Genomic DNA, 72,089 nt, shown 5'->3' on the forward strand with positions numbered 1-72,089 from the left:
CTACACCAAGGTAAGTCATTTCTCATGTCACGCATATCCGTTCCACAGAGAAAAAGCCCTGTGTTTTCTGAGCTTGGAAGCCAAACTGACTTCTCCCAAGAGACTATGGAAACCATGGGAACTGTTGGCTACTGGACTCTGTCACTTTTTAAAAATAATATATAACTGGTAGATTGTTGTTTACTCTTTATCAGACTTCTGACTACATTGACAGCTAAGCTTTCACAGATATTATCTGTTACTTCATTACCTAAACTCAGTTGCCATCAATTAAATGCTTCATATTTCCTCCTCTTACTATCCCACTGTCCTAAATTATCTGGGTTCCTATAAACTTGCTTAACTCTAAAATATTCCACTATACCATCCAACAAAAGTTCATCTTAGAGACTGCTTGTGTTGTTAACTCATGCTGTTATCTGTTTTGTAAACTTATAAGCTACAGGAAACCCACTCAGATCTACCTCTGACAGACCAAATAGATGCCATCCAGATAAGTACATCTCCCACTCACTACCTATAACAAAGGGTGGGATCCCTCTGGGTTTCAAATGTACATCTTAGAAAAAATTTCTTTCTCCAGGTGTTCTTAATCTTATTTCCTACATCTTGTCAAGTCCAGGTGCATCCAGAACAGCTCCAGAGAAGCAACCTCCAGATGATCCATCTCCTGTCACGCACACAGCTGCTTCTACTGGACCTGTTCCTTCTGACCTATTCTCAGATGGCTCACTCCATAGAACCTGGACAGCAGGAAACAGCTAGCTCTCCTAAGACCGGACAAACAACCCCCATACCCACTCTTCTAGGTTCCCCCTAAAGACATGTCACCCTCAATGCCAGCAGGAAGTAGCCAGATTTCACGACGACCCTATTCCTGCTTCGCCGTCACCTCTTTCTAATTTTTCTTTTGAATTAAACCAAAACGTGGGAATGCTAGTATTCTGTCTAAAACTCCACCTCCACAGTTATCTGGCAACACCCAGGTATGCTCCTCCCCACAGTTACCTGGCAATATCCAGGTAGGCATGCCCACTATAAAAGGGGCTGCTTGCCTCCTCCTCTCTCTCTTACTCTCTTGCCTTTAGCTTCTCCTCGCCCTTTCTCTCTTCCCTTCCCCGACTCTCCACGTGGTCATGGCCGGCCTCCTCTTCTCTTCTCTCCTCTCTCTCCTCTTTCTCCACCATCTTCTCCAGTTTCTCTCCCTACCTTTACCCTCTGCCCTGAATAAACCCCCTCCCCTTTGGAACCATTTGGTCTGGTGTTGTCTGTTCCAAGCTGCGCACCAAAGTCTAACAACCATACACATTTATGATCACCTTCCAGGTCTTTAAAGCCTTTGTATTTTTGAGTCCTGAAAGTTCCTTCACCTCTGTTTAGAATTTCCTATCTTAAAATTCAAGATGGCTGGAAAGTCACATCTTAAGTCCTGCAGTCCTTTTGTCAAAATAAGGACATTTCAGCTCCTTTTGCTTGGAGGATTTTTCTTGAACAAGCCTATGATTTTTTTTTTCTCTGTATCTTTTATGTGTACACATTTCTTAAGTTAGATAGGCCTGTTATTAGATGCAAGCCAGGGATATATACATCTTTTTAAAAGTTAAGTAAGAGTCGTGTCAGCTATAAGCCAGGAACTCTTGCCTATAAGGTCCTGAGAAGCAAAGCTCTGGTACATAAATATCAGAGAGAGGGGGAGGGGGAGAGGGAGAGAGATAGGTGTTTCATTTTCTCATTTGGATATATTCTATTAACTAACACAGTGAACTGCTAAGGAAAGAACTCGAAGCATGTTATCAAGTTTTCTTACATGGGGCATTACATTGGATTGCGTGTATATTACACAAAAGGTTACAATTTCTCACTCAAATACGCAATCTCATTAGTAGTTTGCCCACAATGCCTTTCCCAGAGAGGCTCATAAGATAAAAGATCTCTCTCTCTCTCTCTCTCTCTCTCTCTCTCTCTCTCTCTCTCTCTCACACACACACACACACACACACACACACACACACGTAGATATTTTGAGATTTTTATTTAAAATGTCAACAGTATCAATCTAATTATGTCTCATACCATTATTACCCTCACTCCGTGACCTCCTTCCTCCATGCTCTTCCAAATATAACCGGGCATCATACTTCTCTTTACTCATGGCACCTCAGGATCTGCCCTGAGAACAGTGCGAAGTACCGGAAAACGCTGGTGGGTTCAGAGAACCACCACTCCCAGCATCCTCCACGTTCCCAGTGCCCACGGTTTCCTTTTCCGGTCTGGCAGCTGAGGAAACTGTAAAAGCTATGCCGGGGAGGCGGCGCGGAGCTTGATTCACCTTCACCTGCGCTGGGCACCCTCCTGACCCCTGGTTTCCGCCCGGAGAGCAGTGAGATATGAACGGACGGGTGGATTATTTAGTCACGGAGGAAGAGATCAACCTGACCAGAGGACCCTCGGGTAGGCGCGGGACGTGGAGGGAGTAATTGCTGCGCTCCTTGCTTTGGCGGAGCCGGGTTTACCTGACTGGAGAGCAGGCAGGCCCCGACCGAGCCGCTTCCGAGAACCCTGTCGGGCACGGAGCAAAGAGCCTATTGGCATTCTTTGTTAGCTAGATATCGGACCCAAGGACTCTGCTCTATAATCCAGTCGGGCCTGGAAGGGTGTCTTTCTGTTGATAGCAATAGAAAAGACTAGGAAGAGCCCGCTGTTTAGCCAGGGCGTGGGAGCCGCCGTATCCGTTATTCAGTTGCTTGCTCCATCCTTGTTTCTTTGAGGCTGGTTCAGGTAAAAACAGAAGCAGCGAACGGCGGGGGTTTTCTAAATGTGTAACAGTTTCTCTGGTGCTAGGGGCCCTTCCTGCATTTCTGGGGATTTAATTTACAATATCAACTGGAATGCTAAAGCGAGAGGAGACCTTTTACAGAAGTTTTCAGACTTGGTGTCACCCCAGAATTACTTGGGCCTTTTTGTTTTTACTTTTTAGCAAAATATTAAAATGAAAATGCTTTTATAGTCCCATCTGTAGGGATCTGAATTCAATATGGATTAAACAGTTCCTTAAACAAACACTTCGTGTGATTCTGACAGGAAAATTCCCACGTAGCTTTATTGTGTGGTCTTCCTCACGGGTGCTCATGGATGGACTGGCTCTTGACATTATTACTGCATCGTGCCACTGCCTTCCTTGGGCTTTGCAGTTTTCTTTATGGCCGTAACATTTTAGGTTTAGGGTTCACACTTGTGGCTAAGTTTGTTTTTGTTTTTTTAATCTAACATCTTAACAGTTTTTTGTCGTTTTTTTTTTTTTTGTCTTGTTTTAATGTATTGGCAGAATAACTTAACTGATGGATGCTTGTAGTTTCTTTTCTGTAACATGGAGATGGTTATAAAATGAAGTGTTTCACATATTGTGTTAGGATGAAGCCAGTTACTCTCTGGAAAATATTTAGGACAATGTCTTGACATATGTTAAGCAGTGTGTATTTGTTACTATATTTGTCATTAGTGAATGAATGGCCAGCCTGACAAAGTTCTGTTAAATACTGTATTCCAAGAGTTGAATAAATCATTGGTTACTGTGAATTTCTATTCTGATGGCCACTACTTTGAATAGACTGTTAACTTATCTATAAGTTTGCAATATCTTAATCACTGCTGACTATTCTGTATCAAGCACAACTTTCAGAACTAGTCATACTTCTTGTCTTCCTGTTATGAGAAAATTGGAAGTTGATCATATTTGTGGGAATAACTCACTGCTAATCTTTGTGGTTTATACAGAAGCTTTGTTCTGGGTAGGTTTTTTTTGAGGGGTAGGGGGTGGACAACTTGGCAGAAGCTAGAGTTGTCTGGGAAGAACCTTAGTTGAGAAAATGCCTCCATCAGATTGCCTGTAGGCACACCTGTTGGGCATTTCTTTGTTTTTGTTTGTTTGTTTGTTTTCTCGAGACAGGGTTTCTCTGGCTGTCCTGGAACTCACTCTGTAGATCAGGCTAGCCTCGAACTCTCAAACTCAGAAATCCACCTGCCTCTGCCTCCCAAGTGCTGGGGTTAAAGGCGCGCACCACCACCACCCGGCAATGTTAGGCATTTCTTAAACTGATGATGGAGATGGGAGAGTCTAGCTCACCCTGGGCAGTGCTACTGTGGGCCAGGTAGGTGGTCCTGGATTGTACAAAAGCAGGCTGAGCAAGTCACTAGGAGCAAACCAGTAAGTAATGTTGTTTCAGTTCCTGTCTCCAGGCCTGTCCTGACTTCTCTTCCCGATGGACAGTTTACCTGAAAGTTTTAAGATGAAAAAACTCCTTTCATCCCTTCACGCTTGTATCATGGTGTTTTTTCACAACAATAGGAATGTAAGATAAGCTCAGAAACTTTCCCTCAGGGCTTTCCAATATGCCCAAGTTTCTTGAATCTAATTTTCTTATTTTATACAATTCTTCCCTCAATATTTATTGACCTTTGAGGTTAACATAGTAGAAACGAAACAGATTTTTATTGCGTTTGTTTGTCTATGTTTATTTGTTTGTTTGTTTGGGGGGAGGGGCCTGTAGAGGTCAGAGGACAACTTTCAGGTGTCAGTTGTCTCCTTCTATCTTGTGGGTCCCAGGTGTCAGACTTGATGGCAAATATTTGTACTCGCTGAGCTGTCTCACCCAGCAGTCTCAGATCTGTAAATAAAAGTCTGTATTTTTTTTTTAATGTGTTTTTTAACCTTTTGGTAGTTTTCCCCTGAGGATCAATGAGATACATGTCTCTGATTCTCTTTGCAAATATGTAAAGGCATCTAGTTCTTTAGCCTAAATAACCTTCCATGATAGTACATTTTATGATGTTTGAGGTTTTCTTCTTGCAACGTATCGAGAACCCAATATACTTTGATATAGAGTCTCTTAGCTGTGGTATTAGTATTACCAGGTCTTCTGACAAGAGCAGACTTCTGATATGATATTATTCTTGCTTTAAGCATGAAATTTAATGTAATATCATTGTTTGAACTTTTGGGCATTTGAATAGGCATTGTCTAATTTCTAACCATTGATCTTACAAATCTAAAGTTTCTAGTCTTAGTATTTTCCTTCAAACATTAGAGGTAGGAAAAGCTTCAAGACACTAAATAAGAGGAATAGTTATATCTAGTTAACATATTTTTACACAAAAGGGTTTATTTTTGTATAGTTATTTGTTTAAAATAGTTCTGTTGAGTGGTTTCTGGAATTTTTATAAGTATTTCAAATATTAGTCATTGTTACTAGTCAGGATTCTCTAGAGGAATAAAGTCAATAGAATGAATATAGCTACTAAAAGGGAGTTTGTCAGATTGCTTTACGTAAGGTCTGAGTAGTCTGACAATAGCTATTCTTACAGTGAAGAGGTTGAGAACCTGGTAGCTGCTCAGTCCATGAGGCTGGATGCTTCAGCAGACCCAACCTGGTGCTGACAATCTGGAGGATTCCTGGAGAGCCATTGGCCTTTAGTCCATATTGGAATCTCAACAACAAAGGGTTCTGACAGCAGGGCAGAAATGTAGCAAGAGCAGGAGCAGCAGCAATAGGGTAGGTAGATAGACTCATGCACTCACTGACAGGGTGATCAAACTCATAAGGGAAGTGTGAAGGAAATAAGGCTTTAAAAAGCAAGCTGTTCCCCTTGGACTGCCTATCTGGTTGACACTGGAAGATGCCGCCTACAATTTAGGGTGAGTCTTTCCACTTCAAATAACCTCATCAAGAAAATCCTTGCTGGGTGGTGGTGGCGCACGCCTTTAATCCCAGCACTTGGGAGGCACAGGCAGGCGGGTTTCTGAGTTCGAGGCCAGCCTGACCTACAGAGTGAGTTCCAGGACAGCCAGGACTATACAGAGACCCCCTGTCTCGCCCCCCCCCCCCCCCCAAAAAAAAAGAAAATCCTTTATATATTGTTCATGGCTAATCTTTTAGTTTATTCCAGATCCAGTCAAATTGAAAACTAAGATTAACCATTACAGTGATGTAAATCATTGAACTTGCTAGGAAAAAGTAATTACAAATTTAGGATTAAATTTGGAAAAATTTAAAAATTTTGGTTAAAAAAAATAATAATGGAAGCTTGTTGGTTCAGTAAACAAGGAAAGGTTCCAAGTTCCTGCTTATCACTTCCTAGAGCTGGTTCCTGGTCTGTGGCACCGTTGGTCTCAGAGTCTTCATGGTGACGTCATGAAGATACACAGGAAAGAAGTCAGTAATTACCACTAAGAACTTCTAGGTAATTTTGATAGTGTCATAGGAGTCTTTCTTTCTACAGGAGAAATATAAGAAGCCTCTGATTCTGAGTATACAAGTCTGTTTGCAGGCAGCACTATCTGGTCTAAGTGGGTGGATGTGTGTATGATTACTATTTGTGTCAATATAGTATCAGACAAGAATCTTGGATTTTAACAGTTTTGTAAGGCAAATGAACCTACTGAAAACTAAACAAACCCACAATCATAGGAAAATCACAACAATGAAATGAGTATCTAAGGGGTTAAAAGGAAATGGTATGTAGCAAGCTTTCCTTTGTAAGGAAAATCTTGGCAGTCTTTGATTTCAGAAGACTGTTCTGCTTTTGTTCTTAGGCTCATTCCTCATATTATTTTAAATAATTTCTGTCATTAAAAAAAGATTTTAAAAAATTGTCTGTATGAGTGTTTTGCCTGCATTTGTTTGTGTAACACGTGTGCCTAGTATTTGTAGAAGCCAGAAGACTGCTAAAGACCCTGGAGCTGGAATTATAGGTGGTTATGAGCCATATAGGTCAGTACTGGGAAATGAACCCGGTCCTGTGCAAGGGCAGCAAATGCCCTTAACTACTGAGCTATCTCTCTGGTCCCCAGGTTTTTGACAGGTTTTGATCATCTGGTAATCTAAGTTTGTCAAAGGCAGTAGTCATAATCTCAAATGCTTTCAAATGTTGAACAGTTCATCTTTTATCCTTTAGAACAAGTTCAGTTTGATTGTACTTGAAGGCTCTTGACTTTTTCTATCAGATTTAGAGATCTTAAAGTTGTGAAGAAGACTCACTTGTTCTACTGCAACTGAGTGACCAGTATCCAGACGTAAGGGCCTAGTGGGTCAGCAAGTTATTCCCAATTGCCATCTTCAGAGAGGGAAGAAATACCCCATATCTTTACTGTCTTTAGAGGACCTTTAAAGGAAGGGATAGTTAGCACAGTGCTGTTATAAAGAGTAATTAAGGAAATATCTTTCTGGAAGTGTACTAATTAATATATATTTATACTCATATTTTGTATTTTGTTCAGGCTAAATGAATCTCTGTTTATAGTCGTTTAGTTCTTATAGAACCCCTAAGTAGTAGGTGTTTAATCCACACTACTAGACTGAGAAGTTGTCTGAGGGAGATTAAAGACTTGCCCAAGATCTAAGGCCAGTAAGATTCAGAAGATTCCACTCTAGGTCTGTTGATTCTACTGTACTAGATGTTTCCTCCCACCACAGTACCTAAGAGTTTGATTAACTTTTTCCTTAGCTTTCCTTTTTGTTTTTGTTGTTATAGCATACCTTATTCCCTAGAGGTATTTAATGCATGTAAAAAGATGTAAAAACTCCATTGTAGAAAGTTTTTAGGTGGGCATATCACGGTGAGAACCTGAAACAGCACACTCTGTCTGAGCATGCATGATTCTTCAGTCATGTGCTTCCCATTTAACCACTAACTGCAATTGTTGCTAACAGTTTTCTGACGTATTCCTTCCTGCACCTGTTAAATAGACTGGAGACCATAGTGCTCTATCTTTGCTCTGTTTTCTCTGGCTACAGGAAAGCCATCCCTTTATGGAATTTACAGTACAGTGGGGACATGTATTCACATGCAAAGGATTAAATCTTATTACATAGGTTCATGTAGTTAAGGACTGAGTGTATATATGTAGCAGGAAGGAAAAGGAAGAGGGCTTTATGGGAGAGCATACTAGTCTGACCCGGTATTAGTTGTTTTTCTCATTACTGTGACAAAATATCTGACAAGAACAATTTAGGGAAGGGTTTATAGTTTCAGGGCAATCTCCATCATGGCAGGAAAGACCCAACAGCAGGAACGCGAGGGCCTGGTCACGTTGCCTTCCACAGTTAGGAGGCAGAGAGATGGATGCTGATGTTCCACTCATTTTTTTTTTCCTTTTTATTCAGTCTAGGTCCCAGACCATAAAATGCCTCCACTCAGGATAAGTCTTGCTTTTTGTTAAGGTTTCCAAGAACACTCTCATAAATATGGCTAGAAGTTTACTTCTTAGGTGATTTAAAATAAATTGGCTATAAAGATAAACCATCCTAGACTCCATCCTGGAAAAGGTCAAAGAATGGTAGGGCCATTCTGATAAGCTTAAAGAGGCTTTATAGACAGGACAGGGTTTAGTGCAGGATCAGGGGTAAAAATAGCATTATTTGTAATAATAATAAGAAAATTAGGAAAAAATGTATTTCTAGATCAGTCTGGGTATAGGAGAAGTTTTGTTTAGGAGAGTCAAGACAGAAATTGCCAAGGTAAGCAGAGATTGAATTTTAGAGACTATTCAATATAAACGTGAAACCAATCTTTCTCTAAGATTCCATCTTAATACCTTCTCTTCCTATTTATTGCTTAAGATTCAGCCTAAGAACCTTCTCCTCTGAGGTCTTCTTTACCCAGTTTAGAAACCACCTTATTATCAATATTGCTTAAGATTGCCTTTCCTCTATCAAGTAAGGAACAGGTGGAATAGTTATTGTGGCCAGTAGATTGTGCCGCAAGACAGAAAAACTGCTAAGTTCAAGCACGTTAAGGGAAATTCTCATAATTGAAAGTTGTAGGTGTTTAAATTTGCTTCTGACCAGGTTTCTGTCCTGGAACACGTGACCATGACACCCTACTAAGAGGGCCATGACAACTGGTCGAGAAGCATAAAAACCCAGAGTTCTCCATGCTAATGAGATATCTAGATAGACCGAGGGTTTAGCCATAAGTTTCTCTTCCTGGCATTCCTTCCTGCAAAAGGTGTTTAATCTCTAGTTCACCCTGAGTTAAGTTGTATGCATCCTTATGCACAATGAATAAACAGTTTGGATAGACAAGGACTGTCTCCTTTATCAGGGGAGCCTTCATCATACAGAACCTCACTAAGTCTCTGCAGAAGGCCCCTCCCCACTCCTGGCACTCACCCTGAGCTAAGCCAGATTCCCACCCCCTTACTCCCCCTCATCTCAGGCCCATGTTCCCAGTGTCTGGGTGCACAGGAGTTTGAAAACCACAGCCTCTGTCCCAGTCCCTGCTGTTTCTCATCTGGAGTTTTGCCTCCCCAAGTGGCACCTAAGCGACTTTATGACACCCCAGCAGTGAAGCGACACACAGACCCACAGGTTTCCATTTTACAAATGAGGAAACCTTGGATTCTATTGCCACATAGCTTTCTGGGGCAGATTTGGAATTTGGACTTTGTGACATTAAGACCTGAATACTGTAGGTTTCATCATTATTATTTGCTGTTTTACTTGTGTCTTGTCTTTATACTTTACTCTGAGGCTTCCTTCCTTCCTTCCTTCCTTCCTTCCTTCCTTCCTTCCAAAGAACATATATTACACTGGGTATGGTAGTATATTCCTATAGTCCCAGCACTTGGGAGCAGGCAGGCAGATTTCTGTGAGTTCAAATCCAGCTTGGTCTTCATAGTGAATTTCAGCCTAGTCAGGGTATTTTAGTGAGACCTTGTCTAAACAGCACAATTGTTAGAAAATGAACATGTATTTAATTTCTTTTTTCCTAGTGCTTTATTTAGTTCATTATACAAAGCGGTCAGTAGTGAAATTACCAAACTGATAGATATAGAATACTATAATGGGATGCTTTTAAGAGAACTAGTAAGTGCTATTTCAGCTTTCAAAGTCAGAAAGCACAGTCTTCACTAGATCTAATCTAAGGAAACTTGAAAGGTTGAACTTAAGTTCCTTATGACTAGGAAACAGTTAAGGTGTTTTAAAAAAAGAGGAAGGAATAACTAGAGAGCCCTGCAAAAGAGAAAAATATATGATTATGTCTTTTGAGGTTAAGGATCAATTTTAAGAAATAATTCTTAAGAAAAATGTTAAAGTATATAGGCATTATTTGGGATAAACTGAAAAGCAAATCAATTGATGCTAAACTATAGAAATATTTGACTCAGCAGAACAGTGGCCAGTGATTATATTTGATTAAATGCAACATCAAAGGGAAGATACTCAAAATATGCTTAGATGATAGAATCAGGATTGTTGCTTTTATAGGATTGAAAAAATAAAGGGGAAAAAATAAAGGGAAACCATATTCGTTATGTGTCTACATTATAATTAGGAATTACAGATACTGTAATGAAGAACAAGAAGTCATCTCTGGTTCTAATAGTTTTGCAGCACTAAAGGAGACTGTGTTAGCTTTCTATAACTGACAGAAATTCCTGATATAATTTATAGGGAAGGAATGTTCATTTTGGCTCATGGTTTTAGAGGTTTCATCCAGTCTTGGTCTGTTGGCTCTGTTGCTTTCAATCTTATGGCTTATAAGTATGTAAGGAAGTTGTTCATTTCATTGAAGCTAAGAGGCAGAAAAAGGAGTCCACGTATCTCCTTGAAAGGGTATTTCCCTTTAGTGACATAACTTTATCATTAGGTTCTACCTCTCTACCACTTCCCATTAATGCACAGTCTGGATACTAAGTAAGTAGCATTTGAGTCATTGGGGAAAAACATACTTAGAGCATGACAGAGAGTAATGATGGGCATGTGCTAAAAGTATCCTAATAAGGGAAGTAACCCAAGGACTGCTTAGAACCTTAATAAAGGATGTTCTTCTGTTTCTTATAGATTCAGATTCAGTGCTATACTACAAGTATAAACAACAATAGAAAAGATAAAAACAATAATGTAAAATCCTAGTTTTCCCTCCCTGCCCCTGGCTCCCGGAATAACAACTCTGAGACTCAAAATATACTTACAACCACCTTGGCCATAGCTTTGGCTGTTCCCTAGCTTGCAAGTTAATTATCCCATTATTTGATTGTAAGTTCTGCCATGCGGTTGTTTACCTCTGCTCAGATCCCCTGCTCTGTCCTCCTTCCTGTTCCAGGGGTAAATCCTCTGCTCCTGGCTCTGTCTCAGAATTTTATCTCCCTACTCTGTCTCCCCTATTTCCTGCCTAAGCTTACAGGCCAATCAGTATTTTATTGTCAGGTGCTGCATCCATAGACGACACGAGAGATTTTCTCTACACACTAAAGTATAAAATGCCTGAAGCAGCAAGTGTTTTGGAAATAAGTTAGATAATGTCATTCTCTCCTTGTATCATAAACTATGATTTCATGCCTGCTACATATAAAGTTTATTATTTGTTGAGTAAGAAACAGTAGAAAAATTGAAAAGATGGCGGTTATACAATTAAAGAAAAAAGGCCATAGCTTTGAGAGGTAGTGATGGGTGGTAGACGTGGGAGGAGTTAGAGGGAGGAAGGGAAAAGGCGTGATTATATTTTAATTTCAAAAATATTTAAAAAGTGAAAAACGGCAGTCATAGTGAAAATAGTCCAAATTGTAATATGAGACAAAACTAAAGAGATTAAATCATTTCATTGTGGAAAATAAGAGAGCCGGGGAAGCTGAAAGGCACATACATATTCAGTATCTGGGCAGTTGCTTATTATAAAGTTAAGAGAATATTATGTTTACTTAGATATTTGGAAGAGAAGTTTTCAGAGACATGAAAAGAGTTTGTACTGCATATTTGGGAGATAGTACCTTGAAACATCTTTGCTAGGGTGTACGTTTTGTTAGCCCATCAGATGAGATATTAGGATAAGGAAGGACCAGTTGTGTGTAATGCTTTTTAATTGTTGCATCATCTTTCTGTTCTCCAAGGTTAAAGGTTTTCTTTCTCAGTGGATTCATTATTGTCATAAGTAACAAAGAAGAAACATTTTATATTGGGAACAAAGAATTTCTCCAAAGAATGTAATAGTTTGAATTTAAATGCCTTAATTTAACCTCCTGAGTTGTTCATATGAAATACAAATTTATTCTGTTCAATTCATATATAATTATTTATTGAGTGACTACTGTGGGGACTGGTTTCTGAATTAGTCACAGAGAATTGAGTTTCAATATAAATTCACTAAGTAGAAGAATATAGTGTTTAAGAATCAGAATGGGGGCTGGAGAGATGGCCCAGTGGTTAAGAGCACTGATTGTTCTTCCAGAGGTCCTGAGTTCAATTCCTGGCAACCACATGGTGGCTCACAACCATCTGTAATGGGATCCGATGCCCTCTTCTGGTGTGTCTGATCACAGCAACTGTGTACTCACATTCATAAAATAAATAAATCTTAAAAAAAAAAAGAATCAGAATGGGTCCTTCAGTACTCTCATTTATGTGTCCCACTGTCAGTCTTAACAGTAATATCTCTGTATTAATCTGTTTACTATCATTTTTGCCCCAGACAAAGTTATCTTGCTCCTTTTCGGGGGGAGGGGGAGCGGGGAAGAGTCAGAATGAGCGAACGCAGATCCTAACTTTTCTATATAATAATATAACTGTGCAAGTCATTTCCCTTTGTATGCCTGTTTCTTTGCTTACAAAAAATAAAAGTATTGGAACTTACTTACACACTTGTGAAGATTATAGACTTTTATTTGTTTTATACTTCTATAGTGTTAATTCTGCTCCAGGTACTTCTTGGCTCTTTAAGGTGCTTGAGCGGTGCCTGAACTTAGAACTGTCCTGTCTGGGATAGATGTTAGTGGGGCAATAGCTGCTGCCATGTACCCCAAGAAGTGAGGCCTCAAACACTGGAAACAGAGAAGGGGGGTGGTATTCAGAAGATCCTGAGAGGTTCCATGGGTCTGACTTCCCTGTCATAATAAACCTCACAGTAGACTTACTGGTCCTCTGCCTCTTAGAGTCTTTATGGCCTTTCTTTTGAAATGTTCACTGAGCCTTAGTTGTAAGGGTTGCAGAGGTATCAATAGGGGCTAGGCATAGCTTCTATTTTTCTCTGCATTTTAATCAGTGACAATGCCAGTGTGGATTGGGGAAATCTCATGGAGCTCCACCCCTACCTGAAGAGCTATGGGCAATTTGATAACGTGTGAGAGAGGGAAAATTAGTCTTTCCCAGGGATGAGCTTCTTGGTTGGTTATCCAGTACCAGGTGGTGAGCCCTAGAAGCATTATACATGCAGACAACACTGAATGGACTTGGCAAGTTGTATTTGTTAGTTTACATGTGTATGTAATAACAGTGGTCATGTACCCCAAGAGGAGGAAGAGGAGGTCACGTGGATTTCAGAGGAAGTAAGGTAGGAGGCACATGAGATAGATGTAAGGGAGGAAAAGGAAGAGGACATTATGTGATTATGGTTTAATAAAATAAAAGTATTCACCCATTAAATACTGAGTAATACTTTATGTTTGGTAAGAAGATTAAATGAGACAGTAGGTGTTGCTGTAATTCTCCAACCCAAATAAGAACACACAACTCAATAATTATGAATATAAGCTGCACGCCCAGATTGGTCAGATTCACCACTACACTACTCTATTCTCCAGCTATGAGTCCCTTATAACTTGCGAGTTTTCCAGGCCACGTGCTTCTCCATTGTCCTTCCCACCTTCTGCTCTTCCATGTCTTCTTTCTCAGTCAGTCCTCTGTCTCTCTTCCCACCAACCTTTATTTCTCCACCTCTGCTTCTACTACCCAAACACTGGCTCTAGCCTTTATTTTACAAATTAAGGCAGGCAGAAGGTTCACTAGAAGTCACCTGTGTACTGATTCACTCCTCCTCTGCAGCCCTTCCCAGGAAAGTGGAATTAGCATCAAAATACAAGGGCTATCCACAACAAGTATGCATGTGAAATGTAAACCATATTAAGCAGCCAATAAATATAAGCTGTTATTGCTATTGCTCTTAATGGTAAATTGAATTCAGCCCTAAAGTCAGGAGGCATCCTGAAGAAGGTATATCTCATTTAGCTTTACAAGACTCTTCAAATGGACATACTTTATTTCTCTCTTCCCCCATACTGATGTCATTCTTCTTTTTTTTTTAAGAGTCTTATTTATTTTTATGTATACAAGTGTTTGCCTGCATGTTTGTAACTGCACCATATGGATGCCTGAGGCCCCTGGAGGCCAGAAGAGGGAGTCATTTCCCTTTAAACGATATCATTCATATATATATGAATATTATATATATTATATAATATACATAAAATATATATTATAATGATATTTTATGTTTATATTTTATATTTTACATGTGTACTCATGTAAGATAAAGGACTAGACAACTCATTTTAATTTTTGCCATGTCTTAAATTTTATTAGCACATTAAAACTAGGGTTTCACAATGCAATCTTCATTTTTTTGAAGAAAACCAGCTGAGTCTCACCTTTATTGTTTTCATCTTTGCCCTTAACCTATTTGAGACTGTGTGTGCTGAGACTGAATTAATGACACCCTTCGGCTTCAGAGGATACTGGTGCTGTCAGTATGTCCTTTTCTGGTGTTATTTTTATACTCTAAGTAAGTGACACAATGTATTCTCTCAGGTATTCACTGCAGTGTATCTTTACACATCCTTAAATATGCATGCCTTTTTGTAACTAGGTAATAAAATTTAGTCTGTGTATGTGTTCTTATTTATCAGAAGGGTTTTGTAGTATGAATAATATTTCAGAATTCTATCCATGTTACTATGTACATGATTATTTTTAATTTTTCTAATTTTTAACTTTTAATCTATTCTCTAACCTACATAGTTCTCAATTCTACACTAGTACATTGTGTGTTGCACTGAATATATTTTTGTATTATTTTTTATGGACGAGATGATCACATTTGCCCTAGTTAGGATGTTTTTAAAATTAATACGTGAATCTTAATAATACTAGGGCAGTAGGTGCATACAAAGATTCCCAGCAAACCAGAATATGTGCCCACTCCGCTTACAGAAGATTTTTCTGGTATATATTCTGGTGTATATTCTGCTATATGCAGCTGTTAGCTGATACAGACTAGATAATTTATTAATCTATCCTTTTCAGTTGTTTTTAGCTGATACCTGTTCTAGTTGATTGGTACATGTGCTGGAAAGTTACTGTAGATTTTAAATATTACTCATGCTAAAAGTTTATTTTTTAAGTTTATCTTATTTTTTTGTGTAGGAGTGTTTTGTCTGAATGTATGTATGTACACCACATGTTAGTCTGGTGCCTTCAGAGGTCAGAAGAAGGCTTCTGGAACTGGAGTTATGAATATAACCTAGGTCTACTGGAAAAGTAGCTGGTCCTGTTCATTTAACCAAGAGCCATCTTTCTAGCTCTCTAAATTAAACTAGTTCTGAAGGGGATTTCTAGGAAACCAATGATAAGCATACTTAATTTCAGAGAATTTTAGTTGTAATGAAGTTTTTTTGTATTTGTAGATAGGTAGATTTTTTTTAAACTCTTTTTTTCTCATTTTTAAAAGAATTTTCATGACTACATCATATATTCCTCCTTGTCCTAACAGACTCTTAATTGGAAATTTAACAGTCACCAGTTTATTGACAGAAACTCCTAGTGTCTTACCCCAATGTAACAGTTACTACGTTTTACAAAGAAATTTTTCAGATTTTGTTACAGGAGTCTAAGAGTTACCTTTGAGGGAGAGAGGGTAGAATTTGTAATCCTTATTTTCCAGAAAAGAAAGGTGATCATCAGATTTCCAAACTGATTTGCTTCATTCCTCATCTGGTAAGTTACGGAGTTGAACTTCAAACTAATCTGACTTATGAAATATCAAAGAGAGACAGGGAAAAGGATACATTTGTTGGTGGTTAAAGTCAGAACTGAACAGTTTAGTACAGGTTAGCCTTTTGTCTTCATCAGGACATAACAGTGCCTACTACTAGTAAATGGTCAGTGACTTTTATTGAACAAACGGATTAGGAAATATAGTTAAGATTTTAATCTGTTTGTTTATTAGTAGTGCTGAGTATTGCCCAGCATGCTAGGTAAATGCTATATCGCTGAGCTATTTCTCCAGCCCCAAGTATGAACTGTAATGTCACTACTCACTGCTGTGGTCACTGTCATTCATACTAGTAAAGTTTTAAGGTATAGATAAGTTCATTTTCTAAGTTTGTTTGAAAGGCTTCAGTTAATATAAGAGTTCTTATTTCAAGTGGTTTGGTTCACTGACAACAGAACTAATGTTGCATTAAATGTACCTCTATGATGTGGTATTGGGGTGAATAATAGACTGTACTTTCAAATACTAGATCTCAGGTTTCTTGTACAACTTCTTAAATGCTGTTCTGGAGCTTTAAATAACCTGTAACAAAGTCCCTCTGGTAATCACTGTGTTTCATTTGGCTCCTTAACACTTAATTCCTCATTCCCAAGCTCTTCAAAGACAGTAGCTATTTCATGACAGACTCAAACCATACTGAAGGTATTAAATGTCACTGCAATTTCTCTGGTTTGTTTCAGCATTGAGAGAAACTGATTGGCCTCAGCCCCCTTGTTCAAACCTGCCACTATTTTTAAGCCTCCTATGATCTGGTTTCTGCTTCTTTACCTGCCCCCTCCACACTTAAACTATAATCATGTATAATTTAAATCTAGGGAGTTATAAAAAATGAATAAGTGATTTAGAGTTTTCCTACCCTACCCTTCAGAGTTATGAAAATAGCCTTCTAGAAGTAATTTTTTTCTGTTGTGAATCATAAATCCACAAACAAACAAAAAACACAAAGCTACCTTAGTGGCAAAGACCCATGTACAAGGTATGCTATTTAAATCACAAACTTTCTGATGTTTCGTCTTTGGTTATGTTTCATTACATTGTGGATTGATTTGGTAGGCTGTGCTAGTACTTTTGAGTTTTAGCTTCATTCTGCCCTTCAGAGAACATTAGAGAAAGCCCACATGTTAGTGATACGTTAGTGATCTACTGAGATCATTAAGGGAGCCATTACTGGCTGCTTCTTCCTGTTGCACACACATTGGTTTTTTTTTTTTTTAATTGTTTCCACTGTCTTCCTTCTCTTTGTACTGTGTCCCTGAAGTATCCCTCTAGTTACATAAAGAAGAGATTACCTCCTCCTCCTCTTCTTCCTCCTTTTCTTCCTCTTCATCCTTCTCCTCCTCTTCTTCCTCTCCCTTCTTTTCTCTTTCCCCTTCTCTCTCACCCTTTTCCTTTTTCTTCTTTACATAAGTTTAAAAACATTTCTTCAAGAAAATCAAATGATTTTTGTAGACAAAATACTTGCCACAACTTAGTGGTTGGATCATGAAAATAAAAATTTAGGTAGCCAGCTAACTTGTTTGGTTGCTGCATTTTATTATAATAAGTATACTTAAGTATACATATTAACAAATTTGAAATATACCATAATAATATACCATATTATTTTGGGTAGACAGTCTTGTACAGCAGATTTCTAGAACCTTTCTCCTGTAACTAAAATTTTTCCTCATGACAACTAATGAAACTCATAGAATCTAAGGATAGAGTGGTGGTCCCCAGGGACGAGGAGGAGGGGAATACTTAGCTGCTAATCAGTAAGCAGTTAGCTTTCTACAGTGAGTAAACTTGGCCACCTCTGTGCGTAGGTATGTGGTCAGTTGTACTTGACGTAGAAAGAAAAGAGTGAGTTTGATGAGTTGGTGCTCCTGTAAGGTAGCAGTTGCTTTTCTAGTTATGAGGTTTTCTCTTAACAACCATATCACTATCCTTCTACCCCAGTATAAAATAGAAAGAGATAAACTACCAAGACTGCTTCTTCCAAAACACTGCCATATGCAACGATCCCAGTGTTGACAGAGGAAACGCGTGGAGAGGCTTCAGTTAGGAATCTCTTTCCCACTAAATTGATAACATGTTATTTGATAGTTTAAAACAAAGCTGCTTTTTATGAGCACAGCTAGCCCTGTTACATTAGTACAGGACTACCAGGGTTTGGTCCTCTGAATGCCACCAACAGGATCAGAGTCAAGTGCAGGCAGAAGCATTTATGTCAAGACTCACCAGTACTATTTGTTGTGTTATTTTATCTCTATTCAACCAGTCATTTTGATCACAGTTGTGATCACAGTACTTTTACTGCCTGGTTCAAATCAGCAATCTTAGTGCTTATGGCCTTTGTTCATAATAACTTACTGACTTTGCCCATGACTGTGTTTTAGCTTACCTCACAGTCTGAATTAATCAGTGTCTCCTCCCCACTAGACTGTTTTCCTCTCCTTTCTTCTCTAATCTTTTTTTCTTCTTCATCCCTCTCTCCTTCACTCCTCCATGATTTTCTCAGGGCTGGGCTTCAACATCGTCGGTGGGACAGATCAACAGTATGTCTCCAACGACAGTGGCATCTACGTCAGCCGCATCAAAGAGGATGGGGCTGCGGCCCAGGATGGGCGGCTCCAGGAGGGTGATAAGATCCTCTCGGTGAGAAGTGGCTTCGGCTCCCTTTGCTATACTTTGCTCCTTAGACCACATCTGACTCCTTCCTTGGCCTGCCTTTTTGGAAATGAAAGTATGTAGAGTGTATCACTGAATAGGAAGAACATTGATCAGTCTTTCAAGTTTACCACTGGGCTGGGAGGATAGTACTATTCCTGCTTGACAGACAAGGCAGATTTAACATGAGATAAAGTACAGTTTGCATAGCTATCAATTGTGCTCCCATTTCATCCTCTTAATAGTAATCATGAATCTTACTGTTTTTATACACTCAAAGAGAGGAATTAATATTTTTTTTAGCTTTCCATATCTCAGTACAGTGCTCAACTTAGGCTTAACAAATAAACAAATCAGAAAATTCATTTAAAATAGAAAGGTTGACTAACAAATACAGTCAGTCATATGGGCTCATAGACCCTTTACATTTTGTATTATTTTAAGAGTGTGTGTGTGTGTGTGTGTAGTGTGAATTGTACACATGAATGCTGGTGCCATGGAAGCCAGAGGCATAGGATCTTCTGGAGATTGTGAGCTGCCCATGTGATTGCTGGAAACTGAACTTAGGTCCTCAGGAAGAATGGTACATGCTTTTAACAGCTGAGCCATCTCTCAGCCCCAGACCCTTAGTCTTAGAAGCAATTGGATATTCCTAAAGTAAATAAAAATCCAGGCATAATAAGACTTTTAAAACTCTTATGTGTGGCTGTATTTTTTTATTTCTGTTCTACCTCCCTGGCTACAGTGTCATTAATTATACCATCGATTTTGGGCATTGGGAATGGTTAGACCATGCTGTGGACTGTGGCCCATGGTCTAAGAAGAAACAGTCATTCCCTTCTTTGTCTTATGAACTGAACAGGGCAAGAGGACCACACTGGTAAAAGACTGAAGTAAGAGAGTGAAGTATAGACCAAGACAAGATTTGATTAAGAGTTCAGGATTATGTCAGATACTTGATTTAGAACTTCCACAAAATAGGAGTATCTCTTTAAAGATTTAGTTTTGTTTTGTATTTTCTCTTTTGAGTTGCCTCTCAGAGTTCAATTGATTAGTCATAAAAATTATAGAGTTTAGTTAATTAGTAATAAATGTCATATGTGTGAAGTCTCCTGGTCCTTTGAGATATCCACTTACTGGATACTTCTCTGCCATGCAACCTATTTGGTAGCAGCATGTGAAGGTAGAAATACAGATGAAAGAAAAGAATGTCTCCCTGTTTTCATTTGACATCTGAATATTTGAGAGATCCTTGGGAATGCACACCACCAGGCATTGTGGCACACACCTATACAGAAGAGGGGACATTTTGAGTTCAAGTCAGTTGTGAATTAGTTAGGAAGATCTTACTTCAAAACAGAGACACACGTAAATGAAGACAAGTAACTATGAAACTATACAAGTTAATTCAGCAATCTTAAAAAATTATAAAAATATACTACCATAGATGGTGCTGCTACAGTTCCTCTCACTGTTTGCCATGTTTTTACCCACTAAGCTTTCCTAGTCCCTCTACACTCATCTATAAGATAGGGAAATGTGGCAACGCCTTTGATATGAAAATGCTAACAAGGAATTTAGGAGTAGGTATTTTCAATTACTCTTAGAAGAAGGAGGACATTGTAAAACTGCAAACTAACTTTGCAGTAGGACAGAAAGAAAAAATCGTGAGTGGGTTGTTAAAAGCATAAGGTGTCACAATATTTCAGAGCACTAGCACCTATACTCTTGAGTAAAGAAAGACTTGAAAAATATTGGGTTTAGTATAGGGCTTAATATTGTTAGAAAATCTTTAATTAAGGTGGACTATCTAAAAAAGAATTATGAACAGTTTTCAAGCACAAAACGACAACCTTCAGTGTAATGCTGTTTAATATTAAGGTAATTAGTAAAATTAATACTATATTGTCTTCCCAAGAGGTAAATAAGATTAATTACTCTAAAAAGGAAGTTATATAATAAATAACTAGTAGATTATATACATGGCTTTAGAAAAAACTGAAATTAACCTTTCTATCAAGGATACAATTAATGGTATAAGTCAGAATTTAAGAGAATTTATTAGCTATAAGCTAAGACAAGAAACCTTATGTGGTCCATTTTCTCTAGAGAAACAAAATTACTAGGAGGTCTCAAGAGTTGAGAAAGAATTGGAGATTAGTGATGGGTAGGTGGTAAGAGAGAAGTGTTATTGAAGAGGAAAGTAGATATCTAAAACCATCTAGCTTTAAAACTTACAGCACAGGGGGCTTTACTTCAAGATAGAAGAAATATAAGAAATAATACAAAGATATAATATATTAAATGTTCTATACATATAAGACATATTACAGAGAATGACAGATTTCTGTTCTACTCACTTAAGGAAAGGGTATGTGAGAAAAAGAGGGGTGAATGCCAAGGTTTGGAAAGGCAGATATACGGGAGAATAAAGAATTCAGATCCAAAAGTAGACTCTGCAAAGGAAGAAAATCTAATGCATCATTCTTATTTCTAAATCAATTTTCTGTTGCCTTTCTCTATGGAAGGTTGGTTGAAATGGAATAAGAATTTGCTACAGGGGTTAGGGAGATGGTTCAGTGGTTAAGGGGTTTCCAGCTCCATATTGGGTAGCTCACTTCTACCTGTAAGAACTCCAGCTACAGGAAACCTGGTACCCTCTTCTGGACGGGCACGCATGCGGACACACACACACACACGCACACACACACACTTAAAAATAAGAAAAACAAAAATCTTTACAGCAGAAGAATTTACTTCAAAATTTTTCTCTTTGGATATCTCTTAAGAAGTATTGCAGAATAGCCAGATATGGTAGTACATATTTGTAATTCAAGTGTTTGAAAGGCAATATCAGGAGGATTTCAGTGAATTCACCTCAGTGTGGTTGATACAGCAAGGTTTAGGCCATACTAAGGACTATATACTAAGACCTGTTGTAAACGAATAAACAAACAAATTTTACCTTTAATTCCAGCACTCAGGAGGTAGAGGCAGGCAAATCTCTTAGTTTGAGGCCAGTCTGAGTTCCAGGCCAGCTAGGGTTGTGTTTGTGCTCGCGTGTGTGTGCGCGTGCACACACACACAGACACACTTTCAAAACTAACAAACAATAAAGAAAGACTGAGTGAAAGGAAAAAAAAAATGATTCGCATAGTCTGTTGCGTCAGCAGCCCGTGGCAGCCCCTTCCTGCTCTGAAGTGAACCTTGGAGACGGTTACTTTTAAATGGTTCCATGTGTCTCCCTTGCTTCATCCCTGCTTACGTAAGCTTTCATTTATTATTGGCTATGCTGTACCTATAAAATGTTACTAACTTACTATCTTATTTTGTTTAGTTAGCTAGTTTGCAGTCCTAGAAATTAGATACAGGGCTTTTTCATGCTAGGTAAGTGTTTTGCCAACTCAACAATCGCAGGGAAAGTAGTGCAGTGTGTTCCCTGGACTAGGTGTCACATACTGGGACAAATGATTACGATAATTTACAAAGTGCTTTGTTGAAATTACAGCCAAAATCCTAGGTGAGTAAAATGCAAGTACAATATGAAGATGTTAAAAGCACTGATGATATAGAGAAAATCTAATGAAGGACTAAAAGTGTGAGGTGCAGAAGTTGTGGGTAGGTTTTTTAGAGTTGGCTATATGTCTGGTATGTCTAAATGTTAATGTCTGAGTTCAATTCAGTTGGTAACTAGAGAAATTATAATTATTGAAAATATCCAGTCTGTAAAATGAAAGTATTGGTAGTTCCACTTACTGAAGATACTAGCAGGACTCCTGAAGAGAAGGAACAATAAAAACGTGTTAGAGAAGGAGAGCAGACGCTGGGTCTGGATGAGGATGGTGGTTGAAGATGACAGATACCAGGGGGTGTCTATAGGTTGTTAGACTCTTCTCTGTGTATTCTCATTATGGCCGTCAAGCCTGCCTCTCACAACACTTTCTGCTGGTGACTGCTCGATCTCACTGAGTGGGAAATCTCCATCACTGCTGTGCTTCTTAATTTTAAGCTCTCTGTAAACTTTTCTATTCAATAACTTAGGTCTGATCAGGTCCATGTACGTAAGCTGCTTCTCCCACTGGACTTTTCCTGGGTTCCCAACAAATGAGAACTCCATGCAGACTTGATCCGTCTCAGTATCCTCTTGAGCCACCCAGTCTGTCTAAAACTTAACCTAAGACTGTGGTGAGAAGGATGAGAAGAATACAAATGTAAATAGCTTCAGTTTAGCTGAACAGAGGGGCAGTAGGCAAGTCAGGGTGGGAAAATAGAAACATTCAAAGAGCAGTGAAATGTAAGAGTACTGTGAGCTTCGTTCCATTATTTAAAATCTCTAGCCCTAGTTTCTGTACTCAGGAGGCTGTGTGGCAGTTACCTCATTAACAAAGTTAGTATAAAAATGCAGTCTACTTCATAGGATAATTGCAGGAATTAAATTTTATAGTGTATATAAAGCACAAACCTATTAAATATAATAAAAATTTCATCTACTAATGCTATAATAGTAACAGTGACATGTATAAATCTATATGTCTTGCACAAGGTGGGATGTGTTGAGTTACTAACAACAGAAAGAGTACTAGTGCATCACAGTTGTGACCTCTATGCAGTAGGAATGTCCTACATTCAAGTGATTTGTAAAGGTTTCTATCTTCACAAAAATAGACTTTTAGTAAATTTGAGGACAGGAAGTTACATGGAACCAATGGAAATTGTTCACAATAAAATAAACCTACTAGAATGGGCTAGAGAATTATATTTCCAGGGCTGAAGCTAGAAATGCTGAGGATTAGGAATATAAAGAATAAGGGGATATACAGAATAGGAATATAAAGAATAAGGGGTAACCTAGAAGATGATATCACCTGATGTAGAGATACAGAGATAGACAGATACTCACAGATGATCTGCAGGTACAGTAGCCAGAGCCAGTACATTCAAACAGGATAAGCACAGAAGTTAAGAAAGAGGAAAACCAAATCTATTAAAACCTGAATTAATTTCAGATGGTTCATGGATTCTTGGTTGTTGGAAAACCTAACTTTGAAAATGAAGAAACTTCCTCCTGCATGCTCAGTAACTTAGCCCTTATTCCTAGACCTTGGAATTTGACCTGAAAGAGTCTGATTTATTTTTAAAGGATTGGTTCACTGTGTGAAAGTAAATTGTTCACTTAAGAGACTTAGTCTCTTGCCTTTCTAACTTCTCTCTCTTGCTATTGACAGGTAAATGGTCAAGACCTGAAGAACCTGCTGCACCAAGATGCTGTAGACCTCTTTCGTAATGCAGGGTGTGCTGTGTCCCTGAGAGTACAGCACAGGGTAGGCATCACTTGCACTAGGATATGGGACAGCGGGCGTTTACACTGGACTTGCGAATAAACTTCAAAGTCTATTTGACTTTATCTTTTGCTATGACTGCTTTTGTCTAGCATAGGCAGTAGTCCTTTGGCATTTCTGCCTATCAGTAAAAGAAGTATGTAACCCAGGTCCTACCTCCAGTGGATTAAAGTTTGATTAAGTGAAAATGGAAAGAAAGTAGAATTACTTGGTAAGAGTCAAGTGAGGATCCAGAGGCTGGAGAAGATTGAAAGGAGCTAGTAAGAAAACTGGAGAAAGCAGAAGTCAGTTTGAACTACGTGTTGAGACTCTAAAAGAAAACTCAAACTATAAAAAAAAAAAAAAAAGAAACTCCTCCCCCCAAAACAAAATGATATCCAAGAGAGCAACCAGAGTTGCAAACAGAATGTGGGTGTGTTGAACTCAAAGGCAAGTAGATAAAAGACAGTACAGTATTTATTGGTCAGCATCTGCTTTTGCAGTGTTTCTTTTCTGGTTCTAAAGCATGGAGAATTTATGTGGGCATATATTTCAGATATGAAAAGGATTCCTTTTGAAGATACACGTTCACTTTAGAAACAGCCACAAGTAACTTAGAATGCAACAAGCAGTATTGGTCAAAAACTTCATCTAATCCTGAAAAACCATGTCTTTCAGTACTTGTCATCAAGTGATAAGTGGTAGAACGGCAGTTATAGAAGATAGTTTGTGCAGCTGCTTCTCAGTAGAAGGAGGTTAGGGTTTCATGGGCTGGATGTAATGAGGTTAAATCTAACTGGAAGAAGATGGTATTGTAGTTATTTCAAGTTAACCACCAAAAATTGATTTAAGAGGGGCCACCCTGTAGAACAGGGCTGGAATGAAGAGAGACAATGCAGATATAAAAGGAAATACTTGGGGGTAGAAGTTGAGAATGACTAGGATGTAGTTTACTTCTCTCTTAAGTCTTTAGTGTCTTTCCCACAAGGATTTCACCTTTATCTGTACCTAGCATTGCAAACTTGGACATGGAGGACAAGGCCCCATCTTAGGAGCAAGAGGCTCACTTAGAAGCTTTCTAAGTAATGCCATTGTAACTGTTGACAGTTTGGATCTGTTCATATTGTATTAAAATGACTGATAGTCTTTCTAAGTTAATGTTTCTAGAAAGAAGTTTCCTTCTTCTCCCTTTTCCTGCTCTGCAATATCCAAACATCCTGAAGGATCATAATTTTCATCTCACTCCTTCATTTTCCTTTTAGGAAGCATATATAACAAGGTAGAGACATTATAGAAACAGAAATTATCTACTCTACTCTGTGAGGTCCCATTAAGCCAGTAAACAAAAGTTAAATGCTCTGCCATCAGAACATCTGCACGAGTGACGCATCAGCTAGGACAGTAGTCTGCTCCTTTTTTTTAGGAAGTGTGTGGGTTTTATAGCTTTGGGAGGTATAGGCTACGTCTCCAGGTAATTGTCAACTTGGATCTTTTAGTTGTGGCATACACCGTAGTCAGAGAGTTAATAGTTCTCCTTTCCTTTCAGTTACCAGTGCAGAATGGACCTATAGTACATCGAGGCGAAGGAGAGCCAAGTGGAGTTCCTGTAGCTATGGTGCTGCTACCTGTGTTTGCCCTCACCATGGTAGCAGTTTGGGCCTTTGTGAGATACCGAAAGCAGCTTTGAAATGCTTGCTGTCTTTCAGTGTGTCCAATGAACTATATCTATCTCACTCACGGTCTCTGACACCCTCCCATATTCTTTCTTCTCCACGTAGCCAACACATGATTTAAAGTGACTGCTTATCACCCAAAACCCTGCTATTCAAAATCTCCAAGACTTCAATTCTAATCGAAGAGTAAAGGAATTATTTGAAGAAAAGCTGGGGGCAGGGGGCGGGGGAGCCTTGCTTAGAATAAACAAGCTATATATTTTACTAGAACTGCCAATAAAAATTCAGCTATCATCCAAAGAGGACAAGCTCAGTCTTCCTGTCTTTATGGATGACACCTTTTTCTTAGCTGGCGTGCTTTGAAGGCTAGCTGTGCTATGTGAAAGGAGGAGCTGATTTTCTTTTCTTTTCTTTTTTTAAATGATTTTTCTTGGGAAGTATTTGTGGCCTTTAATGTAACTATATACCTAGATGCCTATATTGGACATAGGTGAATGAAATTTTTTCTTTTTTTTTATTTAAAAAAGAAAATACATATATACAGTAATACACATGTACACACATGCATAATAGGATAAAATTGATGCCTTATGGAGAATTAAAAAGGTGAGAAAACTACTGGTTCCTGGGTTTCTAATGGACATTTTTTTGGGACTAGGGGATCATATTCCTTTATATATATATAATCAAGACTCATACTGAAGAATGAGTTCTGGATTATAAAGAGAACTTACTTTTTCCGCTTCTCTTTGTCCACAAGTTAAAAACATACACAGTGCTAAGGGATGATTGTAACTGAAACACTTCAAGAACTATTGGGAGAGCACGTATAATGGGGATGGGAAAGTTAGCTTTAAAAGAGGATGTTCAGTCAGTGGCATTAGGAAAATAGTGACTGAAGCAGTTAGTTAAAAATTGTAGAACAACTTGTGTTACACAGTAGCAACAGTGGTGTGGGAAACTGTAGTAAGGTAGCTCTCCTCAAGTCAATTTGTTCAAAAGACAGGGGTGTAAAGATGATTCCTGCCAGTCTATTTTACCATACTGTTCAAGGATCATTGGCATGGGGATGGGAAGCCGAAGGGCCAAGTAAACCATCCAGACAACTGAAAAAAGATGATGCCACAAGGTGGCACCTGAACCCCGCAAGCCGCTCAACAGTTTTCAGTTTGCAGCATCAGGCAAAGCCTAAGAGAAGGAACGGCCTTCCTGGCAGGATTCTGATTGAGTTAAGATGAGAAGGCCTGAATTGATTTAAGTTTTTCTTTTTGTGTATTTTCCCCCAAAGCTATAAACACTAGTTTTGGTTTTAATAAGGTCAATGGACCATTTTTCAGAAAAGGGGAAGGAATAAGGTTTGTTTGTTTGTAGAGGGTACAAGGAAATTTGGTGAGCATTTCTGAGGAAAGCCTGAGTACGCGTTGTAGATAATAGATGCCAGAAAATAGCAGGAGTATTGGCGAGGTGGGAGCTGTCCTGTTCAAATAGCATCTACGGTGGTTTCAAAGTACTGAGGAGAGTTGAACCAAGTCTGTTTTTCACTTTAACAAAATAATTTCCATCTTTTCAATAAATTGGCCATCCTATTATTTTGACATAAGATTATGAACAGTTTTCCTGACAGCCTAGCAGTCACTTAACAGATGTTGATTGCACATTAGTTTTGTCAAGACACCTTTAGGGAAATGCACATACCTCATCCGAAAGGACATTGTGGTTACAGTTAGGAAGAAAACCTTTAAAATGGAATTAGCCATGTAAGTGTAAGTTGTTTATATTACAGACAGCAAAAGAAAATAGCTCCTGAGATCTGGGCACTGAAGATTTCATAGAGGCGGGCATCTTTAGGTGCCAATCATCTAGTAAGAGCATGCATAAATAGGGGAAAAGTTAGAGTCTTAGGTTGAGCAATAAACGAAACCAGTAAGAAAAATACTGCCATGCAAAACAACACAATGCAGCAACATAGAAGATAAGCAGATAACCAGCAAGTATTGTAAGGAATTGAGGAAAGGAAAGCCATTGGGTGGTGGCATCTGGGGAGAATGGAAAGTCTTGAACAGTCCAATGAGACTTTGCCTCTGGGTAAACAAACTATTGATACAGGGAGACATTGGCTTTAAACAATCTTCACATAACAAAGCCATTCAGTACTTTTTGAAACTGACTTAGTATCAGGAGTCATTGTAAGTTCCATAGAAAGCAAGACATATTCCAGTTCTTGTCTTGACAGCAGCACTCTGGAGGCCCAATGTCTGGTACCCTCCTTATATCTGATGGCCTGGGTGACAGCTCTGCCGTAGGCCTGCTTACCTCTAGTATTCACCTCAGGGCTTGGAAATTTATTTTGAAAGACCTTCAGACATACAAAGTAAAACAAATGACAAGGAGGATAAAACACTGTTGTGTGTTGATATGTGTTGTATTGTTGATGTAGATCAAAAATAGCATTGGTAGAAGTTTTACTTTAGTTGATAAGGATTCTGGTAACACTTGGATCTCCTTAGGGAAAAAACATTTGACCAAAACATTTAAGTTTTAGGCAAGTACTTTAATATTTCACTCTTAGTTAGTTGTATGAAAACTAAAATTGTAATATTTGAGATGTTGAGAATCTATGTAGATTATTCAAATTTTATGTTCCCTATAGACTGACTCAAATATTCCTACCACCTTAAAGATTATATATGCTGTTCCTACCACATAAAATTATAATGTTTAATGTTTTGAAAATTGATTGTAGGTATTTTTAAGTCCCCAGAAAGTATTTCTTGTATTTGTCATTGTGAATATATGTAATTCTAATAGACACTGTTTGCTTCAGTTGTTTTTGTTTCCTTTTCCTACAGTTTTCTGTGTGAGTGATTTCATGTAATTAATTGGACTGTCTAGCCACAGGCAACAAATAGAAACAGTATTTGTAATTACAGTCTATGCCAGGGACTGTGTTAAAACTGATTAGTAACACCATGAATTACCCTGAGATTTAACTATTGCTATGAAGAGACTGAAGATGAGAGAATAAGTATTTTCCTAGGATTATATAGTTGGTAAAAGAGAATCATGATTTAAACTCTGGACTATGGATTGACAGTATCAGTAATATTCCTCATTGCTAGCAGTCCTCATGCAAGGTCTCTGGACAAAAGCAATGTATTACCTGCAGATGCTTTGGTTTCATCTCATATTTAAGGAGTGAGATGAGTGTGTGGCAGCCAGCAACTCTGTCCTTCTAGGTAACTGGTTAATGCTGAACCTTGAGATTCACCACTATCAGGAGCTATCTCTCTGCTTAGAATCACCTGTATAGCTGGCTGGTCAACCCACATTAAATAAGAACATGTGGGAACTAGAATTCAATCAACAATAAAATGTTTCATCAGGTGGCTAAAATGTACAGACTCTGTTGGAAATGTTCCATGGCATTTCAATTTTCAAATCACCTACAGATGCAACTCTAGCCAGAATCAAGAACTTGGCTAAGTCCAGAGCCCCTCTCTCTGAGCTTCTGCCCCAGATACAGAGGCAGAGTAAGAAGTGCAACATTGTTTTACTCCTAGGTGCTAAGGACAGACTGAGCAACCTCCAGTAACATATGTGGTTAGTAAGTGCTTCATCTTGTGCAGCCATTAATAACTGAATCTAAAATACTCTTGGTTAAATTTTGTATTAGAATTTGTATTAGAATTAAATTTGTATTAGAATTGAGAAAAAATAAGGGTCAGAAAGGTGAGCTAACTTCAACTTAGATGCCCCTCCCCTTTTATTTTGGTCTCAAATTTAAATCAGTTTGCTTTCATCTTTTCTCTTTGGGCTTTCAATAAAGACCAGAAGGACTGATAGACAGCTGGAGAGGACTGTGTAGGCATCCAGATTAGAATGGGAGAGTCCATTGAACAATCTGAGAAACCTAATCAGGTGTTGTTTTAATTCTATTAGTTTTAAGTTAGATACAAGCTATTTGTAGTATTTTGGGTTTTATTGTGAAAATAAGCAATTAAAATATATTTAGAGGCCAAGAATGTTGGTACATGTCTTTGATCCCATTATTAAGATGCAGAGGAAGCAGAGGAGGAGGAGGAGGAGGAGGAGGAGGAGGAGGAGGAGGAGGAGGAGGAGGAGGCGGCGGCAGAGGAACAGAGGCAGGCAGTCTCTGAGTAGGAAGCCAGTGCTGGATATCTCTATCTCTGTGTCTCTCTGTCTCTCTGTCTCTGTCTCTGTCTCTGCCTCTGTCTCTCTCTCTCCCTTCTTCCCTCCCTCCCTCTCCCTCTTCTTTCTCTTCCTGCCCCTCTCTCCCCCATCTCTCCCTTCCCCTCCCCCTCCCTTCCTCTGTGTGTGTGCATGTGTGTAGTCAATAAGGATTTTATTTTACCCACTTTCAGTGGAACGTATCTTTGTACAGAAAATGATTTTTTTCTTCATTTAGCAGATACCTATCAACACTAGTATAGAAATACAAAGATAAAATTTAGTCACTAAGCTGAAATAGCTTAGCGTTTGAGAGTGGGTGATCTTTAATGTATCTTTTTAACATCACTGAAGTACAGGATTTGGGTTCTTAAGCTCTCTACCTCTCACAGTAGTTTCAGGGTTGGCTAAGCCTTCTTTGCTGTTCCCTTTAACTGCAGAATTTTATTGAGACCAGCCCTCACCTACAGTGCAGTTACGATTTTTTTTTAAAAAAAAGACAATATTTTAAAGAATTCTGCCCAGTGGGAATGAGATTCTGAACTGCCATTAACTCTTATGTCAATATCTATACAGAGAATTCAAAGCACGTGACTACCTGATGGACTTAATACAGAATTTGACAGAAGAAAGCACTGTTGATGAAAAATCTAGCTCTATTAAACACTAATGCCTCTAACTGTGAATTCCCCTTATTGTTCCATTATTACAGGGGAGAAAGGGAAGGGAGGAGGACCAATAAAGGTTTGCAATGCAGTTTTGTTATTTGTCAGCAGAGTGATTTACAAAAGAACTTCATAATGTATTGACTAGTCACAGGAAAATGGGATGATTCTTTTCAGTGTTGGCAGGTTTGCAAATGAAGACACAGCATTGAATTCTGTTTCAGTTTTAATGCTATATTTCCAATTCTATTTGAATATGAGTTTGTTATTACTGGATAATTGTACAACTTGCAGGTTTTTCAGTTCTTGGAAAATTATTTTCTTTAAGCACCTTATGTTTAAGCACCTTTCTGCTCTGGTTCTTATGTCCCCTTGAACCCCTGTATATAAACAGCAGCTGTTTCACAGGTTAGATGCCTGAGAGCTACCTGGAAAGCAAGTAGACGTAAGTCACATTAACTAGGAATTATCAGCAGTGCATCGGTGATCCTGTTTGAAGCTCACTGTTTGATACCAGTGTGTCCAGATTTGCTTCTTGAACATTCAATAAAGACCTGTTGAACTTGTTGAACATTTACAGTCTTGGCTTTTTCTCTTTTAAAGACTATTAAGTATTTCCTTATTTTTCTGTCATCTTCTTAAACCAGTACCCCTGATGGGACAATAGGAAGGGGAAAGAACCCTAAGTTTGAGGCTTACTTTACAGAAGAGACCAACACTAGGACTTAGCACTATGATAGAATTTCCTAACAATTACTGAGTGCTGACCAGTGTTCTAGCTATTATCCTAAGCCCTTAACATTTCACGTTAGGCTCACAAAACTCTTAGAGAAGCTGTTATGTCCATTTTACAATGAGATGGACAATGCATAGACAGGTTAAGAAACTCGCCCAGGCCATACAGTTACTAAATGTCAGCCAAAGTTTAAAGCCAGACAGTCTGGCTTTAGAACCTTCATCATAAAGACCACTTTACTGGCTCTACTTTCTAGGTGCTAGATACTGTGTTCTGCACTTTCCCAGTATTAAACTCTCAAAACTATAAGGCAGTTTAAGTAGTTCCATTTTTATAGGTGAAATAACTCAATGGTTAAAGATGATAAACCTTGGTTACTTCTGAAAAAAAAAAACAAAAAAACAACTTGTTCCAGATGCATAGCTGTTTTGTTACCAGACCTGGCAGTTTACTTCAGACTCAGAAAGCCTAGTAAATGACTAGGGCTGGTGAGATGCATCAGCAGGTAAAGGCACCTCCTGCCATGCCTGAGGACCCGAGCGATTCTTTGAAGCCACATGGTAAAAGACATCTGATTTCCCCAAGTTGTTTCCTGACCATCACTCAAGCACCAGGGCAATAACTCCTACCCCCAAACACACACACACACACACATACACACACACACACACACGGGGGTGTGGGGGAGGAGGGATTTTTAAGATGTTTTAGGCTTGCAGTTACTATATTTTTGCATTTGTAGTGTGAAAATAATGAGTATTAAAAAGATATGGCTCGCCGGGCGATGGTGGCGCACGCCTTTAATCCCAGCACTTGGGAGGCAGAGGCAGGTGGATTTCTGAGTTTGAGAGTTCGAGGCTAGCCTGGTCTACAGAGTGAGTTCCAGGACAGCCAGGGCTACACAGAGAAATCCTGTCTCGAAAAACCAAACCAAAAAAAAAAAAAAAAATACGGCTCTATTCCAATAAAGTTTGCAGTCATGAATTACTTAATAGTGATACAGTATACTGCCAATTCTGTGACATCATAAACTGTATGTAGGCAAACCTAGAAGGTAGAGTCTGTTCTGAGATTTAAATTCATGTAACATGCTATTAAACCTTCATATATATATAAACACAGAAAATATTTAGTAAAAAATATTAGTCTATGGGAATTTTCGCTATTAAAAATCTCAAGAACCCCTGTCTTATATGCAGTCCATAGGTGGCTAAAATACTGTATGTTCCATTACTAGTTACCAAAACAAACAAAAACCCCAAACCTGTCCATGTTAGGCTCTTGGTCACATTACTAAATATTGTAGGTTAGGTTCATCTGAAGTAATAAAAATGGAAGAAATTTTCTAAATGTTGATCGATTTGAGTCCTAAATGGGAAGCCATGACATGTTTAAAGAATGGCTCTAAAATACGTACTATCTGTCTGTATTTAGAGAAGGCTCAGTAGGGAATGTGCTTGCTGTGCAAGCATGAAGGCTTAAGCTTGGTTATCCATTAACCACATAAAAACTGGCCAGGCTGGTACTCCTCTATAACAGCAGCAGTGGGATGAAGAGACAGGATCCTTAGGATTGTTTGGCTCCTGGCCAGCCAGACTAGCCAAAATGGAAAGCTGCAGGTTCAAAGAGAGATTGCTACAAAACATAAGGTAGAGAGAAAGGAAGACACCCAATGTTGTCTACGGCCTCTACACAAGCACATAACATTGAGAGGGGACATGCACACAACAACCTCCAAGAAATAGGAGCCAGGAAAAAAATCCTATGAAATTTCTCCTTGTTCTTTATTTGAAAGTGAATTGAACAGTGACTATTGCCAGAATTGAATGTGCGCATCTATCATTGGCTAGAATCCCATCCTTAAGATTCAAGCATTCACCTGAAAATATTAAACTATGTTAGGCATTTATTTTATAAACTGGCCCTTGACAATTGAAATGTTGGGTAGAGCTTTGCTCTGCTTGATAAATCTAGTGGCAGAGGTAATTGTATCAGCTACTTTTCTTGTTGGTGTGACAAAATTAAAATCAAAACATAATAAATAAATAGAAGAAGGGCTGACTTGCCTGGGCTTGACTGAGCAATCCGACCATGGCAGGCGAGATGTGCATCAGGAGTGTGAGGAGGCAGCTGCTACATTGATCTGCCACCAGGAAGCAGAGTGATGAATATTGGCACTACTCTCCCTTCTATTCTTCACCCATGGGGTGGTGATGCCCACACTTAAGATGGCTCTTCCGGCCTCATTTAACCTAACTTAGAAACTCCCTTACAGAGATGCCAAAGATTTCTTTTCCATCAATGTGACCATCAAGATTAGCTACCATCTGTCCTCTGAGAGGCCCAACCCACCGACCATAGAGGCATACACCCACAGCCAAACAGTGGGTGCAGCTTGGGGACTCTTAAGGAAGAATAGGAGGAAGGATTGCAGCCCCTAAAGGGATAGGAAATCCACAGGGAGACCAACAGAATCAACTAACCTGGACTCTTGGGGCTCTCAAAGACTGAACCACAAACCAAAAAAAAAAACAACAAAAAACAAAAACAAAACAAAAAAACAAAACAATCCAACAAACAAAGCAAACAAAAACCAATGACCAAGCCAGCTCAGTCAGTCAACAGGTTCTCCAGTGCAGGAGTGAGGGTTAAAAAGAAAAAAGATGATTAAACAACATTGTAGCATGACCCCAACCAGTTCTGAGGCCAAAGGCTGAGGCGGGTTTATTTTTTCCCAATTTTCTTTTAAACCATTTTAATTACATGCAAGTATTTAGGTTGAAAGGATAAAAATTCATAGAGAACCCCCCCCCCATCTGAATTAAGGTTGGCAGGTTCACAGGTCTAGGTTCCAGGAACTAGCTGGCCACCCTAAGAAAGAATTAGCTAGGGGGTAAGTCAGCCAGGTGGTTCCCACAAAGAATAGCAGAACTACAAATACAGGTACAAATACAAGATACTCTGGGAAAAGACTGACCACAATGGGCTAGGTTAAGGTCACATTCCTGAGAAAAATGTGTACAGGATGCTTCCCACTCCCCACCCCGGTTTATTACTAACTACTGTTCCTTTTTTGATTTCACCCTTCACCCCTCCCTGGTTTTCGGTTTTCTCCTTTAAATACCCCTTGCTCCCGAGCCTCAGGGTCGACACTCCCCTTGTGAGTGTAGGCCTCAGCTGACTGATACCCTGAAATCCGGAAATAAAGCCTTTTGTGATTTGCAGCAAGTTTGGTCTCAAGTGATTCTGGATAGTCGTAATCTCCTGTGGCTTGAGTGGGGGTCTCCCCACTCCGGGGGCCTTACAAGGTCAGTTCTAGGTTGAGGAACCAGCAATAGAACAGATTCAAATAGTCAAGGAACAAACAAGGCAATAAACAAAGCCCCATGATCACTCCTGTATTCACTCTCATGATCACTGTTTCTAAAGGCACATCAGGATGACAAAAATATCTGAGCCTACTTCCCTGTCCTAGCCCACAGTCATATTCATGCCTGAGACCTACTTCTTTGTTCTAGCCTAAGACTTAGATTCCTGCCTGAACTTACTTCCTTGTCATGGACCAATGTCAGATTCCTGCCTAAAGCCCATTTCCTTGTCCTTGGCCAATGTCAGATTCCTGCCAAGCAGCCCTAAAAGCTCTCCACAAAACAAACAAAAACAACAACAACAATAAACCCTCATACACTGGCTGGACCTAGGCCTCCTTGTACTTATGTAACAGATGTACAGCTTGATCTTTTCCAAACAACTGGAGCAGGGGCTATCCCAAAAGCTTTTGACTGTAAGTGGGATATGTTCTTCTAGCTGGGCTGCCTTGTCTGGGATCGGTGGGAGAGGAAGTGCCTAGACTCCCAGAGACATGATGGGCCAGGATGGGTGGATATCCAGAGAGGGGGTCTATCCTCTCAGAGAAGGGGATGGATGGGGGAAGGACTGTGAGAGGGAGTGACCACTAGATGAGCAGTGACGTGGCCTCATTTATCCTGTAGCTCATGCCCCATAGGAAATAAGATGATTCTGGAAACACCCTAGAGAGTACTTGTGATACTTTTATCAGAGAATGTGCATAAAGGAGGAAGAGTTTTCTAGTTTTGTACTAACAACCCAGTTGTAACTGGTTCTAGCTAAATAAGACTGAGCTGAAATAAACCCACTCTCAACTACTCCAATTATACATCAAATGGTGAGAAGAACCAAAAGAAGGTTTTCTTATTGGACATGTTGTCTTAGGGATTATAGGAGGCAGCTATGGTTTCCAGGTTTTAGCAACGTGCCAGAAATTCCCACACTCATCAAGTTTGAAGGAAAAAAATGTTTTTAGGGAAAGAAGATAGATCAGGAGCTCTCCAGTGTTGTCCCTAGAACCTCAGTTTCAGTATGACCTGGGAGCTTGTTAGGAAATATATTTTAGGTCCCATCCTTCACCTGCACAATCAGAAACTGGTGATAGGGCCTAGAATAGATTTTTAGTATTTTCTAGAGGATTCTCAGACACACTGATGTTGACAGTCACTAGAACAGAACAGCAAGATGGCTTGGGGTAATGGCTCTTGCCACCAAGTCTGACAGCTTGAATGCTGAAGGACACACTCACACACACACACACACACACACACACACCCCACTGGGACAGAGGTATTAAAGTGGAAAAGAATTGTCTTAGTTACTTTTATATTGCTGTGACAAAACACCATAATCCAGATAATTTTTTTTGTTTTTTGTTTTTTCAAGACAGGGTTTCTCTGTGTAGCCCTGGCTGTCCTGGAACTCACTCTGTAGACCAGGCTGGCCTCAAACTCAGAAATCCACCTGCCTCTGCTCCCAAGTGCTGGGATTAAAGGCGTGCGCCATCACCGCCCGGCATGATCCAGATAATTTATAAAACAAAGTTTAATGGCAGCAGACAAGCATGTATAACACTGGAGCAGTAACAGAGCTTATCTTTGTTCAAAGCAGAAGATATATCTGGGGAGGAGCGTAGGAGGGGCAGGGGGAAGAGAGGGAGGAAAGGAGAGAGGTGGGGAGGAGGAAGGGAGAGACTGAGAATAGCATGGGGTTTTAAAACCTCAAAACCTATTTCTAGTGATACACCTTCTCTGACAAGGCCACACCTTCTACTCCTCCCTAAACAGTTCTACCAGCTGGGAACCACCACACATTCAAACATTTGAACCTATGGGGTTGTTTCTCATTCAAGGACTTAAGGCTCTAACATAATGTCTACCACAAGGAGTAAAGACTCTAACTTAAGGTTTACAAGACCAAAACAAAAAAGCTTGAGAGTTGGAGAGGATCCATGAAATGTTCATAGAAGCCATTATCAATTAGATAATAGTCAATTCTACAGGAAGGAATACCTGTGTTACTTGACAGAGTATGATCTTGGATAAGCCTGTTACCCTTCATGAATGTGGATATATATATGAAAAGGATAACATATGACTGATTATAGCATTATCTAGAATATATGTGCATGACTAATCCCATTATAAAGTACTAGCTGGGTGCAGAACTTTGGTGGAGTACGACTCAGAGAGATGATCTATGTAGTGAGGAGGTCAGAAGAGGCCCAGTTTTGGAGCCAGACCCCTTGATTTCTAACACCTGTTGAAGTGAGAACTAACACACCTAAGTAATACAGACATTGGATGAGTTTTGAAATGTCATAAGAAATGAATAAGATGAAAGTCGATGCTGTGTAACTGTTACACACTTCACACTATTTTAATAAATCTTGTATCCCTTTATGGTTTCATCTTGGTATGGAGAAGATTTTTCAAAACAACAGAAAGATGTCAATGCAAGGCAAGGTATAATGACATACACCTGTAATCCTAGTGCTCCAGAAGCAGGAGGATCAACACAGTCAACCCAAAATGACAAATACCAGCTTTGGAGGAGACACCATTCATAATCTATAGCACCAGTGTTATTATAAACCTATCCCTTCAATCCTAAGTTCTGATCCAGAGTATTTTCAGTATATCTACAAATTGTTCTTCCAGTACTTCCAATTGTGTTAACTTCTCATTTTAAAAACACTCACCCTTCTACTACTTCATTCCCACATTTGCAGATCTCTCTTCTACAGTCAAGTGAAGAAACAGGGGAAAGGGAAGGGACTGACAAAAGTCTTACTTTAAGAAAAGTTGTCCTGGACATATCACAGTTTCCTTTGTTTAATGCAAATTATCTTTCCCTCAATATTAAAATTCAAACTCTGAAATACTGTTGCTATCCTCCTGTTTTATTGTTTGTTTGCTAGTAACAGTAGTAATGCTTTTATGTGCTAACACAATACACAGTGTGGCAAGATATAAGTCAAAGGCTACTGGAACTCTGAAGAGGGAATAATTTATGCCTGTAGAGTACAGTGGATTTCAAGTACTATGTCCCAGGAGGTACAAATTGGAGGTGTGTAAATTCATGGCATATTCAGTAAGGAATATTATGTCTTTCAGGATGGAGTATGGAATTAAAACTGACAAAACCAACCAACCAACCAACCAACCAACCAACCAACCAACCACAGACCGGAGTCTTCTAACAAGTAGTTTTAAACCTTGCTATGAAAATTGTAGAGACAGTGAAGACAGAGAAAGCCAAGAGGATATTTTCATTATGTATAAACCTGTCTTCCAGTGCTGTGTAAGATTAATTTAAGATCATGTCCTCTTCCCTTTGCCTTTATGTCCTCTTTCCCCCTGACATAGATGTTAGCCTAAGCTTAAGGGGATGTGTGTAGCTTCTCCTGTGGAGACAACTTGTGAGGTTCCTCCAGAAGCATATCAGTGGCATCAGAGAGGCAGAGGCAGATGCAGATGCAAAGGTTCTCTGGCTCTTCCTGGAAAATGACAAGGTGGGTGTTTTGTTCACACAAGCTATCATACATTCTAGTTTGTGTCCCTATTAGATGGCCGGTTTCTTCTTTTTTGTTTCCGTGTTCCTTAAGTCATCCAGAGGCACACAAATAAGTTGTAGTTTCATAGCCAATGAAAAACAGGCATTCATTAAGAATAGGACTTCATGAAATTTGCAGGCAAATGGATGAAACTTGAAAATATGATCCTGAGTGAGGTAACCCAGTCACAAAAGAACACACATGGTATGTACTCACTGATAAGTGGATATTGGGGTAAAAAAAACCCCGGAATATCCACAATACAACTAATTTATAGACCATATGAAGCTCAAGAAGGAAAACCAAAGTGTGGATACTTCAGTCCTACTTAGAAGGGGGGGGACAAGATAATCATGGGAGAGAAAGGGAGGACCTGAGAGGGAGAGGGGGGAGGGGAAAAGGGGGGGCAAGATCAGGTGTGGAAGGAGACAGGGGAGATGTACGGAGTCAGGGTCAGGAAATTGAACAGAGGTAGGTAGCAATGGGGGATGGGGAACTTGGGGTAGCCAAGAGAAAGTGCTAGATGCCAGGAAAGCAAGAGGCTCCCAGGACTCAGTGGGGATGGCATTAGCTGAAATACTCAACAAAGAGGAGAGAGAACCTGTAGAGACCATATCCAGGGGTTAGGCATGGCCCCAGTTGAGGGATAGGGCCACCCACTCATCTCAAAAATTTTAACCCAGAATCGCTCCTGTCTAAAGGAAATAGAGGGAGAAAGAGTGGAGTAGAGACTGCCCTACCTAGGGATCCATCTCACATGCAGCCACCAAACCTATTGCTGATAATACCTATGCAGCCATCATCACTGCTCATGCCAAGAAGCACTTGCTGACAGGAAGGAGCCTGATATAGCTCCTGAGAGGCTCTACCAGAGCCTTACCAATACAGAGGTGGATGCTTGCAGCCAACCATTGGACTGAACATGGGGTCCCCAATGGAGGAGTTAGGGAAAGAACCGCTTTGCAACCCCATAGGAGGAACTACAATATCAACCAGCCAGACCCTCCCAGAGCTCCCAGGGACTAAATCAGCACCCAAAGAGTACACATGGAGGGACCCATAACTCCAGCTGCTTATGTAGCAGAGGATGGCCTTGTCGGGCCTCAATGGGAGGCCTTTGGTCCTGTGAAGGCTTGATGCCCCAATGTAGGGGAATGCCAGGACGGGAGGCGGGAGTGGGTGGGGAACACCCTCACAGAAGCAGGGGAGAGGGGGTGGGATAGGAGGTTTGTGGAGGGGAAACCGGGAAGGGGGATAACTTTGAAATGTAAATAAATAAAAGAACAACTACAAAAAAAGTTCAGTTACAACTGATGAGCCACGACTTAAAAAGTCTTCATTAACCAGGTGCTACTTGTGCATTAGCTTAGAACCAGCCCCGCCCTTTAGCTGAGTTTACTGAGCCATAAACCGCCAGTCAAGATGCAGAATACGCAAATTACAGAGTTTTCAAATCGTAAACCCAAATTGCACCCGGTGTATCCTGTGCCCCGGAACCAAAGCTCAGTGGCCTCGACTTCCGGGGGAGGGAGGAAGCGGGAGTGTGTTAAGAATAACTGATTACGTTTGGCTCGCGGAGGCCTATCAGGTGAGGACCTGGCACCCACAGCCAGCGCTGAGTCTACAACTTCGCCTGAGAGGTGTTCCGGCCGCGCTGGGGTCGTTCTGGAGGCGGCTGAACCGGCCGCAGCTTCTGCCATGGTTTCGCCCGCTGTGTTGCGCGCTCTGCGTAAGAACAAGACCCTTCGCTACGGAGTTCCCATGTTGGTGAGTGGCTGCGGCCCGAGCTGAGCGTGTCTGGGCCCCCGGAAGGGGCGGGCCTTCCTCGACTGAGTGGCACCTTGGTTCTGTCTTCCGGATACTGCTGCGTGTGTGTCGGTGTGTGTGTGGGTGTGTGTGTATGTGTGTGTGTGTGTGCGTGCGATGTCTGTGGTAGGAGGGGACTGGGAGAGACATGAGCTTTGAGGTTTTTGTTTTTCTTAGTTTACGCTCAAAAGTGTACCTCGGGTTCCCGCTTTTCCCTTCCCTCCTTGAACGCGCGGGTTGTTACTATCCGGGTTTTACAATAGCTTTCCTGGGTTAGACGTTGAGTTTTGTCAAGAAGACTAATCAAGTGCGGAGCCCCAATAATTATATTCATTTGTTGTTTGATCATTGATAAGTTAATTTGCTTTACATATTCCGAAGTTATACTAAGGAAAATAAACAAAAGCTTTTAAAAATACAAGACATTTTACTTGATGTGAGGTTTGGCACGTGCGAAGTTCCCGGCTTTTGTATGTAAGCACTGCTAAAAGGTTGATTTTAGAAACGTAATATGTTGGTGGTTTTTTTTTTTCCCCAGTCGTCTTTGTTGTATTTGGATTTTGTTTTGATAATTAGGGAAGTCTGCAATCTGCTTTAAGAGTTTTGGGGTAAGCATTCGTAAATGACAGCAATTCATGTACATAAGGCATGTGTAAAATTTGTTTTCTCCAAGTTCCTCTGCAATTCAAAAACACGGATTTTAGCTACTGACTTGCAATCACTATCTGTCGCTGTGGGGGCCAATTTGATTTTCTTTCAAAATCATAAAAGTCAAGATGTTATGGAAAGAAAAAAAAACTCAAGGTGAGGCTTTCTATGTAGACTTAGTACTTTTCTCTTTTTTTTTGGAGCTAATCAGAAAGAAAAAGGCTCTTTCCCAGATAGAAATTTCTTTCTTGGTCAGTTTTTAAATGGTCATATCAGTCTTATGAAGGCATACTCTGGAGCTCTGTGTAGACAAAACTCTTATGCCTAATTTGTTTTCCAGATGCCCTTCCACAAGTTAAACAAAGAGCACTTTCTATGCCCAACCTGAGAAACCTTCCTTTGAGTTCTGGGGGTCTCCTTTTCTGTTTTATGACGCATAGTCCGGTGTGCTCTGGCACAGTAAGGAAGCCTCCAGTCATGTAACAAAAGCAGGTTCTTCAGATGAAGTTAGTCATTATGACCTTTTTCCTTATAGATGTATAGCTAGTCATTCATTTCTGTTTGCTTCATGCACACACACACACACCTTGTCTTTATGCAAAATGGCATTCTTTCTATTTAAAATTAATATGTATATATATTGAGAATATAGATAAGCACGGTTTAAATCCTTTTATCTCTACCTCTCCCCCTCCTCCTTTTCCTGTGATTCCTTTCTCCCTTTCAATTTCATGACTTAAAAAAAATATTATTGTTCCATGTTTTTATATATATATATGTGTATGTGTATATATATATAACATAATTACATGTTATATGTATGTGTAAAAGCAGCTATTTTGATTTGATCTTATATATCCCAACTAGTATTTTTTTAAAAAGTAGCTAAGAATATTTATATGTATAATTGTTACATACAAACTTTTATTGTGGCTGCTATTTACCTAGAAATCATGGGGGTTGATGAAGGGCCCTAAAACCTGAGAGGTGAATCTTTAGGTTGTAAGAGAGGAACCAGGAGGAGAGAATGTTCTTAGAAGAAAAGCACCGAGGTAAGGCAGAGCAGTTCCTCTCGCTGACCCACTGATCTAATGAACACAGAGACTCTAAATCTAATGCTGGGTTTTGATGATTTTTTTGTTTTGTTTTGCTTTTCATCCTTCAACCTGTGTGTGCGCGAGTGCACATCATGGACACACACCACAGATGCTCTCCCCATTTGTTACCTTCTGAGTTTATTTGGTTTTGTTTTTCATTTTCTTTTTGTCAGAAGTTTTAAAGTTATAACAGTGAAATTTTGTTGCTTTTACGAACCTCAGATTCTAAATTTATATTTTATGTTTTTATACCTTTTCTATTTAATTACTTAAGCAGTTATATGGAGATCAAGCTTTTTGCCCCTAATGGCTTAGCTTATTCATCTCTGATGTGAGGATTGTAGCCAGCTCACTCGTTGGTAAAACAGCAGTAGCAGTTTGGAAGCTCTCTGAAAGGGTTTCTGCATACAGAAGAATGGGGCATATGCTCCAAGACTCTATAATTTGTTAAGAAAGTAAGAGCCAGTGTTTACAAATGTCCAGTTTTGCAAAGTCATAAAGTTGAAAGAAATTCTATGTAGATAAGGCCAGAGTTTTATTCCTGGTGTACTCTATATAGTTATAGTATTAAAAACTCAAGGGATGAGAGAGGTGGCTCCCTGATTAAGAGTACTCGCTGCTCTTTCAGAGTGCCATAGTTTCCCAGCAGCTGTGTCCAACTGCTCAAGACTGCCTATAACTTCAGCTCCCAGGTATCTGATGCCCTCTTCTGATCTCCACAGTTATTCACATGTACTGACACATAAATAGGCACATGTATGCATACATACACATATGCATGCATGGATGGACGCATGCATGCACAAATACTAAGATAAATCTTAAAAAAATTAAAATTTCAAGCAAAACAAATTTTACTGATTCTGTGTGATCAAAGAAGGCTCATGAATCAAACAGCACTCTGAACCCGAAGAGGTTCAAAGAGTTCTGTCCTGCCACATTGGCAGAAAATATATAATACTTGTATTTTATTCTATAAAATATAATATATATAATATATAATATTTTATAGAATAAAATATAAAAAATTATAGACAAAACCTACAAAAATAACTTAATTGGATAGAGTTAGACATTTGTGGTTTTTTAACTTGGTCTGATCAGTTAGTTAACCAATGACATTTCTGTTTGTTTACCTTCTAAGGTTACATACATCTCTAAAGGGATTTAAGTACAGTGACAAGTCCACTCCAAAATACTTAACAGTAGACTATCATTTAGTTGGCTGTGCTTTTATTTCCTCTTGAGTTTGGAAGCAGGGGAATCAGAAGTTCAAGGCGATCCTCAGGCACGTACCAAGTTCAAGGCTATCTTGGTTATGGAGACCCTGTGCCTTAGTTGGTTTCTATTGCTGTGAAGAGACACCATGGCCATGGCAACTTTTCACATTTAACTCTTTAACTGGGGCTGGCTCACAGTGTCAGAGGTTCAGTCCGTTGTCTTCATGTTGAGGAGTACAGTGGCATGCAGGCAGATATGCTGCTGGGGAAATGATTGGACAATTCTACATCTAAGCCTGCAGGCAGCAGGAAGAGAGAGCTATCTAGGCTCTGACACCTCAAAGGCCTCCCCCAGTGATATAAGTTCTCCATCAGAGCCACACCTCCTAATCCTTTCAAATAGTGCCAATCCCTGATGACTAAGCATTCATATATATGAGCCTATGGGGGCCATTCTTATTTAAATCATCACATTCTGTCTCAAAAAAAAAAGTAAACAAGAAAAGTCAAATACATATATAGTATTGATTTATAACATCAGTTACGATCTTACAATTTTTCCAGGATAGTATAGTGGCCTCCCTTACTGACATCTCACTTGCTGCTTCTTGTCTATTGTTAACAAAAAAAAAAAAAGAAAAGAAAAAAGAAAAAGTAAAGAGAAAAATCCCATGGAAAATTCCAGATGTAAGTAATTCATAAGCTTTAAGATGGCAATATATTACCATTGTTGTACTTTATTACTTGTTATTGTTGCTAATCTTATTGTACCTATTTTGAGAAATAAACTTTGTTACATGTCTTTATGTATAAAAAAAACATAGTGTATTTAGGGTTTAATATTTGTTCAGGTTTCAGGTGTCACTGGAATGCCTTTGATGGTAACACCTGCCACATCTGCTTTTAAAAAATGAGTAATAATTTTCTAGAAAAATAATCTGTAGGTTATTTATAGTCTGTCTAAAGCATTGTTTAACTGAAGGGCTAGTCAGAGTTGCCCTTCTAGTTCATGTAGCTGTTCCCTTCCTTTGTTTCAGTTGCTGGTTGTTGGAGGTTCTTTTGGTCTTCGGGAATTTTCACAAATCCGATATGATGCTGTGACAGTTAAGGTAAGAACTATAATTGGTGTTTGACTTGTGTAGGAGAATTACATGCTCAGTTCACTTAGCAATTTTAATCTGTTTTGTCTTGCAAATCCAATAGCAGGTCTTTGTACCTTTTCTTGTTTAAAATATCACTAATGTGAATCTATGGAAGTGAATCATATCAAGCGTTTGGGGAAAGTTCTCTGTATTTACTTGTAATATTGTTGTTTCTCTCCCCAAATACTCTCAGATGTAGTTGCTTTTGGATTCTTAAGAAACTAAAGAACATGGATCAGTAGTTTTCCGTCTCTAATTATAAATTAGCTGTTCCATTGTAATGCAGTGATGTTATAAGTATATTGCCATTTCTCATTAGTAACTGATACTAAAATAAAATATTTTATTATAAATGAAGACACCTATCCTTTTATAGCATCTGTATTATTGTAGGAGTATACTAGGACCTCCATTTTACAAGTGTGGAAACAAAGGCCCAGAAAGCTATACTATCCTGCATGCAGTCATGTGGGTATGCCAGGACAGAGCTAGGATTTTTACTCTCTGTAATTACACGTTCACTCTCAAATTTGTGCTGTATGTTACATAGGAAGTCTGGTTCATTAATTGAGAAATATATTGTAATTTGGAGAGAGGGAGCACATACCTGATATTTGAAGGCTTTTCTAAGTAATATATAATGGACCACTATAGGCCAGTACAAGCATTAAGCATTGTTCACTGTGGTAATGGACCCTCCTTTGTTGTACCCCACCAAGTACTATGACTAAGTTTGCAGTTTAAGTACATGTGAGTAGGTCAGTCTTTGACTTGCCTACTGCGTTTTGTAACAAGAGAGTACTAGCTTAATATTTAGTGTAAACATTGTGACCCTATTTTCAAGATCAGATAATGAAAATAAAAATAATCATAATAGTAGTGCTGATATTATCCAGACATCACTGACAAAGAAAGTTGAATAATCATGTTACTGTAATGACAGATGAATTAGTGAGTTAATAACCAAAACAGCAGACTACACAATACACAAAAGAAATTGCAGTTGGATATGGGGATGAAAACACATAAGAAGATTGAATCCCACATGTCCAGGAAGAAACAGGCAGGTAATTACAAATCAGTCCTAAATTGGTTCATCTTAAAACACCAATACTTAACCTCAAATCGTAAATGTTGAGTTAGCTTGTGCATATACCATACTTACTTATCATATTTTTTATTTGACTGGTCTATAAAACTTATTAAAATTCCATTTTTCCAATTTATGAGGTGCAATTAGATATAGCCTAGTGGTGGCCAACAGGGGAAGTTCTGATACTAGACATGTTTTTGCCCAGCAGGAACATAGTTGGTCTTGTCCAGTCTTATCAAGGGTCTTTTTATTATTTTATACACAGTGATTGCTTGGCCTGGAGATCAAACTGAGTGGTAGAGCACTTGCCTAATGTCCCAGCAAGTTCTGGGTTTGACCTTCAACATAAAGAGGGAGGAGAAGAGGGCTTGATACTGAATCATGGCAGCAAGAACTGCTTTCCTTAACTCTTAGGTACTCCACTGTGGAAAAAAACTGGAGTTTCAGACTGTCATTTGGATTCTTTGAGGATTTTAAGGAAAACCATGGGATACATAAAACAAAAAATTGATGCTTTCTAAAAATGTTTTTACCTCAGTTTTCTTTCTGCTTCCTCCATGAGACTTTAAGATTCATAAAGTGTAGTATTGAACTGTGCCTAAGTTCATGAGCTGTAAGAGCTGTAGAGTGTACTATTAAACTGTGTGTAAGTTCATAGCCTGTATGCACCGCAGGATGTACTGTTAATCTACACTTAACTCTTTTTGTGTATGTACTCATCCCTGGATTCTCTCTACTGTTTTATCTTCTAATTACTAAATCTGTCTTTTGTTATGATGGATTTCTTACTAACCCTGTTCTTTTTACTTTGTGATTTAGTACATAATTTTTTACTTCTAAACTGTTCATCTAATTCTTTTATTATGTATTTTAATACTCTAGAGAATTTTTTATGTCATATTTTATCCATTTTTTTATTTGGTGACTTGAACATTTTGTGAATTATAATTACTTAAAAGTCTCATCTCCCATAAGGATATAATTATGGTGCTGGAGGATTTGAGAGTTCTACATCTTGATACAAAGGCATCCAGGAGTGGTCTCTCTTTCACATTGGGTAGAGCTTGAGCATATGACTTTAAAACCCACCCCAACAGTGACACACTTCCTCCAATAAGGCCACACCTACTCCAACAAGGCCACACCTCATAATTAGTGCCACTTCCTATGGGCCAAGCATATTCAAACCACCACACTCCTAATATCCTTTCTTATCTCCCACGTTTTCCTCTCTTTGTTCCCAGTGCACATTTCTAATAATCCTCCTTTTACTTTCTCTCCTTATTTATTTATTTATTTATTTATTTACTAGATTTCATTTATGAGAGCAAGCATGAGATAGCTGGCTGTAATGATAACCCTTGGTTATGATTCTGTACTTATTCCAGGCTTGGCAAATGCAGTAGCGGGAAAATGACTTTCAACTCCAATTTTTAGCTCTTAGGAAGAAACCCTAAACCGAAGACTTAATTGAGTTATTTTGTTTAATTAATTAATTAATTAATTTTGTTTTGAATCTCACTTTGAAGAGAAAGTAGAAACACAAGAGCATAGTTTATGGAAGTGTTATACAATAGGATAGTGTTTGCTGATAAGGCAGAAATGGCACATGACCAATAGCACTAATATAATTCTGGAAGCTCAGGTACATATGTTTTGGGATTTTTAGATCTACTTGTCATAATTTATCCGTTTTTGATTTGTCACATTTGTCTCTATCATACATCATTCTAGTGGAATTCTGGGATTGAACCCCTGGCTCATCCATCACTTTGTTTGTAGGCCCTGTTAAGTCACTCATACTCAGCGTGTTTGTGTACTGTGTCTTGTTTATTTCACCAGTTACACTCTTTTTTTTTGTCACACACAGGCAATAGACAAAAATTTCAATGTGCCACTATGTAGCCCTAAATTTCTAACTCTTTATTTGGTCTGTGAAAAAGGTTCTTTTATTTTCAAGTGTATTATATAGTAACATTTTAAATATTTCTGTACTACAAAATCTACACTGGCGGTGGGTGAATAATGTTGCCTCTGGAGGCAGGGGGCCAATGCTTAATATCAATATGTGTCTTTTACAAGTTATTCAACTTCCTGTGTCCTACTTTCTATACATGTAGTAATGAGGATGAAATTTATGTTTATCTTATAGGTTTTATGAGCATTAAACAGTATATGTACATGTCAAATGCCTCGTAGACAATTCCTCAATGTATGTCAGTGGCTGGACTTCTGTTTTAGTTATCACTATGAATTAATTATCACAGTTGACATTAGAGATTTTGACATATGCTTTACATTGGTTGAACTTTCTTACCTGTCTTTCCTATGACTTTGTTTGTTTGTTTGTTTATTTGTTTGGACAGTGTCTCATTGAGACCTTGCCTGGCCTCGGACTCCTTACAGAGCAGACTGGCCTCAGATTCACAGAGGTCTCCTGTCTCTGCCTCCTTAGTGCTGGGATTAAAGGCTGTGCCACCATGCTTGGCTCTCCCATGGCTCTTTTTTTTTTTTAGATTATATAATCTCTCTCCTTTTTTTAATTGGTTATTTTATTTACATTTCAAATGTTGTCTGCCTTCCTGTTCTCTCTTCTGTAAATCCCCCGTCTTCTAGAGAGTGCTCCCCCACCTACCTACTCACTCCTGCCTTACCGCTCTAGCATTCCCCTCCACTGGGGCATCAAGCCTCCACAGGCCCAAGGGCCTCCCCTCCCATTCAAGATAAGGCCATCCTCTGCTACACAAGCAGCTGGAGCCACAGACCCACTCATGTATTCACTTTGGTTGATGATTTAGTCCCTGGGAGCTCTGGGAACTGGGATGTGTGTGTGGGCAGAGTTAGTTGATACTGTTTTCTTCCTATGGGATTTCAAATCCCTTCAGCTCCTTCAGTCCTTCCCCTAACTCTTCTTCAGGATCAGTCTGATGGTTGTCTGTGAGTATCTGCATCTGTATTGGTCAGGCGCTGGGAGAGCCTCTCAGAGGACAGCTGTACCAGCTGTCAGCATGCACTTCTTGGCATCCACAGTAGTGTCAGGGTTTGGTGTCTGCAGATGGGATGGATCCCTAGGTGGGGCACTCTCTGGATGGCCTTACCTTCAGTCTCTGCTCTCCTATGACTTTTAAAAGTAAAAAATGAAAAAAAAAATTAAAGTGAAAAATGAATGTAAAAGAATTAAATGATATATGTTCTTTTTTTCTTTTTTATAGATTGATCCTGAATTGGAGAAAAAATTGAAAGTGAATAAAATAACTTTAGAGTCAGAATATGAGGTATAGTATGTTAATATTCTATGTTTTGTAACATTCTTATTAGTCATGACTGGTTCTGTTTCTCAAGATAAATTAACAGTGAAGAAAAAATAAATTTAATCTGAATTTGTGGTATTTGCTAAATTATTTTAAATTTGGAACCAGAAGGGCTGGGAGTTTTTCAGGTAAGTTTCACCAGTACAGCACTTCATGTCTGTAAGCTTTTTGTTGATTGTTTTGTTTGGTAAAGGAGATTCTGGGGACAAGCTCTGTTGTTTCCTGTGCTCAGTAACTCAGTAATTCAGTAGGCCTCATTTTTTAAATGTCCTCCCCAACACACACACACACACACACACACACACACACACACACACACAAGGATGTTGCCAGGGTTTGGTCTTAAATTTGGGGCTGTGAGTCAAAAAGTTTTTTTCTTGAGTGTCTTAGCTGGATGTCAGGGTAGCATGAGAATCCTGACAGGAGGTGTGTACTTGGCAGGGTTGGAGACCAGTTCTTTTTTTTTTTTTTTTTTTTTTTTTTTCACATTTCGCCTTAGCATTTACTTCTATGCCATATTCTTGGAACTGTCTTCATCAAAGCTCAACAGGAGACGGCAATGATGGCAAAGATGCTGGCTCGACCTCCAAGAACAGCTGCTGGAGCTGTCTGGGAAGACTCACACATCAAGAAATCGGGGAGATGCTGTTAGGGTGGGCAGCCGCCTGCAGCCAGCCCAGCATCTCTTGGAAAAGGGGCTGGGTTGCAGCCCAAGTCTCTCACAGAGGTGTGGGCAGTGCCTGCACCTCCTCCAGGCACTTGTCATAGGCCTCCTGATATTCTTCATGGGGCTTCACCATGATCACACAAGTGGGACGCTTGGAGCCAGTGGCTGCACCCAAGTCCGTCTTAGAGGGGATATAGACGTAGGGCAAGTTCTGGTCTTCGCACAGAACTGGAAGATGGCAGTATACCTCAATCGGCAATGTGTCTCCTGCCAAAATCATGATCCCTTTCTCGCCCTTGTTGACAAATTTCCGAACCTCCTTCACCCCGCGACGCATCTGCTTCTGCTTCACAGCCTTCTTGATGCACTTGTAGAGCTTTCGCATCAGGCGGCGGGAAGCCAGGGGCTGCGTGATGGGGTTCAGGTTGACGAGCAGCTCTTCGTACGTGCGTTCCTCGCTGCCGCCCTCCGCCTGCGCCTCAGACTCCTCGAGAAGAGCCTTTATTTTGGTCATCTTAACAACTACAACTCAGTTAGGGCACAGAGTAACCACGCGGTCGCCGCCTTCCAGATACCTTCCTGGAGACCAGTTCTTAATGCATTTCCTCACTATGTCCTGTGCTCCTCAATAAGTCCTATAGCACTGGGTGTTAGACAGTGAGGCTCGAGTCTTGCCTAGCACGTGTGTACAGCCTGACATGTAGCCAAACACACATTTTGTAGATTTTATACAAGAAGTCTTTCCTGTAAATGGCCCCTAAACACAATATGTTCCCATGACTCAGTCATGTCAACTTTGTCTCACATCTTAAGAATTATTTTAAATTCTAATAAGCATGTATACCTTAACATACCTGGATAATGGTGATTACTTTTGCCAGGAATGGTGGCACGTATTTGCTATGCCAGTTTTTCGGGAGGCCAAGCATGATGATTTGTATGTGCGTGGCCCAGGGAGAGGCACTATTAGGACATGTAGCCTCCTAATAGTTGTTGGAGGAGGTGTGGCCTGTCACTGTGGGCGTGGGCTTTAAGACCTGTAGCTGCCTGGAAGTCATCTCTAGCAGCCTTCAGATGAAGATGTAGAACTCTCAGCTCTTCCTGCACCATGCCTGCCAGGATGCTGCCATGCTCCTGCCTTGATGATAATGGACTGAGCCTTTGAAGCTGTAAGCCAGCCTCAATTAAATGTTGTCCTTATAAGAGTTGCCTTGGTCACGGTCTGTTCACAGCAGTAAAACCCCAACTAAGACACCAAGGCACTAGAATTGCTTTTAGTTCAAAGCCAACTTAGACTACATAGTGAGTTCAAGGCTAGCCTGGGCTATATAGACTCTGTCTCAAAAAATAAATAAAGGCTGGGCAGTGGTGGTGCACACCTTTTATTCCAGCACTTGGGAGGCAGAGACAGGCAAATTTCTGAGTTCGAGGCCAGCCTGGTCTACAGAGTGAGTTCCAGGACAGCCAGGGCTACACAGAGAAACCCTGTCTCGAAAAACCACAAAAAAAAAAAAAAACCCAAAAAACAAAACAAAACAACAACAAAACAAACTAAAAGGCCTTTTAGTGCCTTTAGATAAGTAGTTCTTAACCTATGGGTTATGACCTCTTTAAGACCACTGGAAATATCAGATATTTACATTACTATTCATAATAGTACCAAAATTACAGTTAGGAAGTAGCAACAAAAATAATTTTGTGATTGAGAGATCACCACAACATGAGAGATTATAATAAAGGACTGTGGCATTTGAAATGCTGAGAACTGCTGCTTTAGATAATTTTGTAGCCATACTTGAAAATCTTTATGCTAAATTAATAGCACTTTGTACATCCAGATATATATTTAACATACACTCCTAACTTTTCAAGAAGAGCACTTTCACCTCCTGCTTCCTTGTCCTTTGTTGAAGCCTTGGTCTGTCTGAGGAAGTGAGCACTGTCTGGGCAGTCTGTGCTGTGGAGGCCTTATCTGGGAATCATAAAAGTTAAGAACTGAATATAGAATATTTTGTCTTGCCTTTTAGCAATCACTTATAAGAGAGACAATGCCAAAGTGGCCTGTGCTACTTGGTAAAGATTGTATGGTTCTTCAGTAAAAGAGGTAATACTTTGTACCTAAACATCAAGGAAGGCATATGCCACTTTCTCCATTTTTGGATATAAATTACTCATTGATCTCATAGCATTGTTCTCTTCCCTCAGTTATTTCAGAACAGAAGCTGGTATATAAAAGTGACTATTGGAGAGGATAAAGGAACTCTTCTGTCCCCCCCTTTTCTCCAGCCTCCTTTCTGTGCTTGAGACAGTTAAGACTAAGGGAAGCTATGGTGCATCAGTATAGCTGAATGGTTCTACATAGGATGGATACTTTTCCTCAGGTTACCTGAAGAGAATGACTTCATCCTGAAGCCCAGTGTCATTTCCTGGTTGCAGAACAAGGCACTTTGGTCCTCTTTTTTCTTGTGAAGATGCCAGGGTCTGCACCTTAGTTCTTTTCTTTTCTACTGTGACCCACACCAGCCTTTCAGCTGTTGCTACACTAGAACAGCTTCACATTTATTCCTGTTTTCCCATTCTCTTTCCGTTCTTTGTGCTCTTAGAATCAGAGTGTAAACGCCTTCTGCTGCTGAGAGCTTATTATGGGAAAAGGTAGATGTAACATCTCTCTGTGGCAAGCAAGTAAAGTTCTAAACCCAGGGAGTCCCAGATGTTGGCTTGGAATTGGTCTGTTTGCAGACCTTGTCCTTAAGCCTGTTGGTTTTCCTTGACTTGCTCACCACTTAGTGATAATGTCAGTCAGAGCCTCTGGGCTTTTGAACTAATATGTTTAACTTTGTGGCTCTGTAGAAAATAAAGGACTCCACTTTTGAAAACTGGAAGAATATTCGAGGTCCAAGGCCTTGGGAAGATCCTCAACTCCTCCAAGGACGAAACCCAGAAACTCTTAAGCCTAAGACAACCTGACTGTGCTCTGTTTTTGTCTTTCAATGGAATGTTCTCACCTCTATCTGTAGGAAGAAGATTTCAGACCTGTGGAAACCTGGATGGGAATAATGTAATGACAGAAATTTTTGATTAAATATAAGTCAAATATAAGTCTGTATGCTTTTCAGTCTACTTGCAAATGAAAATGGTAGTGTTGAACACACACACGCACACACACACACACACACACCCCACTACTAATCTATAAAAAAACTGTGACTACTGCTTCCATAACATGCCATGCATTCTACTTTCCTATGACCCACTCGTACTCTTTTTTCCAAACACTAGAACATTTTTGTTACCTCAGTTTGGTTTCTGATGAAAATCATAGGCTTAGATCTAGATTTTCCCAATAAAATAGTGACTTTATGTTAAGCCTATAAATAAGTGATCATAATCTAGTGATGGTCTTGTGTTTTATTCCTAATGCTTTATAAATCATCCTCTGAAGCCTGTTGATAAGCAGTGCATGATGGTAAAAAGATTCGACATTTTGTTGAGGTTATCAAATGGCTATGTTATATATCACCATAGTCTGCGAGTTGATTCTAGTTTGTTTGTTAGATCTGCTGTAGTCTGATCCTTGAGCAAAATGGAAGGAAAGGTAAAAGTTTTGTTTTTAAAACCAGTGGCTCATTTTCTTCTTTTATTTCTGTTCAGGCAGTCTCAGTTCTCTACCTTGTGTGATCTTAATGCTGAATTCTAAATACCTGAAGTTTTAACTGAGATATTCCCACTGTAACTATCCCAAATGATAAAAACACCCCACTTTTTCCTCAGTCAATTTTAATTATTTCAACACATTAGTTTTAATAATCTTAGACTATTACTTAATGGATAATTACAAACTGACTTCAAAGTGAGTGGCTTAGTTACTTTTCTGATGCTATGATAAAACACTGACCAAAAGCAATTTGGAAAATAAAGGGTTTATTTTGCTTACACTCTCAGTCAGAGTAGGAACTCAAGGCAGGGACTGATACAGAGGACATAGAGGACATGGCTTCCTGGCTTGCTCCCTATTTCTTATTCAACTTCCTTCCTTATACAACCCAGGATCACTCAGGGGTAGCGCCACTCACAGTGAGCAGTTCTCCCACATCAACTGTCACTTAACAAAATTACCTGTAGACTTGCCTACAAGCCAGTCATACAAAGGTATTTTCTGAATTATGATTTCTTCTCCTTAGATAGCCCTAGTTTGTATCTAGTTGATATGAAAATCAACCATAATAATCTGCCCCTTGTCAGTTTGACACACCAACACAGCACTTCTAAGCCACAACCCTTCTTGTTTGTCCATGGTGTCATGCTAGTATTAATATGACAGTGTAAAACATTTAACTTAAAAGTCCCACAGTCTTTAAAAATTTCAACACTCTAAATGTCCAGTCTTTTTATAATACCTAGTCTCTTTCAAACTACAAAGTCTCTTTCAAACTGGGTCATGGTTGGGCAGTCGCCTAGAACCCCGAGACTCTGCGTGAGAACCGGCAGAAGTTTGGCTTGCCCTAAGAACCCAGGGTCCTGAAAAGCAGTCCAGTCTCCGTAGAATTACATTGTTCAGTCAAGTAGGCCAGACTATAGGCCTCAGGCCCTAGGGATTTACATACTAATGAAGACCAGAGGGCCCCTCCCAAAGTGCACAGGTAAATTCCAAACTTTCTCTGAAATACCCCAAATCTCTCTAACTGTGGGCTCCTGTAAGGCAAAACAAGAACAAAACTAAAGACAAAGAACTTCAAGACTTTTTAACCCTGAGAGGGAAGAACTAGGACATGCACAGTCACAATCAAATAAAATCAAAATCCAAATTCAACAGTGTACAAAGTTTGATGCTTGACATTTGGGACCTTTTCATGATCTTCCAGGCTCCAAAGGGTTTAGACAGCTAGCTTTACTTCTTGGGAACTGCCAGCTACAAGCACATGCAGTTTATCTCATAGACCGAGGCCTACTCCACAGTTACTGTCCTTGGCTGTTCTCTTGGTACTACTATCTCTAAAATGTTAGGGTCTCCTACTGCACTTATGTCAGCTTCTTCTGGGCTGTCTTCAAGTTCCCTGACCCTGCCACAGTGCCAACCCTTGATTTTTCTCCATGACCTCTTCAATCCTGGGCCTTATACTACAACTGAGACTGTACTTTCACTCATGGCCTCTCTCTGCCTCCCTTGAGGGACTCCAGCCCTGCTAAACAAAGCCACATCTCAGCTATATTCCATGACCCCATTCAAACTTTTAAAACCAGTACTACCTGGGTGGTTGTTAAACTACCAAGTTGAATTTCCAGCATGAGATGAAGCCTCAGCTCCTTCTGGACCATGGCTTCTGTGTCCTGACTGAGAGGAAACAATTCTCAGAAGATTTTTCCCCAATAAAGTTGATTTTTCTCTGACACAATATTTTTATTGATTATTTGGGAATTTCACATACTGCACCCTGATCACACACACTTTTTAGTCCTCTCAGGTCTGTTCCCAACCCTTGTGACCTCCCCCCAGTCCCTCCAAAGGAGAAAAAAGAAAAAAACAACAGGTCCAAATTGTATTGACTGTATACTTAGTGGAGGATGGTTAACACCCCCCCCTTCCCCCAGCCTCTCAATAGCCAGCTCCTTAAAGAAAACTAAATCCTTCCCTATCTTCACTCCTGCCAGAAGCTATCAGTTTTGGAGAACTACACTTCAGCATTCTTACCTAAAGTTTAAAAGAGTTCTCTTTGATGGCTTCCTTTCTGGGCTGTCACTTTTTTTAGTCAATGGAATGGTGGTGGTGGTGATGGAGCTAGGAGTTGTTTCAGAAGTCTTCTATAGTTCTCTCAACTTGAGAGTCTACAGTCATTAATACCACTGCAAAAGTAGCTTCCTTGCCGGGCAGTGGTGGTGCATGCGTTTAATCCCAGCACGTGGGAAGCAGAGGCAGGTGGATTTCTGAGTTCGAGGCCAGCCTGGTCTACAGAGTGAGTTCCAGGACAGCCAGGGCTATACAGAGAAACCCTGTCTTGAAAAAAAAAACAAAAAACAAAACAAAAAAAAGTAGCTTCCTTGTACTTTACAGTTAACTGGAACATGGATTATGGACTTCCACTTGGTTTCTGGCAACAGCTTGGACCATGGACATCAACATGGCCTCTGGTGGCAGTACAGACCACAGACATCAACACAGACCTCTATTCCAGTATGGGCCATGGACACTTTCATGGACCTTGGTGGTAGTACAGGCCCTAGATATCAACGTGGCCTCTGGGCCATAGGCCATAGACACCAACATGCCCTTGGTAGTGGTCTGGTTCATGAACATCACCATGGTTTCAAACAGGTGCACAGACCACCAGCATCCACATGGCCTTTTGGGTTGGAGTGTGCATGGGTCTGTTGTTGGGTTGAATTGTGGGTCCCATGTCTGCCCCTCCAATGGGCTTGGGCCACTGCTCAAAGGGATAGAGGCACAGGAATTTGACTGTGTTCACTCCACCACAGAACATACATTGGGCTATGAGAAGCTGCAGCACTCGACTCCCTTCGAGGTGGGGGAACACAGTCTGAGGTCCCTCGGGGGAAGGGGAGAAGTTCTGGCTGCATCCTGTGAGGATGATAGTCTTGCATGTCTGGGTCACGGCTGGCTCAGCTTGCTTACTTGGGTTGCTGGGCCTCCATGGTTGAGAATATAGAGAGGTTGTCAGCTGGAGATTAGATAGCTGTTCGGTATGAAAACCTTCTCCATGGTTCCCCATGGCGGTTCCCAAAGAAGAAAAAGATAGTCCATGGTCTTAAAATGTTTATTGTCATGGCAGAAAATGGAAGAAACTATACCCCAGTATTTTCAGGGCAGGCCTGAGGTTAAATACCTTTTGCAAGGAGGAGGGTCTGGGAAGGAATGTTTAATTGGTTATGCCCTCTAGCCTTTAGGTATCTCATTAATATGGAGATCTGTCTTGAGGTTCTGTGTCCTGTAGTCACGCCCTCTACCTGTGGAGGGCCTAGTGGACATTGTCTTACGTGCCTGAAAGGTATGGATGGATGGAGATCTGTGGCCTCATGTCAGAAGCCTGGACTCTGGGAGCATGGCAAAATGCATGCCATCCCTTGCAGGGAACCCTGCAGGGTCTCCTGTGATATCCAGCCACCAGTGCTCGACCAGAAACCATGCTGTCCTTTCATGGTGCTACAGTGGCCTTCAGTGGTTACACAGGTGATGGGCATCAACATGTTTTCCTGTGGGATATGGACTTCTATGTGATTTCTGCTGAAACGTTGAACCACAGACATCCACATGGCTTCTGTTGGCAGCATGGACAACAGACATCAACATGCTCTCCAACAGCAGCTTAGACCATAGATATTAATATGACTCTTGGCCAAAGCATGGACTGCAGGCACCTTCATGGACCTCAGAGGCAGTATAGTTCATGGGTCAATATGGTCATCCAACAGCCTAAGTTTCCCTACCTGTCTATTCCTCAGAATGGGATCTCTCCTCATTTGCCTGGAATCTCTCCCTTTTTCCCTAGTTTTGGGGCTCCCTCAAATACCAGGACCATGAACCTAAAAGTTCCAAATGTACATCAATATAACTTTGACTTTTGAACTGAACCATAAGGGTTCTGAACTACTCTACTTGTTTTTTTTCTGATTTCTTGATTTCTTTGCATTAGTATAGAATGTAGGGGTGCCAGAAATTGCTGTCTCTTTTACAATATAAAGGAGAATTTAATTAGTTCTTTTCACAAAGTGAAATTGCTTGTTTTTTTGGGGGGTGGTGGTGGTATTTGTTGCTAATTTCTCCCAAAAAATGACTTCAAATTTTTTGCCAGTGTTCCTTTTCTGCTCATAGTGAGAGAAAGCATTAGTAAAAAGTGTAGGCTTAACATTTTTCAAAATCTACTCTAATAAGTATACTTAAATGTTATAACCTTTCTTCTAGCCCACCACCCACCAGAGGTAATGGAAAGGAAAGGTTAAAGGCAAAGGAGGATGTGGACTTGTTAGAAATCGTTCTTTGGAGTGAATCCAATCTTCATTATCAGGATATTAGCAGTTCAGTTCACACGAATCAGCAGCAGTAGCTCGATCAACTCATAAACACTATTCACAAATCAGCAATGGGAGTTTGATCGAGAAGCCATGAGGCTCTGCCAATTGGCCTGAGGCCATGAAAGCAGTGACTGGAACACCACCACCAAAAGTTCTTTGGTGCATTTCTCTCTGAAGTCATGACAAACAATGATCAGCAAAGAGTGGCAAGGCAAACCAATGCCACACAGTGAAGATCAGCATCAGCAAAGCCCAACAAGACCAGGGAAGAGTGGCAAGCTGAAGCATTGTTCACTGTCTGTTGGGTTATATTTATACTCTTTTCAAACATCACATGTTTTCTCAAGTGTCTGCTCTAACAAAACATTACATGCCTCCTTTTCAGGTAGCTTCCAGAAAAATACCATGTGTGTGCTCTCAATAAAACATCTTCCCACATGTCTGCTTCAGCAAAAACATCCTCTCATAAGATAGTTCCCCCACCCCCAAAAATCACATGACACAACTGAATCTCCAAAGAAACCAGAAAATTTCACTTCATATCCCCCTTTCTGTTTAAAAAATTGTCTCTTTTAAAAAATAATATTAATCTATACACAACTAAACAACATTATAATATATATAATAATATAATATAATGTAGAAATACATTATAAGAACCATAAAACTACAACTTTACATAACTCTTTAAACAGCTTATATATGATAGCCAAACAATAGTCTAACAAAACAACCTTAAATTTCTATCAATATACAATAATTAAGCAAAACAACCTTAAATTTTTATAAATAACAATAATTACACAAAACAACCTATCATCCTAGATAGATAATAAACATAACACATTAAATGACCAAAACCATTCACCCGAGCTTAAGGGGTCAGGACAATGGTACTTTTATATATAATTACTTTTTGCTGAATTGAAATGACGGATTTTTGTTTGGAGTCAGAGGGGTTGGGAATGGTTAGTTTTTAAAAAGCTAGCTGTCGCATTTATTGCCCAGTTTCTGCATTATCCAGTCTCAGTGTTGTCTGTCAAATCTATGTGTTGTTTGTCAAGACCCTTTGTTGTCTGTTCAGTTTCTGTGTGATCGATCATTTGAGCTAGCCCTTTTGAAGTTGATTTGCATATATATTTTGGAGAAATTAGTAACTGAGACAGTCTGAGAGAGTGAATCATCTGAGCTGTTTGCTTTGTGAAGATGTTCATGACTCAGCTGAGGTTTTCCCTTGTCAGATCTAATTTTTATGTTTTGTTGGTAACCATATTTTTTCATTCCCTCTAGATACACAAACATAACCATGTCCCATCTTAAAACTATGGCAAGTTTCTATTCTTTTTTTTTTTAAGTTTTTAAAAGAAGCTTTCGTTTATTTTTTAATATACACATTACAGAAAACAAAACACAAGAAGGCAAGAACAAAGTCACTCAGTCACAAGCAGCTTAGGCTCAATATGTCGTTCTAGATCCTGCAAGCGTACACACACTTGGGTAATTGAGATTATACAGTATGTACCATGCTTTCCCCACATTGTGCATATTCACCAACTAAAAACCCCACGCTACACAAGGATTTTGATAACCAAGAATACACCATGCCACTTCAATCTGTCAGACAAAATTGTAATTCTTTCTTGGCAACAGAAATTTTCATAGAAGACAAAAAACGGCAGCAGGTCTCTAGATAGACATACTGGCAAAGTTACAACTAAATTCTGCATTCGCTCAGTGCTCAGCTCGCAAGGAAACACAAAGCAACAGACCACACTAAGTATAGAATTCCCAAGCTTATCATCAGATCTATACACTAACATATGTAGAAGAAGGGATGCAGGTTTCTATTCTAATGCCAGTATATCTTTATAGTATATTGTTTGGCTTAGTCCCTCAGTTGTTTTTCTGTTGTTGTTGTTTTGTTTTATTTTTGATAACCCAGTGTCTCTCAGCTGCTGTTTGTTCCTGTTTCACCAACATTAAGAAAATTTAGAGTTAACAAAGCATTATTTGTCTGTCCCTGGGGGTTTTTACTCTCCCTTTTTGTTTAATAAGCGTCTCTTTTAAGGTAAGATTGGTTCTTTCTATAACTGCTTGTCCTGTGGTATTATGTGATATTCCAGTAATCTAGTTTATATTGTAATATGCACAGAATTGCTTCATCTTATTGGAAACATATGTGGAAGCATTGTCAGGTTTAATTTATGCAGGTATCTCTATACTTGCCATTATTTCAAATAAACATGTAATTACACAGCCTTTTCAGAACTTAGAGCAGTTGTCCATTGAAACCCTAAGTATGTGTCAATGGTATGGGGTATATACTTTTGTTTTCCAAATTCTGTAAAATGGAAAACATCTGTCTACGAAAAGTCATTTTGGGGGGTAAATCCCAGGGTTTATTATCAGCAGGTAATAGAATTTGGTTGTATAAAGAACATGTAGGATATTTTTACTATCTTCTTCTTCTTATTTTTTGGCTCATTGTCAAGTGATGGAAATTTTTTAAACCTTTTTAAAAAAACATTTTAAAATTAATATGATGTTTTTCATGAAAATTGGAGGCTTTTAACATATTTTTTTTTTTTTTTTTTTTTTGGTTTTTCGAGACAGGGTTTCTCTGTATAGCCCGGGCTGTCCTGGAACTCACTCTGTAGACCAGGCTGGCCTCGAACTCAGAAATCCGCCTGCCTCTGCCTCCCGAGTGCTGGGATTAAAGGCGTGCGCCACCACCGCCCGGCTTTTAACATATTTTTATAAATTAGTAATTAGTCATTTTTTTTGAGCTAATGGACTGGGTAAATATGTATGAGGCCAAACATGAGAAATGTATAATAGATAGTTTTTTACTTCTGATGGCTTGTTGCAATTGTATAAACAACAAAGTTATTTTTGAGTTATCAGGTACAAATTTAGTAATCTCTATATACAAAACAACTCTTTTTGCATATAAAGAATTAGTAGCCGGGTAGTGGTGGCGCACGCCTTTAATCCCAGCACTTGGGAGGCAGAGGCAGGCGGATTTCTGAGTTCAAGAGTTCGAGGTTAGCCTGGTGTACAGAGTGAGTTGTTCCAGGACAGCCAGAACTACACAGAGAAACCCTGTCTTGAAAAACCAAAAAAAAAAAAAAAAAAAAAAGAATTAGTAATTATGTTGAGAGATTCAGGATAATCTAATAAAACCATAAGGATTACATACAATTTTGATTTTTTGAGTGGATGTATATGGACTCTTGATAAACTTGCTGATTTTATCTGACTTACAACCTGTCACCCCCATTTTGTTTGTATCACTATAAAATGTTGGTGCTTTTGGAATTGTTTTTTTTTGTTTTTTTTTTTTTACAATATGTTGAAGAATTTAATTTGTTTTTTAAAAACAAACCCTATACATTTGCTTTTTCAATATTTATTAGTAATTTTACCCAAGTACTTGCTACAAGCTCTTTGTCAATTTTTATTGATCACCCATAATGACATAATCTTATCATTTGTAAGAAGAACTTCAATTTTGGCTAGATTTGTTTCTGACAATTGATCTAATTTCATTTTACCTTTTACAATTAATCTTTTTTATGTCTTTAATTTTTTATTTTATTTATGAGCTAAGAAAATTTATTATATAATACTATCTTTTCTTTGTATAATGAGACCAGTAGGAGAATGAGTCAAAGGTAAAATGACCCGAATATAATTAAATTTAGGATTAATTTTATCTACATATGACTCTTGCAGTTTTTGTTTTATTTGTTAACTCGTTTTTTTTTTTTTTTTTTTTTGCTTTAGCTATTATACATCTTGGACTGTTTAAATCTGAATCTCCTTGTAATGTTTGAAACAAATTATCTAACTCATACATATTCAACATAATTGTAGACTTCAGCCAGTTTATATCTCCCACTAATTTTTGAAAATCATTATGAGTTTGTAGTTGATACCTATGGGTGTGTACTTTTTGTGGTCTAATTTTTTGTTGATTGATTTTATAACCAAAATAATTAAGAGAATCTCCTCTTTGTATTTTTTTCCCCTTTGGAACAATCTGTAACCTCCAGCATGGGAGACTTTTTTGTGGAGTTTTTTTTTTTCAATAAAAAGTTAAGATTTTATTATTTACAGATTGCACAACCTTCATATTAGTACATAATTATAAATTTATAATTCCTAAATCCTATAATCTTTTTATAATTAATAATAAGCTCAAGTCTAGTTAGTTCTGTCCGTATGTGCATGACTAGGGGCATGAACAACCTACTAATGGACAAAGTATAGGGACTCATTTTCAATGCCATCAGCTTCTGATCACTCCTCTCAGAGTGGAAGGCCCTCAGGGCCCGCCCTCTTCCATGATGGAATTGTGACTGGCTTTATCTTGTGCAGATCTTATACAAGAAATATAGACTCTGTGAGGTGAAATGTGCAGCAGTTATGTCATGTCCAGAATTCAGAACCTCACAGTTCTTTTTTTTTTTTTTTTTTTTTCGAGACAGGGTTTCTCTGCGTAGCCCTGGCTGTCCTGGAACTCACTCTGTAGACCAGGCTGTAGACCAGGCTGGCCTCGAACTCAGAAATCCGCCTGTCTCTGCCTCCCAAGTGCTGGGATTAAAGGCGTGGGCCACCACCGCCCGGCTCAGAATCTCACAGTTCTTTTTCCCATCCACAAGCTCTTTTATTTTTTCTGTCCCCTCTTTCACAGAGTAACTATGCCATCGATAGACAGCTGACCTATTCATATATATTATCCATATACTATTATTAAGAATTCCAACTGTTCTTGTACCAGTTGTTTAAGTGCCTACAATTTTTTTGTTGTTGTTGTTGCTGTTGTTATGGGCCATTGCTCTTGCAATCTAGGTCTGTTTGGTAATCATTTTAGGGGCCGGGCTGATGATATGTTAGCAATGGCTCCTTTTATAAATTTGGAAACTCAATCCCTGTGATATCTTGTTTTTGGATAGTGGGCACAGCTTGTGACTATTTTCGGTTACCCATATCAATACCTTCCCCATATCATTCCAGTTTTATCATTTGCTGTTTCTGTAATTGCATGAATACTAATTGGAGTGCCTTGTTGTTGTAAAGGACCCCTCCCCCATAAGTTTATGGGTATGTCAGCCAATATAAAGTCTCAATGTTTCTGTTTGCCCTTTTGGTCCCACACAGGTAATCAATCATAAAATTTTTCTTACTTGTGATAATTTACCAATTTCTATGAACTGTGTGTAAATCTTTTGAAGCAGCCAATTGTAGTTATCTTAGTTATCTTACTGGCTAATAAAGATGACAAACAGCTAATCACTGGGTGAAAATGAGGAGGCTTGGTTTTCCAGGCAAGACAGGAAGAGAAGGGAGAGGAGGAGGAGTTGGAGGAGATGGTGAATGGGGGAGGATAGAGGAAGACAAGTTGGCAGGAAGATGGGGTAGAAGTACGTGGCCTGGAATAACTGCAAGTAGCAAGGGATGTCCTAGCTGGGGAAGAAAGTGGTGTAGAGGCATATTTGCCCAATATAGGTGTGCAGTTTAAGAATATATAACTGAGTTGGATTTTTCTTGCATGGGCTTATTGGGGTTGGATATTTACCACAACAGTCAATCTGAATTGAACAAGTTTTGTGAAAGCGTGGTAACATCAGTTCCTGTGTCCATCAAACCTTCTATGTCAAAACCATTTATTTGTACCATTAATCTGGGTCTCAGATCATTAACCATTGTTTGCTAGAACATGTTTTTAATAATCCCAAAAGTTCTTGTCCTTCTTATTGGAGTTGCCTTACCCTTGATGTGAGGAAACAACATTTAAGCAATTTTATCTCCTGCATCAATTTGCATCTTTTTAAAACATATGAATTAATTTTTATTTTTTCTTACTATCCTCATCGACTGTTCTTGGATGTACAATAAATTATTAATTCATTTTTCCCAAGATTATTCCCATTATCCCTGAGTGTAAAGGACCATAAACACCAGTGGTTAACTTGTATCATTTAACTTTTTCAGATAATATAAGAGGGCTATCTGTGGCCAGCTCCAAAGCTGCTTTTTCCTCTGCAGCATGTATAAGATCAGAAATATTCAGTTTTGACTTTTTTTTTGTCCATTGATACCACCTGGCTGACCAAAGGAAAACAGCTTGTATTGTTTGCTGTGGGGCCCCAAGCTTGTAGGTCCCGTGGTTCATTTTTTTTTTTTTTGATGGCAAAAGGTTGTCTGTGGACTGACAACCCTTAGTCCAATGTTTATCCTTTTCACAGTGGGGACAATACCCTGGAAGCCTTAGTAGCTCATAGCAGTCAGAACCTCCTTGTTCTCTTCTATGAATACCATATTCTCTAGAGCCAATGTACCTGCTATTTTGAGCTCTGACTCTTCTAGTCTTGCAATTTATGTGGAAATGAACAAATTTACCAAAATTAAAGCAGAGGAAAATTTTATTTCTGAAACTTTTAGCTACAATTTGCCCTACGATATTGACGTTACACTCCTGAGCAGCAGGAGTAGTTGTCTTCCTCATCCATTTGTCTACTGGGGCTCCCCATGCTTTTAATAGTCTGATTGTTCTCTTATATTTGGTATTTGCATTTTTAAATGCCAAAATTTGTATCAATAACTATTTGGTTTCAGGGTCTCATATGGCTCTATTTACAGCTGAACCCAACCTCTGTAAGAATTTTGTAAAGGCTTTTGCAGAACTCTGTGTTATCTTAGTATTTGAGGTGGAGTTTTCCTCGAGGCTTCTCAATCATATCCCAAGCTCTTAAAACCATATCATGACATAGTTTAATTATGCTATCATCAGATTATATTTGTTTTTGTAAATCAGCATAATGCCCTTCACCAAGCAACTGGTCCTTAGTAGCATTTATCTCTCTTGCTAAATTACATTGTTTGTTTGTTTATTTATGGCTTTATGCCTCCACCATGACAACCATTGTAACCATTGTGCAGTTTTTAGTACAGCTGACACCAGTCACTTTCAATCTTGGGGTATAACCCTATGCTGTATAGCCCAGTTATTTAGCATTTCTTTAAAAAATGGAGAATGCAAGCCATACAACACAATAGCCTCTTTTAGATGCTTTAGATCTAGCATTTCTATTGGATACAAGTCAGTTAATTATAAGTATGGCCACATATGCTGGAAAGGTGAAGATGCCTGTGTAGCTCCAGGCAAATACTCTGGTGGTATACTTGGCAGAACCTATTTACCCTGTACTATCTCCTGCTCTTCCTAGCTATTGTCTCACTGAGGTACTCTGGATACCTAGCAGGGAAAGTGTGTGGAGCAGAGTGGGATGGCACCAGTTAACCTTCCAGATTGGTTTGCTTCCCACTTTTATCATGCACTAAATTTCAGGTCTCAAGCATCAGGCTTGAACTCTGTTGTTTTCCTTCCATTGGCTTTTTTTGTTTTCCAAGCACTTCTACCTCTATCTGCAAACTCTGTAAGTGCATAACCAACTCTGCAATCTTCTCTAACAGAAGAGAATTGTTAGCTTCCTCCTAAACTTTTTCAAAATAGTATACATGAAAATTATGAAGCAAATAAAAAACCCTCTGAGAACAAGGTAGGAGACCACTTAGTGGCAGCAACTGCTATTTTGCCAACCTCCTTAAACAACATTGCTAACCCATCAAAACCTGCTATTTTTCTAGTGTGTTAGAAGCAGAGTTACCTATAGTGCCTAAGCCATGTTGGCACCTGTAATTATATATTTTTTAAAACCTATTTTAATAAATGTATTTAAATACTTTAACCTTTCTTCTAGCTCACCACCCACCGGAAATAATGAAAAGAAAAGACTAATAGGGCAAAGGAGGATGTGGACCTGTTCAAAGATAATTCCTTAGGGCAAATATAATTTGTATTGTCAGGATATCAGTAGTTCAGTTCACGCAAACTAGCAGCAGTAGCTTGATCCACTTGCAAACACCATTAATGAGTCAGAAGTGTCAGTTTAATCCAGAAGAAACCACTAGGCTCTGTCCATTAGCCCAAGTCTACAGAAGCAGCAAGCAGCTGTTGGAACACCACCAAAATTTCTTTGGTGCAATTCTCTGTATGAAGTCATGACAAACAATGATCAGCAAAGAGTGGCAAGGCAAACCAATACCACACAGCGTCATCGACTGTCTATTGGGTTACATTTATACTCTTTTCAAACGTCACATGTTTTTTTAAGTGTCTGCTCTAGCAAAACATTACATGCTTCCTTTTCAGGCAGCTTCCAGAAAAATACCATGTGTGTGTTCTTAGCAAAACATCCTCCCATGTGTCTGCTTCAGCAAAAATATTATCTCATAAGATAGTTGCCCCCCCCAAAAAAAAAAATTACATGGCACAACTCAGTCTCCAAAAAACCAAAACATTTCACTTCAAAAAAGAACCACAATTTCTGTTGGGTCTATTCCTGTTAATTGACAAAGTCTCATTTTTTTTTTCCTTTCAGAATCAATTCAGAAACTTTTCTACATAGTTTTAAATTCTTTCCCTCTGTTTATGTGCTAAAAATATCCAGTCTAAGATATAATCTCTCTGTATAAGAATTCTTATGGGAGAATGAGTATAAGCCAAAATAATTAAGGGAGAGTCCAGCTTTTCATCTAAATGATCCACATGTGTACTCTGTAATTTCTTTTCTGCCAGACCCAATTCTCTCTCAGCCTCAGATGATAATTTTGACGGAATATTTAAGTCCTTATCACTTTGTAAGGTTTGAAATAAATGACTTAGCTCTTGAGTAGTTAATCCAATTGTGATCCTTAACCAGTTAATCTCTCCGAACAGTTCCAAACCTTATAAGGTGATAAAGACCTAAGTCGTCCAAGAAAATATCAGCTGAGGCTGAAGAGGAATTTGCTCTATTAAAAAAGAAACTACATGATGCCCATATAGATGGTGATGTTTTAAAAATGGCCTGTAATTTAGTTATCTTGCCTTCTAGTCATTCTCCTGCAGAAATTCTTATGTAGTGAGAAAATAGTGTCTTCAAGTGGATATTTTTAGCACACAAACAGAATAAAAAAATTAAAGTCCTATATAGAAAAAGCTTCTGAATTAAGACTTCATTAATCATGCCTTCATCAAGAAGTAGACCCAGCAAAGATTGTGGTTCCTTTTACTAATGCTGCAGTTGCCTCATTATGGACAAAAAATGAACATTGACAATGGGCTTGCCTTAAATTTTTGGCAGAGAGTAACAACAAATATGTTACAATCAAGTGATTCCAATTTATAAAAAGAACTAATAGGATTATCCCTTGTACAGTGAATACAGTGAAAGAGATTCCAATTTCTGGAGCTTCTATATTTTATTCTTTTGAAAATAAATCAGGAAATGTAGGTCATAAGTCATAAAAATTAAGTAAAATAATTCAAAGTCCTTATGATTTGGTTAAAAAAATCAGAGTTTATGCAATTCTTAAGGTATTAGATTTTCCAAAATTTTTTAATATAGTATTGACTTTTAAGATGCAGAAGGAGTTGTTTGGCTTATACAAACTGCTGAACTGATTCTGAATGATTAAGAATTAACTTTTCTGTTTATTCAACTATAACAAGTAAATCAGAAATAGAAATTATCCATTGTTTATAACACATATTGGATCCCATGTGTGTCTACCAGGCCCTCTAGCACAAGGTAATAGTGAAATTGATCAACTATTAATAAGAAATGTGCTAGAAACTTCAGAATTTCCTAGGAAGCACCATATTAACAGCAAAGCTTTAAAAGGAGATTTTTCTTTCACTTGGCAACAAGCTAGGAAATTATAAGAAAATGTACTTGTTCTTTATATAATCAAACACCATTACCTGCAGGGCGTAACCCTAAAGATATCTAAAGAAATAAAAATTTGCAAATGTATGTGTTTCATTTTGCAGAGTTTGGAAGATTAAAGTATGTAGATAAACATTTTATATACATACCATAGTATTTCAGTGGGAACTGCTTTAAGTTCTGAAAATGTTGATTTGGTAATTATTTACTACATTTATTAGAAGTTATGACAATTATGGGAATACCTATACAAATTAAGACTGACAATGCTCCAGCAAATATCGTCAGTAAAATGAAGCAACTATTAACATATTACAATATAAAGCCTATTATAGGTATACCTGACAATCATACAGGACAAGCAGTTGTGGAGAGATATTTTGAAAGAGGTGCTTAACAAACAGAAAGGGGTAGCAAAGATCTGCAGAAATAGATTATGTAGTAATTTATTAACTCTAATGTTTTGAATGCTAACGAACAAAAGACAACTGCTGCTGAGAGGCATTGTATTATGGAAAAAACTGCTGAACTAAGATGGCCTGTTTATATTAAGGATTTCCTAACCTCAGAACGGAAGGCAGGAAATGTGTTACACTGGGGATGGGGTTTTACATTTGTTCCCATAGGAAAAGTAAAATTGTGGATTCCTTCAAAATCAATAAAAATGAGATTTGACAGGGTAGACCTCCTGAAGATAGAAGGAGAGAAACCAAGAAGAGTAAACAAGACTGGTGACATGATTTGCTGATCCCTCCGTATGGAACATCCCTGAAACTGACTGACTGAGGCATGTATATGTCTCCAGCCAGCACATCCGATATGCATGGCTGAAGTGGAATTTTTAAGGGTTCTTTGGAAAGTCAGTTGTTTTGGATGGTGTTTTGCTGGGGCACAGAGCTGAAGGAACATTTTGTTAAAAGTGGACATAGGTATGAAAGGCTAAGACTGACTCATGAAAGAAGATTTTGCTGAAGCAGACATAGGTAAAAGGATGTTCTGCTAAAGAAAGCACATGAAAGGACATGTGATAAAGGATTCTTTGCTAACAACACACATGTATTGGTCCACCTTACATTGCATAGTTGAGCTGCATTTGTTGGGACTCCATAGAGAGAAACACACCAAAAAAACTTCTGGTGGTTGTACTGACTCGTTTTGTGTCAACTTGACATCAGCTGGAGTTATCACAGAGAAAAGAGCTTCAGTTGAGAAAATGCCTCCATTAGATCCATCTGTAAGGCATTTCCTCAATTAATGATCAAGGAATGAGGGCCCCTTGTGGGTGATACCATCCCTGGGCTAGTAGTATTGGGTTCTATAAGAAAGCAAGCTGAGCAAGCCAGGGGAAGCAAGCCAGTAAGTAACATCTCTCCATGGCCTCTGCATCAGCTCCCTTTGTGAGTTTCAGTCCTGGCTTCCTTTGGTGATGAACAGCAACATGGAAGTGTAAGCTGAATAAACCCTTTCCTCTCCAACGTGCTTCTTGGCCATGATGTTTGTGCAGGAATAGAAACCCTGACTAAGACAGTGGTGTACTGTGGACTCCAGCTGATTGGCAGAGTGATTTCAACTGAGACAGGTGCACATGATGAGGCAAGACATGTGCTGAGAACATGTGTTGTTTAGAGGAGTATAAATGGGACCGTACAGACAGCAAAGGGAGCTGTGGTTGGCTTGCTTATAAGAGCTAGATATGTAACACTAATGGGTCTCCAGTCTTCACTACTCTTTCTCTGAGAACCTCTCCTGGGATTTCCTCCTGGTCCCTCCTGCTGACTCGAGCTAAGGCTGAGGCCTGGCTGTTCCTGCTAGGTTGTGCCACCTCTGCTGCTAACCTGGTATTTCTGTGAGGTATTTGTAAGTGAATTGAGCTGCCTCTGCTAACTTGTGAATCAAATTGATTTCTGGACAACACAGATGAAAGTTGCTCCAAAGAACTTTTCTAAACAGGTCCACTCCCCCCACTCTGTATCCTTTCTTTTCTACTACCTCTAGTGGGCTAAAGGGAGGTTAAAGTACTTAAGAACCATCATTAAAAATAGGAACTTGAAAAAATTAAAGTCACACATGGCTAATAAATTTTTAGCTACAAAATTCTCAGCCCTAACCATGCCATCCTCTCAAATGGGTATGGTAAAAATTTATATTACAATTTACTTATTGAACTGAGAGCAGAGAATTATATTTAACTGAATTGTGCTCACTGCACATTCCAGACATTTATTAATACAGAAATGTATAATAAGTTTGACAGTTTATGTGTTTGCAGAACAAAAGAATAGATACCAATGAAGTTAGTGCAGGCATGACAAGATTCACCCTTGGGGATGCTGAAATCCTGAGACATGTTTAGTCCAGCATCCTGCCTGATCCTACTTCAGTTTGCCTCATAGCTGTTTCATCAAAACCTACTTCCAGGACAACTTCAAAGACAGATGCCAAACCTAATTGGTCCAATATTACAGACTGTTCCAGTCAGGACTTCAGTTATGCTCTGAACTTTGTCAGCATGTGGAGACTGGACAACAAATGTCACAGCTTGCTTTCTTAATACTGGCCATTACCACAATTTTTTGAGTCCCTAAAAGGAAAATGACACCCAAGCCATCAGGAAGCAATTTTAAGAGAACTATACCTCATTCTTAAAAGGTGGAGAGGATAGATTTTTGTTGTTTTGTGGGTGATGGGTGTTTGTTGTTTGGGAGGATGGGGTTGATTATAGGAATGATAAATAAAGGGTAGATTATTGAGCCTACTTTTAGACCAAAGAGCATTAATAAGCCAAAAGTCTTTCATTGTCATAGAGATCTTTGTATATTGATTTAAATTAAGATTATATTGAGTTAAATTAGTTAGACCTTCATACATTGATACTGATTTAAGATTATATTTTACTACAACATGCTAAGATATTGTACCTATGCAGTTCTTAAAAATGCAATGTTAAATTCTAGTCCCTTTAAAAGTTGCTATTATAAAATATTTTGAATAACTAAGAAATGCAAATTAGCAGTCAGACAGTCAAACTCATGGTCCTGTTAGATACCATTTAAAATAAGTACAAAAATAGGTTTCCTAGATTGAACAGATAATAGATAGCTAAAAACAAACAATTCAGATATACTATAGATAGATATATGGTCTTCAACAACCTCAAAGATCTATGGAATGGCATTTAAAGATATTTTATTAATTTCAGTCTTTCATTTTGGCAGTGAAATAGGTTTGGTCCTGATAGCATTCCCATTCCACTTCAAAGAAGATGATGAGGATCAACGAACCTCCAGTTTGCTTCATATGTGGCAAGCTAGCCACTGGGTAAGAAACTGCCCTTGCTTCAGCAGAAGAATACTGTCCAACTGGACAAACTGGACTCAGGGAAGTCACCTGTCAAGCTTTTCAAGGACAAGGTAGGCAATCCTTCATAATTCCTACTTCACAGAAAAGTCTGTCAGATATTCTGGGCCAGAAGACTGAAGATAGATGCTCCAATGTAATAGAGAAATTTTGGGGGCCTGTCCAGGCAGCCAACTATCTCTGTCTTTTCTATAGTTTTAAACCTGCTTATTTGTACTTCCTGGATACTCAAGTAATATTTATTCCTTCTCAAGTCTCTGATGGGGTTAAAGACTAGATAGTTAGAGTCTCACAGTTTATCTTAAATTGTTTAGGATTTAAGAAAACATTTTGAGATTTATATACATTATGATTGAAATTGATTTCCTGCTGGGAACAGCATACCATGACAGGGACTGCCAACAGCAAACTGAGATGGAGACAACTCAGAAGCCTGCTGCAGCTCCTTGTAAAAGGGGATGGTATCTGGGACCTTGAGAAGCAGGAGACACATCCCTCCAGGGGACCTGACATCAGAAATAAGGGTCTGCTCGCAGTAGGCCAGGATGGAGACGTCTTAGTAGCTAGCAGCAGCTCTTTGTAAGAAAACTTGTTCCCATTTCTCCTAACCTTAGCCCTGGACAATGACTATATAGATTTTATTTGTGAGTAAATGCTTTTCAGTTGCCTTGGTGTGCATAATTATTCTATTATATCTGACTTTCCTATTCCCTTCTCCTGCTCTGGTGAATTCTGTGAAACTAGATATTCCTTGATGTAATGATTCTTTTTTTTTGTTTTTTTTTTGTTTTTTTTTGTTTTTCGAGACAGGGTTTCTCTTTATAGCCCAGACTGTCCTGGAACTCACTCTGTAGACTAGGCTGGCCTCGAACTCAGAGATCCACCTGCCTCTGCCTCCCAAGTGCTGGGATTAAAAGCATGCGCCACCACTGCCCGGCGATGTAATGATTCTTAAACAATAAAAAATTGAGGCATTGAGGCATAGAGGCACAGCCCAGCCCAGCCCAGCCCAGCATAGTCCTAACGGTCCAGGTAGATGTTGTATGCTCTCATCTTGGTGTTTACCATAAGCCAGTGTAATTGCTGTTTAGAGTTTGGTTGACTAATAGTATCAGGTTCTTTACCAAAAATCTTTCTGCCCTCCTCACATCCCAATTGAATGAAGTAACAAACAGATTCATAGTAAGGTGTCAATACCTTAGCTGGGGAGGCAGGCAAATGGACCCAAAAAAAGTGGCCCCTCCTGCCAAACACAGCAGTAGGGGTATGCTTCATGGCAAGAATAACATATAGCAGAGGCAAATCATAATTTATATAAAAAATATGGTGACTTTCAGTTGTCTGGTCTACTATAGCTAAAGCCTTAGAAGCCATTGGGATAAGTTTTCTGAGGGAATTAGGATCAGGATCTCCTTGTAAAATATTAAATAATAGTTTTAATTCTCCTGTAGATAATCTCAGATAGGATCAGAGCCAATTAATGTCACCTAGTAATTTCTGAAAGTCATTCAAAGTATTGAGGCAGTCTTTTCTGATAGAAGTCTTTTGAGCTTTAATCATCTTTGGAAATATCTGAAAACATAAGTATTGATAAGATCCCTTTTGTTGAACGTTTTCAGGAGCAATCTGAATACCTCAGTTCTCCCCAGTGGTGTCGGTCACTGAATTCCTCCTCACTCCCCTCCTCCATGTAGATGTGCCCCAAGCTGGGTGCCACTTTGAACAGGGATGTAGGTACAAGTCAACCTGAAACACGAATGGGAGAGATGTGGAGAGCTTTTGGGGCCACTTCTAGGAATTTGACAGGAATTTGATATTGGGCTGGGACAATGAGGCTCAAGGCAAATACTGCCGAGGAATGTATTGTATTCCTTGTATCTGGGTCATCCTAACAAACTCCTAAACAGTAGTGACCACGAGACTTTGTTTATTGCCTTGATTTTTGCTCTGCTTGTTCCTTGACTACTTTATTATGCTTTTGCTTGTTCCTTGACT

General features: G+C 39.1%; 2 protein-coding genes and 2 pseudogenes across 3 annotated transcripts; 2 read left to right on the forward strand and 2 right to left on the reverse strand.

Moving 5' to 3' along the window:
• The first annotated feature begins 2,278 nt into the window (after positions 1-2,278).
• Positions 2,279-28,268, forward strand: Synj2bp (synaptojanin 2 binding protein). The gene is made up of 4 exons (XM_028782184.1): positions 2,279-2,451; positions 18,320-18,456; positions 23,694-23,789; positions 25,333-28,268. The coding sequence occupies exons 1-4, from the start codon at positions 2,388-2,390 to the stop codon at positions 25,471-25,473; spliced, it is 438 nt and encodes a 145-aa protein (XP_028638017.1). The 5' UTR covers positions 2,279-2,387; the 3' UTR covers positions 25,474-28,268.
• Positions 26,123-26,236, reverse strand: LOC114633620 (annotated as a pseudogene).
• Positions 28,269-39,483: 11,215 nt separating the features above from the next.
• Positions 39,484-52,035, forward strand: LOC114633609 (cytochrome c oxidase assembly protein COX16 homolog, mitochondrial). Its single transcript, XM_028782185.1, has 4 exons — positions 39,484-39,719; positions 43,761-43,832; positions 48,171-48,233; positions 51,787-52,035. The coding sequence occupies exons 1-4, from the start codon at positions 39,651-39,653 to the stop codon at positions 51,901-51,903; spliced, it is 321 nt and encodes a 106-aa protein (XP_028638018.1). The 5' UTR covers positions 39,484-39,650; the 3' UTR covers positions 51,904-52,035.
• LOC114633606 lies at positions 48,750-49,487 on the reverse strand (annotated as a pseudogene). Its single transcript, XR_003713213.1, has one exon. The product of XR_003713213.1 is annotated as an H/ACA ribonucleoprotein complex subunit 2 pseudogene (transcript).
• Positions 52,036-72,089: the final 20,054 nt, after the last annotated feature.

The sequence above is a fragment of the Grammomys surdaster genome, unplaced genomic scaffold, assembly GCF_004785775.1.
Source record: "Grammomys surdaster isolate TR1022 unplaced genomic scaffold, NIH_TR_1.0 721, whole genome shotgun sequence".
Classification (NCBI taxonomy): Eukaryota; Metazoa; Chordata; class Mammalia; order Rodentia; family Muridae; genus Grammomys; species Grammomys surdaster.

What these genes read in the sequence shown, in the direction of transcription:
- Synj2bp (XM_028782184.1), top strand. Translation starts at nt 2,388, where the DNA reads ATGAACGGACGGGTGGATTATTTAGTCACGGAGGAAGAGATCAACCTG. An exon ending in CCTGACCAGAGGACCCTCGG is followed by an intron (nt 2,452 to 18,319) that starts GTAGGCGCGGGA and finishes TGATTTTCTCAG; the next exon opens with GGCTGGGCTTCAACATCGTC. An exon ending in CCCTGAGAGTACAGCACAGG is followed by an intron (nt 23,790 to 25,332) that starts GTAGGCATCACT and finishes CTTTCCTTTCAG; the next exon opens with TTACCAGTGCAGAATGGACC.
- LOC114633609 (XM_028782185.1), top strand. Translation starts at nt 39,651, where the DNA reads ATGGTTTCGCCCGCTGTGTTGCGCGCTCTGCGTAAGAACAAGACCCTT. An exon ending in GCTACGGAGTTCCCATGTTG is followed by an intron (nt 39,720 to 43,760) that starts GTGAGTGGCTGC and finishes CCTTTGTTTCAG; the next exon opens with TTGCTGGTTGTTGGAGGTTC. An exon ending in CTTTAGAGTCAGAATATGAG is followed by an intron (nt 48,234 to 51,786) that starts GTATAGTATGTT and finishes GTGGCTCTGTAG; the next exon opens with AAAATAAAGGACTCCACTTT.